This window comes from Sinohyriopsis cumingii, unplaced genomic scaffold (genome assembly GCF_028554795.1).
Source record: "Sinohyriopsis cumingii isolate HCF-2022 unplaced genomic scaffold, ASM2855479v2 utg000452l, whole genome shotgun sequence".
In the NCBI taxonomy this organism is placed as follows: Eukaryota; Metazoa; Mollusca; class Bivalvia; order Unionida; family Unionidae; genus Sinohyriopsis; species Sinohyriopsis cumingii.
The window spans coordinates 3,013,580-3,085,668 of NW_028315901.1; the positions used below are offsets into that span (position 1 = coordinate 3,013,580).

Below are 72,089 nucleotides of genomic sequence, written 5' to 3' on the forward strand. Positions count from 1 at the left end.
GAATTTAATCTCACACCCATGCAATCACAGGTAGGCATTCTCTTTGTAGAAAAGAATTGAATAAAACAATTTTATGTTTCAAAGACTTGAATAAACAACTTTTCCCCAATAATTTCCTTTCATATGGTTTGAGTGCATTTTCCTACATGTAATTTTCAAATCACTTACAAGGTGTCCCACAAGTTATGATTCGAGAAAAAACAATGGGTCCCAGAATATACAGTGCACAAAAAAATTAAAAAATTAATTTAAGGTGTCACAATAATTAAAGTGTCCCAACATATACGGTAGATATGGCACTATAAATAAAACATGTACAAAGTAATTACACTTTGGTATTGATTGAACAGGCAACATACCAAAGATAAGACTTGTACAAAAAAATTACTCTGTATTGCATGAGCCTCTGTATGCTCTTATATCTCCAGGTTAACTCAGACACGATGATGACTCTGACATGATGATGACTCAAACACGACAATGACTTTGACACAATGATGATTCAGAAACGACGGTCACTACGACATGATGGTGACAATTTTTTGTCCCTGTCTTTTATTTCAGCTCAGTCTTGGTAGAGCTCTGTGCAAAAGAACAGAAGGTGTGAGGAATGATCGGAAGAATCTGGTCCAAATAGTACCCCCAAAACAGAATAAAATGGCAAAAACAAAATATAGCATGGATGAAATGAGTGAACTTGAATTCTGTAATACACCTAAAGAGATTAGTACTGAATCATAGCATACAAATACGAGATTTAAACATAATAAATGTGATTATAGTTATCAAATGCTAATTCTGAAGAGAAAAAAAAGACTGAAATTGATGTGTGGAGTCTTAAATAAATAATGCTGGTAATTCTGAAATTAGTTAATGGTACAGAAATTGACCTAGAGAATTTAGATATTGAAAATTTGAACCTCACTATTGTAGCAAAGTTACAATTACAAGATCCAATTTTAGAAACTGTACTTCACTGGATTCTTCTGGTAAGCCTTAGGAAGAAATGTAGAGAACTGGCGCAAGAACTGTACAAATTGTGGCTCAAGTAAAAGTTTCTAAATGAAGGTACAGATATGTGTTTTTTACCAAAAACCAAGCAGTGCATAAAGTATCTAATGGTAGAATCAGATTATTTTACAAAATGGACTTAAGCCATTCCTATATCAAGTATATATATCAAACACAGACTGCAGACTTAGGCCATTCCTATATCAAGTATATATATCAAACACAGACTGCAGACTTAAGCCATTCCTATATCAAGTATATATATCAAACACAGACTGCAGACTTAAGCCATTCCTATATCAAGTATATATATCAAACACAGATTGCAGACTTAAGTCATTCCTATATCAAGTATATATATCAAACACAGACTGTAGACTTAAGCCATTCCTATATCAAGTATATATATCAAACACAGACTGCAGACTTAAGCCATTCCTATATCAAATATATATATCAAACACAGACTGCAGACTTAAGCCATTTCTATATCAAATATATATATCAAACACAGACTGCAGACTTAAGCCATTCCTATATCAAGTATATATATCAAACACAGACTGTATACTTAAGCCATTCCTATATCAAGTATATATATCAAACACAGACAGCAGACTTAAGCCATTCCTATATCAAGTATATATATCAAACACAGACTGCAGACTTAAGCCATTCCTATATCAAATATATATATCAAACACAGACTGCAGACTTAAGCCATTTCTATATCAAATATATATATCAAACACAGACTGCAGACTTAAGCCATTCCTATATCAAGTATATATATCAAACACAGACTGCAGACTTAAGCCATTCCTATATCAAATATATATATCAAACAGACTGCAGACTTAAGCCATTTCTATATCAAATATATATATATAAACACAGACTGCAGACTTAAGCCATTCCTATATCAAGTATATATATCAAACACAGACTGCAGACTTAAGCCATTCCTATATCAAGTATATATATCAAACACAGACTGCAGACTGAAGCCATTCCATCATCAAGTATATATATCAAACACAGACTGCAGACTTAAGCCATTCCTATATCAAGTATATATATCAAACACAGACTGCAGACAAAACATTAAGGCCAAAAGTATATGTGATTCTTACTGCACTGGTTTTCGCAGGTTTTCTTTCTATTTTTAAATTATATTTAATGCAATTTTTTATTATTTTGTTTGGAACATGGGGAAAAAAAGTGCTAGGGTCAGTAATGAAGAAGAGGAATGGCTGGCTGATTGGAAACACACATATTCTATTTGGCCTAATTCAAAACTTCATATCCAGATCTGGGGTTATATTGCTTATATACACTATTATGACTCTATGGTCCCAAACTATGTAACTGAAAGAAGTAAAACCACAAGTGTAGTCAAATGAACAAATAGTATATTTTTCTAAGTTACAAAGTGAAAATTTAAGAGGAACTTCCAGCATTGTGCATTATATGTGAATACATTCCCAAAATATAGAATGTTTTGAACAATTTCAGTCTTGAATGTCCTGATGAACCAAGAGTCTGTAATGTCCTGATGTACCACCTTGACAATGATATAATCCTGAATGTGTTTGAGTTATCAATAATCATAAAAGTATTATCTTTGTTCAAAAAATCAATCAGCACTTTGTAATTCCAATAAATTTATATAATCTGCCTCAAATTATATCTGAACACATCTATAAGTGATTTGACAGACTGTCATCTGACCTATATCACTACATAATACTCTATGAAACAAGTCAAGTCTAATGGAAAAATTCATGAACTTGTAAATAAGTTTTGGTCTTGAACTTTAATTTTTGTCAACACTTGTTTACTTTTTACAATCATGACGAAAATCAGGTGAACAAAATGCTCAAACAAGCCAAGGTACACAAAATAAATTAAATATACATAACAATAAGGATCCATAGATCAGGGATCAACTATTTCAGTTTGTGGTTATTAAGAAAAACTGAACAACTATTACAAGACTCCAATCAAATAGCATGGTTCAAAAAGCCAACTGTACAATACTGAATTTGCTTTCACCTTCTATTTCTGATCATCGAACAGACTGGGCTGAATATGTACATTTTGCTATAATAGCCTACACGTTTAAAGTTCATGAGACTGTGGAACAATTCCACCTTTACTGACCATTGGAAGGGAGATAACTTTACCCAAAGACCATATGTCATGTTAGGTAACCCTGAGAAACAGAAATCTGAAAGTCAGAAATATACAACAGGTTATGCAAATGAATTTCCCAGAGCAAAAATACAACTTCCTGGTGAAAACATGAAAATAATAATGATACAAAAATACATTTCCATAAACACAATATTGGTGAAAGGTATGGTATTTTGATCCCAAAAGAACAAGTGGGATTCAATTCAACATTACAAAGACCCTGGAGAGGTACATTTAAAATCATTTTAAAACTTAATGTGCTATTCAGAATGCAATAAAATACCAAGGCACAAGTCAAAGATCGTATAATAGGACACAATTAAATAATTTCATGGAGAAGTTACATTCCCTTGGATCAATATTATTAATTACTGTGAAAACTTAAGTGCCACCAGGCCTACAATTTCTTAACATGGACGGTTTCATCTGCTTATGCTAGTACAAGAAATTATTAATTCAATAAATTGCTGAATGAAAGTCATTGAAGAGAAACTCTTTCTTTGCATCTGTCCAAGTAACTTTAATGGCTATGCAGAGCGTGTAAAATAAAATGTGGTTAGCATATATTTATTACATACATGTATTCAACATATACCTTTTTTAACAAGAGGTATATTAAATAAGTCTAGATTTGTGGGTGTGCATACAGGCAAAATTGTCAAGGATACAAAAGTATTGCCCATATATGTGCAATAATTTCAAAATATGTCATGCCTTTCAAAATATGCTGAATGTACAATATCATGGTAAGTAATTTTGATAAATGTCAATGTCAATATATTTTGTTGGAATGTTCATGTTAAGATAACGAATGAAATTTGTAATTTTGTATTAGCTTTCCTTCATATCATAAATTAATATTACACACAAATAGTGAAACAAGATGATGGTAGTTAACATTCGGGGGGGGGGGGGGGGGGGGGGTAATTAGATGGGTTTGAATCCCACTGGGTTGGCTCCAGTCAGTCACATTATTATGATTCCAGTCAGTGACAGTATTATAACACGTGGACAGGAAAGGTACAGCTTATACATATAATGGAAAATGGTTTCATACAATTCTATTTTTTTTAAGTATGAATTTTCAGATGATGTATATAGTAGAAATATCCAACAGGAAGACAACTGTTAGAAGCAAATATTTCCAGAATCCATTTTCAGTGCATAATGTATGTGTAAACACACCCTCTTCTACCTTCTCTAGCATCAAAACTTGTGACTGGAAAGGAAAAAAAATACCAGTGATGAAACAAGAGATGTGATTATAATAAACCTTTGATCCATTCTTCATTCTGAGGTTGAGGCATATTTTCTCACATCAGCAAAATATTCTTAAAAATGATTAAATTAGTTATATGCAGGGTATATTAATTATTCGTATGTTATTTTAATGAGTGTGGATATAAATTAATATCATTTGATGTAAATGTATTTAATTTTAGGTTGAAAGCAGAAATTAATTAATGTTTGGTGATGCAGAGGCAAAACCTGAAGTGTGTATTAAAAAACTTCACCAATGTAATCTACACATGATGTGTGTCTCTCCTTTATCTCCTATGATTTAACTGTCTTCTTATTCTGCCCAGTATTTTCATTTGATTGGCTGATTGATGTTCTAAATGCCTGATTGATATTCTAATTGATTGATTGATATTCTAATTGACTGATTGATATTCTAATTGATTCAATGAAATCCTAATTGACTGATTGAAAGTCTAATTGGCTAATTCATATTCTGTTGGATTGATTTATATTTTAACTGGCTTATTTAAATTCTAATTGGCTGATTGATATTCTAACTGGCTAATTTGTGCATATCATGCCAACTTTTACTGAAGTGGAAAAGATAGTCAGAAAGGGGACATTAGTTACATTAGAAAACATGTTCCATCAATATTAAAAGATCAATCTGAAACAATGAGATGAAAGGTTATAATAATAATTTAATTAAATAGGGTAGCATGGGGTATCAATACTTATTAAAAAAATGTAACTTTTGCACATTAATCAAATGTATTAACTGATTTTACTTTCTCTTTCTTTCTCGAGCTGATCATTTCTGTCTCTATCTGATGAACACACTCAAACACACATGGACACACACATACACAAGACATGTATATACACAGACAAATTTCAAATCTACTCCTGCACAAAAAACAATCAATACTATGCATTATTCTGGTCTGTGAAGATAATTACTTGTTCACTAATAGTTATGCATCTCTGAAAACTAATCAGTCATTTCATAATAAAAATATCATCAATGATAATACACCAGATCTGGATTAGGCCAAATAGGATATGTGACACTGTTTCCAATCGGCCAGCCATTCCTTTTCCTCACTGTCGACCCTATTACGAGTTGCAAGAAAAATTAACCCAAATGTACAGCATCTGAACACAAATGTCACACGATGTAATAGTCATTTTTCCAATATTTCTATGTTACCTAAATATTCAGTGCAATGAATTTACCAAGAAACTAAAAAACATGCATTACATTCATAAGACATCTGAACTTAATGCTCTTTTCAAACATTTTTGTCTGAAGGATAATAGTGAAATTAAATTATACATTTTTTTATAAAGGTAATACTGCAATTAATCTATTTTCTGAAGGGGAAATTAAGCTTCTTGAAATAATGAGTCACTAATTAATGTTTGCCATGTATGAGCAATGAGCAAATTGGACATAATAGAGTGGGGTCAGTCATTTAAATTTTATAAACCTTTGGATTGTGATCCAGAATATTATTTGTTTATTAAAATAACTTCATGGAAAGATAAGTTTACAAAGAAAGGTTAAAAAAAAAAATCTAAATGTAACAGACTTAAAGGAGAGAAATTTAGTACTGATCAGAATTTTGGAACAAGACACTGTAAGTGGTTTTTAAAAATGTCATAGATGATAAGCATTGAAAACTTGGCAAAGTCAAATGGAAAGTCATGTTACCAAATTATTTGTGGCCGAGTGGTCTAAAGCGTTTTCCATTATGGATCACTGCCATCTCACCTCTGTCTGTGTGGGTTCGAGTCTCAGAGTCAGCCAATGTGAGTATGTGAGAAAGCTTGCCAGTAGCTTCTGGTGGGTTGGTCATGGTTCTTTCTGGGGTTTTCCCGGGTACTTCTTCCACCATTAATACTGGCCGCCATGTATAGCCTATCGTGTGCTGAAAATGGCATTAAACCTTCAACAACAACAACAACCAAATTATTTAATTTTGGCACTCTAACTGTAAAAGATTGCAAGGAATATTTTTTCAGTAGTCAATTTTAAAAAAGATCCCTGTAATTATAGATGATTTTTTGGGGACTGAAGCATTAAACAATGCAATTTTTTCCATATAACCTTACATGCTATTTGCGAACACTTGAACAAGTTTATGCATTGATGAATTACTACAGTATGTTAATAAAATTGTCTGAGTGCAGTACGTGGAACTGGAAAATTATTTTCTTTCACACACATATATATATACATACATATATATATATATATATATATATATATATATTACACTATCCTACTCTCACCCATTGAGGACCAATGTTTGGAGCAATGCTATGCCAGTCTCACAATTGTATGCCCGTTGTATAGTTTTGTTATGTTTATAATTACAATACGTGTATATGTATACCTTGTTTCTATTCATTTCCGTTATGATTATACTCTCTTGAGACGGTCCCTCGTCAAAGCACATGGTTTGGGACGATATGCATCGACATACATTTTATCAATTGTGCTGAATTTTGTACACCGTCACTACGCTGCGATTACCTGTTAGGCAGACATTTCTTACGGAATGACGATGTTGTTGTATACTGTCCCGGCTGTTTAATATGTATTGTTGGTATTTACTACCTCTCCCGAACGTTATTGAGAGCGAGGTGGTACACTTCCGTTTCTAACTCAATAATCGGATTAACTTGGTTGTCTACTTTATGTATGTATGTAAACATCCGAGGTTCCACGAGGGTGCGCAAATTTTAAATAGGGCCCGGTCAGTTTTTAGCCGGAAAGCACTTAAGTTATAAATTAGACTTTAAATCAACATTTCGGAATCGCAAAAAAGTTTCAGATCTTTACCTTTTTTGAAAGTAACACGACTATGATTTAAATCAGGTAAAATGATTTCTAACATTTTTATTTTCAGAGTTAAACTGATTTCTTATAATTCCAGAAGCTTGGGTTTTATTCATTTCCCAAATGTAATTTAGAAATATAAAATTGGTAAATATTTTTTTAACCTCTTAAAGCTTATATAAAGAAAATCGTATGCTAAAGCACACATCAAATCGTGTTGCATTGTGAAAGCACTGCTTCATGAAGTTAGCAATATGGTAATGTATTAAAATCATTAACATTTATGTAAATGAAATCGTGAATATACAAACAACCTAAAAGGATGAGAGAGAAAACATGATATATTCCTTATTTATTTATAACATCATAGGTATCATATTTTTTCTGTCTAATATGTGTGATCAGCTCTTCTGTCTTTCTAGAATTATACAAGCTTGTAAAAATATCTATAAGGAAATGGAAAATCAGGATAAAAAAAGATGTCAGTAAGGAAAGTGAAAATCAGGACATTAGAAAGATGAGTTAGGAAATGGGAAATTAGGACAAGGAAAAATATCAATGAGGAAATCGAAAATCAGGACAATTAAAGATATCAGTAAGGAAATGCAAATTCAGGACAAGGAAATATATAAATAAGGAAATGGAAAATCAGGACAATGAAATATATCAGAAAGGAAATGGAAAATCAGGACAATGAAATATATCAATGAGGAAATGGAAAGTCAGGACAGTGACAATATATCAATAAGGAAATGCAAAATCAGGACAAGGATATATATCAATAAAGAAATGGAAAATCCAGATAAGAAAAAATATCAATAAAGAAATGGAAATTCCAGACAAATAAACATATCAGTAAGGACATGGAAAATAGGATAAATGCAGATTTCAATAGGGAAGTGGAGAAACAAGAGCAAATAAAATGTATTAATACTATAAATCACACAATTGTATTTAGCATAAAAATATAGTTAAGACATCTTTCATTGGGAACCAGTCTGAACATCTGGCCATTGCAACATGTTTGCTTATGACATGGCCCAGTTTAAGTCATTTGTATTTCATGCATACATCCTTCAAGAACTGCTTGACCATTATGGAGTCCATACTTCTAATCTGATTTTAACCAAACCTGGAATATGGGTTTATGTCATCAGACAACTCTGGAGGCCATTATTTCTGATCCGGCTTTGATCATATTTGGAATATATGCTTATATCTCATATCATTACGACCTTGTACAGGTTCGGTAATGAGTGAGATGTATGAATTGATTTTGCATCTGATCTAAATAGCCTTGAATAAACAATATCTTTGATGAATACAATTAAGAGCAATGTTAATGCATACTAATGAGGTGATTTTGCATCTGATTGGTTGAGATTGTCAGCACTTTAGTATCTCTCTGTCTGAACAATTGAATTGTTTGAGTGCAAATGTTTTTAATACACTGACCTGTGATAATTCAAAGCATAGTCTTGCATATGAAGTGTACCCTAAATGGAATAATCTATATTATTCATTTGCATCTTTTCCATAATCTTTATAGCACAGAGCTAATAAACAATTGCAAAGTTTTATATTATCACATTTATTTATATTATTTTTTATAGGACTTTGTGTCACACTGATATCATCCACATGTATGCCTTTTTATTGTGTCAGATCAATGATATCATCCAGATGTATGCCTTTTTATTATGTCAAACTGATATCATCCAGATGTATGCCTTTTTATTATGTCAAACTGATATCATCCAGATGGATGCCTTTTTATTATGTCAAACTGATATCATCCAGATGTATGCCTTTTTATTATGTCAAACTGATATCATCCAGATGGATGCCTTTTTATTATGTCAAACTGATATCATCCAGATGTATGCATTTTTTATTATGTCAAACTGATATCATCCAGATGTATGCCTTTTTATTATGTCAAACTGATATCATCCAGATGTATGCCTTTTTATTATGTGAAACTGATATCATCCAGATGTATGCCTTTTTATTATGTCAAACTGATATCATCCAGATGGATGCCTTTTTATTATGTCAAACTGATATCATCAAGATGTATGCCTTTTTATTGTCTCAAACTGATATCATCCAGATGTATGCCTCTTTGTTGTGTCAAACTGATATCATCCAGATGTATGCCTTTTTATTATGTCAAACTGATATCATCCAGATGTATGCATTTTTACTATGTCAAACTGATATCATCCAGATGTATGCCTTTTTATTATGTCAAACTGATATCATCCAGATGTATGTATTTTTATTATGTAAAACAGATATCATCCAGATGTATGCCTTTTTATTATGTCAAACAGATATCATCCAGATGTATGCCTTTTTATTATGTCAAACTGATATCATCCAGATGTATGCCTTTTTATTATGTCAAACTGATATCATCCAGATGTATGCCTTTTCATTATGTCAAACTGATATCATCCAGATTATTTTTACTATGTCAAACTGATATCAGCCATATGTATGCCTTTTTACTGTGTCAAACTGATATCATCCAGATGTATGCCTTTTTATTATGTCAAGCTGATATCATCCAGATGTATGTATTTTTACTATATCAGACTGATATCATCCATATGTATACATTTTTATTTCGTCAAACTGATATCATCCAGATGTATGCCTTTTTATTTTGTCAAACTGATACTCATCCAGATGTATGCCTTTTTATTATGTCAAACTGATATCATCCAGATGTATGCCTTTTTATTATGTCAGACTGATATCATCAAGATGTATGCCTTTTTATTATGTCAAACTGATATCATCCAGATGTATGCCTTTTTATTATGTCAAAATGATATCATCAAGATGTATGCCTTTTTATTGTCTCAAACTGATATCATCCAGATGTATGCCTTTTTATTATGTCAAACTGATATCATCCAGATGTATGCCTTTTTATTATGTCAAACTGATATCATCCAGATGTATGCCTTTTTATTATGCCAGACTGATATCATCCAGATGTATGCCTTTTTATTATGTCAAACTGATATCATCAAGATGTATGCCTTTTTATTGTCTCAAACTGATATCATCCAGATGTATGCCTTTTTGTTGTGTCAAACTGATGTCATCCAGATGTATGCCTTTTTATTATGTCAAACTGATATCATCCAGATGTATGCCTTTTTATTATGCCAGACTGATATCATCCAGATGTATGCCTTTTTATTATGTCAAACTGATATCATCCAGATGTATGCATTTTTACTATGTCAAACTGATATCATCCAGATGTATGCCTTTTTATTATGTCAAACTGATATCATCCAGATGTATGTATTTTTATTATGTAAAACAGATATCATCCAGATGTGTGCCTTTTTATTATGTCAAACAGATATCATCCAGATGTATGCCTTTTTATTATGTCAAACTGATATTATCCAGATGTATGCCTTTTTATTATGTCAAACTGATATCATCCAGATGTATGCCTTTTCATTATGTCAAACTGATATCATCCAGATTATTTTTACTATGTCAAACTGATATCAGCCATATGTATGCCTTTTTACTGTGTCAAACTGATATCATCCAGATGTATGCCTTTTTATTATGTCAAGCTGATAGCGTTCAGATGTATGTATTTTTACTGTCAGACTGATATCATCCATATGTATACATTTTTATTTTGTCAAACTGATATCATCCAGATGTATGCCTTTTTATTTTGTCAAACTGATACTCATCCAGATGTATGCCTTTTTATTTTGTCAAACTGATATCATCAAGATGTATGCCTTTTTATTATGTCAAACTGATATCATCCAGATGTATGCCTTTTTATTATGTCAAACTGATATCATCAAGATGTATGCTTTTTTATTGTCTCAGACTGATATCATCCAGATGTATGTCTTTTTATTATGTCAAACTGATATCATCCAGACGTATGCCTTTTTATTATGTCAGAGTGATATCATCCAGATGGATGCCTTTTTATTATGTCAAACTGATATCATCAAGATGTATGCCTTTTTATTGTCTCAAACTGATATCATCCAGATGTATGCCTTTTTGTTGTGTCAAACTGATATCATCCAGATGTATGTATTTTTATTATGTAAAACAGATATCACCCAGATGTATGCCTTTTTATTATGTCAAACAGATATCATCCAGATGTATGCCTTTTTATCATGTCAAACTGATATCATCCAGATGTATGCCTTTTTATTATGTCAAACTGATATCATCCAGATGTATGCCTTTTCATTATGTCAAACTGATATCATCCAGATTATTTTTACTATGTCAAACTGATATCAGCCATATGTATGCCTTTTTACTGTGTCAAACTGATATCATCCAGATGTATGCTTTTTTATTATGTCAAGCTGATATCATCCAGATGTATGTATTTTTACTATGTCAAACTGATATCATCCATATGTATACATTTTTATTTTGTCAAACTGATATCATCCAGATGTATACATTTTTATTTTGTCAAACTGATATCATCCAGATGTATGCCTTTTTGTTGTGTCAAACTGATGTCATCCAGATGTATGCCTTTTTATTATGTCAAACTGATATCATCCAGATGTATGCATTTTTACTATGTCAAACTGATATCATCCAGATGTATGCCTTTTTATTATGTCAAACTGATATTATCCAGATGTATGTATTTTTATTATGTCAAACAGATATCATCCAGATGTATGCCTTTTTATTATGTCAAACTGATATTATCCAGATGTATGCCTTTTTATTATGTCAAACTGATATCATCCAGATGTATGCCTTTTCATTATGTCAAACTGATATCATCCATATTATTTTTACTATGTCAAACTGATATCAGCCATATGTATGCCTTTTTACTGTGTCAAACTGATATCATCCAGATGTATGCCTTTTTATTATGTCAAGCTGATAGCATTCAGATGTATGCATTTTTACTGTCAGACTGATATCATCCATATGTATACATTTTTATTATGTCAAACTGATATCATCCAGATGTATGCCTTTTTATTTTGTCAAACTGATACTCATCCAGATGTATGCCTTTTTATTTTGTCAAACTGATATCATCAAGATGTATGCCTTTTTATTATGTCAAACTGATATCATCCAGATGTATGCCATTTTATTATGTCAAACTGATATCATCAAGATGTATTTCTTGCTCTTATGTCAAACTGATATCATCCAGATGTATGCCTTTTTATTATGTCAAACTGATATCATTTATATGTATTTCTTGTTCTTATGTCAAACTGATAAAAAATTGATGCAGAAATTTTGTTTCCGTGCGTTTTTTTTACGCAAAGGATTTTCCTAATGTGATCAGGATTTATTTAATACTCAATGCATTGGACGAGGGATGGCATCGTATATACTTCGAGCATAGGCATTAACTGGTTCCCTGCTTTGTTTGTTCCTTGCCTTGCGCTCCTCTATTTTGTATAGCAGAGTGCAATGCAGGGAACATTCGAAACAATGAACTAGACTAGCATAGGCAATATTATGACGGAGTAGCTTCCCCTAATCTCGCGAGCTCTCACACGATTTCCATCGAACTCAGCAAGCTGTCATCTAGAGGACATACGGTACTAATTATATGGAAGAACTGTGAACCATGCAGTCTAGAAATGGGTGAAGAAATAGTATAGCATTTACAGGTTTGATGGTCCATAATTGGTTAATAATGAAAATTAAAATTTTAGGAAAAATATCTTTTGAGAGCTTATCCTATATGTAATGTAAAATAAATATTGATAAATTTCTACTGATGCAATTTTAGCATTTTTACAGGCTTGACTCAGGAGTACTCAGTAATGAAAGTAGCATCTGATTCATTTGGTGCAGAATCAATAACACGTGTTTCATGCACATGTATATAAACAAAATGCTGCGGGTCATATGGTGTTCTCCAAACATAAGCTTGCACCAAGGTTAGATGTGCATGAAGAATTGTAGGTCTCATTATCAGCACCCAGAAATTTTAAGTTATTGAATTTTGAATATGATAGTATTTCCATATGTTTGCCAATGGAGTTGAATTAGTACCGTGAGTCCTATATGCGACCTATACCATAATAGGAGCTTGTTATTTCCATGGTTACCACGTGCATCCAGGGTATCAGTTTGGTGGTTTTTACATATGACAATCATAATGGAGTCTTTTTTATGGTTTGCATGTGATTTTGGAGAAAAATTCAATACAGAAGACAGATGGGGATGGTTTTATACTATGGAGAGTGGAAGTAGATAGCTCAGGCCATAGGGAAAAGAGTATGGCCTGATGGCAGAATTTCATATGATGGTGCCCATAGATTGGCCTATATGGTTAAATACTATTTAACACATTCAACAATTCCCCAGAAGGAGGTGGGGGAAGATTTTATATGTAAGCCACTTATGTCACAATCACTTATGTAGCAATACTGATCATTTAACTTTAGAGACACACTCAGCAGATCAAAGCAGAGAACATTGAAAAAATAAGGACTGTGCACAAAACTGCACATGCTGCATTGCCTCAACCAGTAAATTGAATTATTATATGTCGAGTCACATTGAATATCAATTATACCTGTCTTATTTCTTATCCTAGAATTAAACTCCTTGACACTTATTCTATGTTCAGCATGTTTCTCATATGAGTACATTTCATTTTTGGGCAAACAGTATTGGAACTTTTCTGCATCCCTTTTGTTGAGGGAGCAGGGAGGGTGTGTGAGTGTATGTGTGTGATTTGGATTTTTAACGTAGCTTTAACAATTTTTCAGTCATATCGCTACGATGTCTGCAATGTGGCAGTTTATAGTGATGCTTAGCACTGGGGCATCATACCGCAGACATGTAGCATGATGTCCCACCCAGTCACATTATCCTGACACCGGGCCGACCACTCCTAACACTAAACTCTTAATGCTGAGCGCCAAGCGAGGCAGCTGTTAATACCGTTTTTGTAAGTCTTTGGTATGACTCGGCCAGGGATCGAACACACGACCTCCCACATCCAAGGCGGACGCTCTAACCACTAGGCCACCGGAGCAGGGAGGGACATTTTCACTTAAAATAATAGTTTTCAACCCTTCATTCCCAATATAAGTCTGCAAAAGTCCTATCTGTATTGAATTATTTACACAGGCAGTTTTTCTTCCCCAGCCTCTCTTCATACAGTTGAAACATTCTTGATGTATAACTGCATGGTGAACATACTGCTCTCTTGCACCAAACCAGATCTCTTTTTTCTTTATGTACCAAGTCCCATGACAGAAAACCTTTACAGTCCGGGTGTTGCAACTTGTGGTCTCAGAACACATTATTCAAAATCTCAGCATTTCTTTACTAAGCGATATTTGTTTTGTTCACCATATATGTTGTTGTGAATAAATGAAAACAAGCTTCATGTCAGAAATATGGTTTCATATTTTAAACAAAAGTTATTTATAAAGCCTACATTGCTCTTTTCTTACTATCCAGTAATAGTAAGGAATCATTTAGCTGTAAATTAGAGCTTGCTATTCGGTTTGCCAAATCAAGGTGCATTACCTCCCCTTTGACTGTAATTGAGTGATTGCAAGATTTGCTTTGTTTCTCTTTTGTTCAATAATGTATGTATTTTTTTCAGCTTTATATTAAAAAGTAAGTAATTTAACACTGTATATAGTGGAAAGTAGCCACAGTAATGATTTTGAGACTTTTTCTTAACTTTTTATGACCTTTGGGTAAATGTAGGTACATATTTATGTATTAGACAACTTTAATATGCAATTCAATTATATTACTTAAATTTAACAAGTAGTTTATGCAGTGACAAGTTTTATCAGTGTCTGCATATTGCACAGAGACAATGACTTGTCTTGGCATAGCAAAGTTTTTCACACATTTCTCCACCTCCAGCATACTTAATAGCTTGACTCATAACAGTTTGTGCATACACTTTCTGTCTCCAAAATCAATGTCAGCATTATCAGAACTTTGGATAGCTTTTTCAAATTTGTCTCTTGTTGTCCTTATGTAACATACCTGATGTTGATGTGTCTTTTGGGTTGATACACATTCCCCCCCCCCCCTTGTTGTGGGGAACATTACCAGGCTTGAAGAAATTAATATATTCTTTGCTTCCTCACCCTTCCCCATAGTTTTATACTAAAAAGTAGCACTATGTTATATATTATTGAGTATAATAAAGCTTATGGAACTTTTCCTTGGCTTTTATACCTTTTTATTAACATTTGGGGGTGATGAATCACATGTGATTATAGTTTAAATAAATTTGGAATGTCACCATCTCTTGATGCTTCATGGGTGTGTGTATTGGTTTTTGTCACAAAAGGGAAATGGCCTCTTATCATTTTGACCTGTCATGTGGCACACTTTTTTGTTTTGTTTGATTGATGTGAATATGGATGCACTGCATCTTATTTCAGTGAGAGTCAGCAAGAAAAGAAATGCCATTTTGAAATGTAAAACATTTAAAACTTGTCTTATAGCCAGTGAGAGATGAAAATACAATGCGTCATGTAATTTGATACACTGTGATGTCATACTTGCTGATGTCAGCATGCTTGTGTTTCTTTTGAGTAGCATGCATGCCAAAGAAAGATAACATGAAGATACAAAGGCAGAAAACAATTATTTTAATAACAAGAATAAGTCACTAATAAGTACAATACAACACAGCAACATGTAATGCGGATGCAATTTAACTACAGATATTTGTATCACATAAAATGCTATTGCACTATTATCCATGCACAAGCATGGCCAATTCTTTCTTACAATTATGCTCTAATATCAAGGAGTAAAATACCTTTTCTAAAAAATTTAAATCTGGTTATAGGACACACGGTACTAATTATACGGAAGAACTGTGAACCAGTCTAGAAATGGGTGAAGAAATGATAGAGCATTTACAGGTTTGGTGGTCCATAATTGGTTAATAATGAAAATTAAAATTTTAGGAGAAATATCTTTTGAGAGTTTATCTTATATGTAATGTAAAAAAAATATTGACAAATTTCTACTGATGCAATTTTAGCATTTTTGCAGGCTTGACTCAGGAGTACTCAGTACTGAAAGTTAGACTAAGCACCTGATTCATTTGGTGCAGAATCAATAACACGTGTTTCATGCACATGTATGTAAACAAAATGCTGCGGGTCATATGGTGTTCTCCACACATAAGCTTGCACCAAGGTTAGATGTGCATGAAGAATTATAGGTCTCATTATCAGCACCCAGAAATTTTAAAGTTATTGAATTTTGAATATGATAGTGTTTCCATATGTTTACCATTGGAGTTGAATTAGTACCGTGAGTCCTAGATGTTTAATCTCAATGATTGTTGCACTAGAAAGTGATCTCCAGATTAAAACGATGTGCACTAAAAATCATTAGCGAAGAAAGTGAAAGAAGCAGACACAAAAGAGTAACTGACACTGGATCTAACTTTAATGAAAAATGGAGAAAATAATATCCTTGACTGGAATACGGTATTCATACATTAGGATTACCAGTGTGACTTATGATCACAAGACCGAAGACTGCAAAAGTGAATAATCTTTTCGTGACAGGGTTTTAGAATTTTAAAAATATGCCCTCGTTCGCCACAAGATACCTGGAGAACACATTATAACCCAACACATTCTTTCACAACAAAGAAATCAGTAAACTTGCATAGACAAATGCGTTATTTGGATTAAAAAGTCAGCTGGTCATTGCAGATTTTGTTGGTTTTTAACTTTGCTGTAATAAAAGATAGATCTTAAAGTTCAAGCACAGCTTATTGGAAAGAAGATGAATCATTATCCTCCTTGATATTTGGATAAATATGTTCTAGGACGAAGTACAAAGAAACTGATGATAGTACACATTTTATGAAAGGCAGTAATTTGACTGCCATTTTGTTTAAAAGATTTATTTGGTTTTTTTGTATTGGCTTGTATGTACTGTGTTGGGCTATAATATTGCTTTATAATGCTTATAAGGAGACTGTTAAAAGTATGACTTTAAAACAAAAATGAACTAATACAATTATTCATTGAATGGACAATGCATTTGTTTGTTAATTGTGCATGTTGGTTTATTTGTATGCTTAGAGAGAGAGAGAGAGAGAGAGTATGTTGTGCAAGTTGCAATATTCTGTTTCAAGCTGAAAAAGTACAAGTCATAAAAAAATGTGTCAGTACATTTTTGACCCCCACATTTTTTATTTGACCCCCAGTTCTGACACCAATAGTTTTTTGTACCCTCAATTTTACACCCCTGGGGGATACACTGGTTTAACTTTGATGGAATTTTGTAATCAAACTTAGTAAATAGGCCCATATCAGCAAAACCTTTATTGAGTATAACCTGATAATTAGTGAATTTATATAGATTAATTAAATGACCTTGCATCCAACTGGATTGGCTTGTCAACAATCTAGCAATTTTCTAAGAAGTTCTGCATCCAAGGTGGACACTCTAACCACTAGGCCACTAGGCCACTGGAGCGGTCTTTAATTCATTCAATCCAATAGCAGATACATTCTAGCACAGTGTGAACTGATCCATTGTGTAAAATACTTTCAACTTTTGCAAATCTAAAGGATCATAAAGAATAAATGTTTAGAAGTTCCTGTTTTGATGCAGTTCATCCACTCAGTTTGGAATTTATTTCCTGAATATAAAATATTAAAACAAAACTAGAATTCACACATTCCATTGTTTTCATCAAAGTATGTTTCCAGTGAAGTAATATAATGATCAGCAAGCATGATACTGAGTTATATTATTAACTTTTCTAAAATTGCTCTATTTTAAATCAAACAGTACTGTTATTCAACAGCCTAAAATTCACTGCTTTTTAATCTTCACCCACCATCATCCTGTTGTTTCTGCTTTTTCCAAGGTGCATATGTCCAGTACCGGATTTACCATTGTGCTTAGGTGTGCTTAAGCACAGGGCCTCGTTGGCCATGGGGCCCCATCTTCTTCTCCCAAAAAATTTACGATGAATTTTTCAAATGTTTTTCAAAAGTCAAAATGTCATAAACTTCCTGAGTATGTATGCCTGACTACCTGTGTAGGCATACCGGGCCTACCTCTTTCAGGGCCCCGAGTATGTATGCCTGACTACCTGTGTAGGCATACCGGGCCTACCTCTTTCAGGGCCCAAGTAAGGGGCCTCATAACTTAACTAGTACAGGGCCTCATTTGTCTTAAATCCGGCACTGCATATGTGCAATGAAAATGTTTTCATGTTTATAACATTTCCATTGTTCTTAGCATGCCACACAAATGGAAATGTAACTTTTAATCCTACAAGTGAAAATATATATATATATATATATATATATATATATATATATATATATATAGCTCTGTGTATGTTTGTGTGTATGTACCTTTTAAAATCGATATTAAGTATGCATTATTGATTCCAAATTCTCATTTACATTGTCACTTTTCAGTAATCTAGGCATAACTCTATTATTAGTGAAATTTTAATTTTATTGTAGAAACCAAGAAATAACTATTTTTATATATCAATATATTTGGGCAAAAATTCTAAAGAAAGCATCCTATTAACTGAGATTTCTTAGTCAACTGATTTCATTGGCTATTTTGCTTAAGTCAGTAATGTGAGCAAACTTAGTCCCACTTGAATCTCTTGTTTGTTTTTTCTTTCTTTTTTTAGTTTGCTTTGTTTTAAATTTCAGGGAATTTTGTGATACATTTCATCAGTCTTGCAGATACCTTGCCTAACTAGAGTTAAAATTCCCAATAATTGGTTGTTTACTTGTATGTGATGTAACATTGTGTCATGGGATGTCTGCATCTTGGCGTTATTCTACATGGGTCCTCTAGACTTACTGATATATCATATGTACTATTAAACATAATTGATACTTTAAATTGATTCGGGTCTTTATCTCTCTTGGGGACCCCTTGAAGTACTAAAAACATTATATAGTTCTATGTACTGATGAAGCTAAAATGGTTTTAGGGTAGCTCAGCTAAACTTGTAATTCAGTGGTCAAGGTTTGATACCTGCCCATTCAAGTATGGATGAGCAGTGTCATTGTTTCCTTGAAGACATTGCTTCCATATCCCTGGCATTCTACAACCAGTACTATGTTAATATACAGGTTATTACACATGCAAATATTACATGGATTGTAAACTCTTGTCCACTCATTATACTAGTTTATTTTATTCATTCTGTAAGATATTAATGTTCCAAGTTGACCAAAAAAAGTTTCAAGTATTTACTGGAATAAAATTTGTGTCAACATCCTGTTTGATGCAGTTTTGTTTCAAAACCAGAGGTACAGTCTACAGTGTGTCACTAGACCAGTACACTGAGGTAAAATCTAAAGTGAGTCACTAGGCTAGTACACTGAGGAACAATATACAGTGAGGCCCTAGACCAGTACTCTGAGGTACAATCTGCATTGGGTCACTAGACCAGTACACTGAGGTACAATCTACAGTGGGTCACTAGACCAGTACTTGAGTGACAATCTAAAGTGAGTCACTATACCAGTACACTGAGGTACTGCTTGTATTGGATATCTAGACCATTACTCTGAGGTACAATCTAATATGAGTCACTAGATTAGTACACTGACGTACAATCTACAGTAAGGCCCTAGACTAGTAATCTGCAGTACAATCTAAATTGGGTCACTAGACCAGTACACTCAGTACACACTACAGTGGGTCACTAGACCAGTACTTGAGGGACAATCTAAAGTGAGTCACTAGACCAGTACACTGAGGTACATTCTACATTGGATAATGAGACCAGTACAATGAGGTACAATCTACAATGATTGTGAGTATTAGTCCATTACACTGAGGTAAATATATGGTAGAATACTAGACCAGTACTCGGAGGTACAATCTACAGTAAGTCACTAGACCAGTAGACTTAAAAGTTTAGTCATGTTACCATTCTTACATTGGTTATGATAGTGTCTTGCTATTAAATATATGTACACAATGTATGACATATGACCTAGCTAGAGCCAATATCAGTCCACTCTCCCATTATCCAAAAGTGTGCAATAATTAGGAGCCTTGAACCCAAGAACCTTGATCATTTTTAACCCATTATCATGGTATTTTGCTGTGAAATCGTATACTTGTATTCATATAGGAAGAGTAGAATGGACTGGTAGAAACATATAAAGTACTCCGATTCATTTAAAATAGCATTGATCACATCTACATCCAGTCAATAATACCATATGTCTTTGTAGTCAGCTCTTCTTCAGTTTCTTTGAAAGGTTTTGAGACTTGGTATAATTTTTGTCTGTACAGTAAAGATGTATGTGACCTTGCAAAGATTTCTTTGCATTATTATAGACAGATCATACTTTTGAAAACCTATTACTGCCAATGTCAAAATAATTCCTTTTCATCAACTGTTGCAATTGTTTTGGACTGTAATTGTATTATTTTACTGAGTGAAAAATGTATTTCGTTGATCTTAAATTTGTGTTGTGTTCATTAGATTTTATGTTGATGTTTTTCCAGTATCGCTGACATAACTGGAAGTTTAAAGATCTATGTTCCCCAGTATGACAAGTATTAATTTAAGTTTTGCTATTCTCCAAGTGAGATCTATTAAGAATGTTCAGCTTATGACATTGCTGAACCAACTTTATCATTTTATTTAACTGTACAATGTGCCATTAATGGACTTTATTTTAGCTTACCTAACCAAAACCAATTAGTTATGATTTGGCTTGTGTTATTTATCTATAAATGTTTGTTGAAATCTTAGTATACCAGAAATCATATATTTGATTTTGATCATTCTTGGTGTTTTAATGACTCCCATCGGACTCAATAGCAATTAGGTATAAACATTTTGACTCTACTGGCAACACAATACAGTGAGTTCATGGCATTGCCTTGCCTCACTCACTATGACTGACAATTTTGTGTGACAACACTGGTGATCATATTTCTTATCCAGTTTTGCTAAACTTGTGTGTCTGAGCTAATCTGCCAAAACAGGATCAATTATGATTGAGATCTACATATATTAATGAGGTGATATTTCATATGATTATCTGCAGAATTTGGTACCTTTCTAGGGGACAAATGTCTGATATTATTTTAATCAAATTTTGAATCTTAGCTAATATCATTGTGGTTTTGACATGATTAATAATGCTTGGGACCTACACATATTAATGAGGTGATCTTTCATCTGATTGGTGAATGTATTACCTTTTTGATTTTAGATGATTTTAGTCTGATTTTTAACAAACGTTTATATCATGTCAACCCTATTCCACTCTTGGTTATTTGGTCAACTCATGGATTTAAGTTCCTTATTTAGGCTCTGTTCATATTACAGTCAAGAAACTTGGATAGAATATGTCCATGAGTATTAATCAGATCTATGTAAGTAAGTCAGTCTGTTTAATTTGTTTTATTAGCTTTGGAATTTGTGTTTTAAGCTCATTTTCATTGCAGATTCATGAATAATGATCAAATGTATATCTGCAAGTTCTACAGCACCCGTGTACTGCATGCTTTTTATTGAATGAATTTAGAGTGTGAGTTCCTTTATCAAACAGATCAGTTTCAATATGTGTTTATTGTTTTCATCTGCCAGAGCATGTAATACCGTCTCTCCTGCTGCATTTCTGAAGCAACAAGAAAACGACCATGAACTACATGTAATATGGAGGATAATATAGGGTATGGACAATAGACAGACACATACATAGATGTTTGACATGTAGCACTTTCATCAATGCACGCTTTACAAACAATTGTACTTATATACAAAAAAGACATGAATATAAGAATTGTGATTAGCCTGGTCGAAATAAGCCGCTTCCTAACGTACATTAAAAATCATCATGAAACATGCCACAAAGGCTGAAATCTATATTATTATACAGAACACAATGTAACCATCAATGCATATTGATTCGTCTGATGCTTGCATATAACAGCCTGATATTATCTTATTAAATCCATATAATCTGTCCAACAGTGTATCATCTTTTTGGTGTGGGTGGAGTGGGGGAGTCCTGCTAGTCCTAACGATCAGTTGGGATTTTCACTTTAGGACTTTGGAGTCCTGACAATCAGTCGGAACTTTTATCTTGTAACCCACTAGACTGAGAGTTTATTGGGATTTTGCCTTGGAACCTGCTAGTCCTGATGTTCAAATGTACCTTGGGACTTGCCAATACTCTAACTCACACAGGATTTTGACTTAGGATCTTCTGTTGCTGAGAGTCAACTGGGGATATTTGTCTTGGGGCCTACTAGTGCTGATGTTCATATGAACCTTGGGACCTGCCAATACTCTAAATCACACAGGATTTTGACTTAAGATCTTCTGTTGCTGAAAGTCAACTGGGGATATTTGCCTTTGGGCCTACTAGTGCTGACACTCGTATCAAGATTTTTGCCTGGACTTGCTTGTCTGCAAGTCAGCAGGGAATTTCGCATTGAGGCCTACTAGTGCTGAGAATGGTATAAATAGTTTTGCCTGTTACTTGCTGGTACTGCAAGTCAGCTGGGAATTTTGCCTTTGATATGCTAGTCCTGATAGTTAAATGGTGTTTTTCTTTTGCATCTTTTGATAGGCATGTTTGTCTGTATTGATAGTCATGTTTGTCTGTATTGATCGTCAAGTTTGTCTGTATTGATCATCATGTTTGGTTTCTTGGTCATGCTAGAATGTGTCAGCTGTGCATTGGAGCTTGCATGGCAATGTCGTAATCTGCCTTATGCTAGTTTCAAGCTGATTGAGATACTACTGAGGATGCTCATATTGCGGGTTGGTTTCAAGTGTTTTTAAATAATGTGATTGACGTAAGTTTTCTCAGAGAAACATAATTTACTTCAAAATTGGATTTCCTTCAAGCTAGTGTGTATTATATTTTCTCCTTTGAAACTGTCAGGTAGTGCTTCAGAGCGCAAACAGGATCTTGCATAGATGTTGTTCTTGACCCAACCATGGAATAGAGTGAGCAAGTGGCTTGGAATGTAAAATGATAAACTGGACAATGTTATCCGGTATAGCAACAAAGCTAACAACTAATAACATCTGGAAGTACTGAAGGGGGGAGATAATGGGCAAAAGTTATTGTCCTTTGTCTATTGAAACAGTCAGGAAAAGATGATATTCATGTTTTTGCAAGGCAAGACTCATGAGGTGGCAGGCTAATATTATTAACGTAATGCAATTAGGAGCTTCAAAAGAGAAACGGAGATACATGCAAATATTTGTAATACAATCATTGGAAGAAAAAAAATAGATCATTATAACCTACTTTTGAAACCAATCAGTCCCACATTCGCTATTAGTGGTTAGCATACCAGAAACACGAGTGAAAGGGAAGTTTGAAATTCTTAAACAGGATCAGCCCAGGTCAGCTACCATGATATCTTTGGGCAAGACACTTTACTCCAATTGCCTTAGATATTTCAGAATTTGTATGCTGACAATTAAAACTTAGCACAGTGTTCATTTTCAGCCAAAGTTGAATGATCATTCTGTTCTCAAAAACTACTAATGCCACAGGCGAGTAGAAACCCATCTAATTCAGTTGTATGGATCTACCTGATGATTATGTGTTCTGTCCAAGGCAGAAAGAAAGAAAGTATAAAAGAAAGAACTGTATGAAATAAGAATTGTCTTTATTACTTGGGGAATAAATTATACATATGGTTTACATTATGTTTGTTTGCTGGTACTACATGTAACAGTAGATCCAGGTTTGAAGTTGGACTCAACATATTGATGATTATACAGTATTATTTCTGACGAATATTAGTTTGAAAATGGGTTGCATGTATGTTGTGGTCATGTGCTAAATTCCAAAGCTAAATCAAAACCAGTAAAAGATGAAATACAGTTCATGATGCACTTCTTTTGTTGCAAGGGTTTGGTAGTAACACAAATGAATATCATCACCAACTTCATGATTCCAGCATGTGACGTTCTGTCGTATTGGGGTGGGGTTCTCCCAATATAATTTAATTAAATTAAATTGAAAGTTCCACCCTGGCTTGTTAGGTTAGAAAGTTAAATTAGTGATGATGTAGATTTACAGCTCTGAGCCCCCAGTCAGCAATGCCGACGGTTAAATTATAGAGAACACCAAGATGAAATTCAATCAATAACAATTTAATAAATGTGATAATTTAAAAAAACGATAACTTCCAATCACTCGTCTTTCCCTCGACCAAGTGACAGCCTAATTCATCCCGTGATTTACAGTGTGAGTTCGATTTTTCCCCTGTCCTTGCATCTACTCATCTATTCCCGCTGATTCTTCCTTCTTTACGTTCCTCTAACTCCTCCTTTGTCTCTGTTTCCCTCTATACTATCTCCTCCTCCATCTTCGCTCCCAGACTTCAACTTCTCCTGACTTCTCTCCTTTCCTCCGTCTCTACTATCTCCTCCTCCAATTCGCTCCTAGACTTCAACTTGTCCTGAGTTCTCTCCTTTCTTCTCTTTTCCTCCGTCTCTCTATCTGAGACTACGGGACCAAACTGAAACTGGTCTGTCCCTCAAAGCTTCCTGTGAAAAACCACAAGGCGTTAACAAATGTTTTATCGAACCTCACCTCACACTATAACGACAATTAACCATCAGATAGCTGTAACTGTTTCGGCCATGCATGCATATACATCGAAAATCCCACACACTTCTTGCAGGGTAAACAATGGCGTAATAACACAGTATCAGCGAATTGTTATACAGACATCAATACATTGCGTCACGTCAGTATATACACATATATATTTAATATCATCGTACTACAATCTGACAAAATCAGACGCATGTCTGTACATCACAAATATTCAACAATGGCAAAATTTATAATCATATGAACATATGTGTTAGTCTACTATAAAATACCCACATAGTAAATTACAATATTAACTCTTACGACGGCTGGCAAGCTATATAATTCTTTACAAATATCAACTCCTTTCTTCAAAATATGCAAACATATTAACAAAACAAAGTAATTCTTCGTACTACGATTATAGTACTAATAAAGTATACATACGACCTACAATTAAAATGCAGTCGCATTCCACAAAGACCGAACAAATATCTACTGACCGTTTGAAGCTTTCTGTACTTAGACCTTCCCGCTCTAAGATTTTCCCGCCAATAACGAATGGCTATTCGGAGTTACGCTAACCTCTTCTCTGGGTAATTTCTCTCAGCGAACTAACTTTTGCCGGAAAACGCAGGGATATCATTCTACCCAAATCAAGGTCTCCCCCTATCTCGATTCTGATTGGGTGGCGCTGTGCCCCTGTCCAATCGTCTTAGCGGCCAGTTCAACCTGTCTGTCTGTTTGCAGGGGAAAGAAGTTAGGACACTCCCACTTCTTCATGCAATTTCTTTTGATCTTGGAAACATTTCGACACCTAGGTGATAGTTGGCTATCGGGCGCCTCGCAACTCCGATGTCCGGTTCTTCTATTCTAGCCACAACAGTCTTACGTAACGGATTAGTGCTAGCCTTCGGTAATGTTCGACATCAAACAATGACCTGTCAGAATTACCTTGATTATACATGTTTCAAACTGGGCTACTCTGGGTCGGGGTAAACATGACACCCCCCCCCCCCACGCTTGAGAATAAAATCGGGATTTTATTCCCTCAAAATTACTTAAAATGCAATGACATCAATACACGAAATAAAGAACAAAATTATCACGACACTACACACTGAGTGCGAACATGAATATATATATATATATATATATATATATATATATATATATATATATATATATATATATATATATATCTAGCGATCTATCCCATTCCAGCGCTCCTGCTCATGAAATCGGCGCCTACGTTCTCAGTTCCTTTCACGTACCTGATCTGCATCTGGCATTGCTGTAAGAACAGCGACCATCGCATCAATCGTCCATTCGACAATTTCGCCTGCGCGAGATACGCGAGTGGTTGGTGGTCGGTCTCCAAGATGAACTTCCGCCCGTATAAGTACCGCTCGAACCGTGATATACCGAACACGATTCCGAGGCATTCTCTCTCCGATACGGAGTAGTTCTTCTCGGCAGCTGACAACTTCCGACTGCCGTACGCGACATATAACGATTCCCGTGCGACGACGCGGGTTTTATCGGTCCGATTAATTGCATCGCGACGCATCGAAATGGTTCATCGATAACGGGTTTACTCCCCAAGGGGACGGGTCGATGAGCCGTTTCCGGTGCCATTCTCTGGCACTTGTCACAGGAGAGACAGAACCGCTTAACGTCTCCCTGGACCCCTGGCCAGTAGAATTCTCTGACAAGACGGTCAAGCGTCTTGGCAATTCCCATGTGTCCACTCATGAGACTTTCGTGCGCGAGTTTTAACACTTCGCCTCGCTTCTCTTTCGGCACGACGACTTGCTTAAAGTGTTTGCGGCCTTTCCTGGCGTGGCGATACAAGATCCCCTTCTTGTACTCAAACTTCACCGCGCCATTCGGAGTCTCTTTCTCCGTTCCTGCTGCAGCGTAATTGTGCAACTGCGCCAGAGTTGCGTCTTCCTGTTGCAGCTTCCTCAGCTCGGCCGGAAGAACGTTACTCACCGGTGTCGATGTAACTTCCATCGGCTTCGCTTTCGTCTGTCGACTCTTGGACCTGGTTTCCACAGCACTCACCGGCATCGGTGTGCAGGTTTCGGGGTTCGGTTGTGGCAACACATAACGACATCCCAGTATGACGTCATGCGACAAACCATCCAAGCATGCAGCTTCAGTTTTCCCCTTCACGTACGGTGAATCGAGGTCAATGACAGCCACTGGCAATGAGTCACGCGCGCTGTTCGCGTACTGAACTTTGATTACCTCCCCTGTGTAATCCTCGGGCTTAACGTACTTCTTGTCGACAAGGGCTGGGACGCTACACCCAGTGTCATACAAGATGGTGGCACCTTCTCCGTTGACAGTAGCATACGCGAGGTTGGCTGGGTTACAGCTTGCATCCGGCTCGCGCTCCTTCCTAGCGACGGCATTCACCTGGGTCTGCCTGGCCTTGGGACAGTCCCTGGCAATATGCCCCGGGCGCTTGCAGTTGTAACACGTCGGCGGCCCTCGCCGACCTGCAAGTCCCGCTTTCGTGGGTGTGGCCTGTCCAGGTCTATGGTTGGAATCCCTACCTGTAGATCCCCCTCCGACCCTCCCGTCGCCCTGACGGTTACGGACAGCCGGCTCTACCTCAACCACACGGCGCGACTCAGTGGGTCGGGGTCGATCCGCACCCCCGGAACCTCCACTTTTCGAGTGTGCCTGCTCGTATCGCTCCGCCATGCTAGCGATCTCTTCGAGCGTCCGGTGCTCTCTCTCTGCTAGAACGACTGTCAACTCGCGACGGTAAGTACTCAGGACATGTTCCTTGAGTATAACCTCGCGTAGCCCGTCGTACGATCGTTCGACTTCGGCCATCTTCATCCACTTCTCAAATAACCCTCGAACACGGGTGTGGAATTGAGAGTGGGTCTCCGTTGCCTTTTTCGCCGAGTCCCGAAAAAGTTTGCGATATGTTTCGGCGGTCAGCCGATAATGGCAGAGAAGGGCCTTTTTGAGCGCATTGTAGTCGTCAGCATCGTCTGCAGCTAAGCCGTGGTAGACTTCACGAGCTGCACCTTGCAAAAAAGCTGAGACATTAATCGCCCAATGTTGTTCAGGAATTTTATGAGCGTGAGCGAGTTTCTCAAACTGAACAAGAAAATCGTCGATAGATTCCTCCTTATCGCTGAACCGCGGCATACTTTTCTGGACCATTCGGTGGTCGATGAAAGGTCGTCCGGTCCCTCCAGAACTTGTGCTAGCGTCGTCCCGATCTATGTCCCTAGCGGCTAACCTGACCTTCTCCATTTCGAGAGTGTGAGCAAGCTCTCGTTCTTTTGTGGCCGCTGATATCCTGGCCAGCTCCAACTCTTTCTGTGTTTCTCTTTCGGCGGCTATCCGGGCCAGCTCCAGCTCTTTCTGGGTTTCTCTGTCCGCGGGTATCTTGGCCAACTCCAGCTCTCTGTCCGCTGCTATCTTGGCCAGCTCTCGGTCCGCTGCTTTTTCTGCCTTCCATTCCTTGATTCTTTCTTCAATAAATGCTGCCAGGCGATCTCCCTCGTAGCCGAGATCTTCCGAACCCATGGCACGGTACTCCTTGATCATTTGCCTTTCTGTAGCCATATTGTTATACTAATAGGAAGTGATACCTTGTCTCGACCTTACTAACAATGGACAGATATTACAAGTTCCCAGCCAAATACTTACCTGTCGACAACAACTAATTTCGTTCAGGTAAGATATTTGCTCGATATTTGCTTCACAATTACTGCAAGTAATTAAAGATCTACCAAACATGCAAATATCAAATATAACAAACACAAGAGGAGAAAATCATAAAAATTCAAAATACATAGGATGGAAAATATCTCACACTGTTCACTAATACTTCCTAACAAATAAACTTTTAGGTCGTAAAATAATATTTATGTCTAATTCAAATCCCGGACGAAGCGCCCACTGTGACGTTCTGTCGTATTGGGGTGGGGTTCTCCCAATATAATTTAATTAAATTAAATTGAAAGTTCCACCCTGGCTCGTTAGGTTAGAAAGTTAAATTAGTGATGATGTAGATTTACAGCTCTGAGCCCCCAGTCAGCAATGCCGACGGTTAAATTATAGAGAACACGAAGATGAAATTCAATCAATAACAATTTAATAAATGTGATAATTTAAAAAAACGATAACTTCCAATCACTCGTCTTTCCCTCGACCAAGTGACAGCCTAATTCATCCCGTGATTTACAGTGTGAGTTCGATTTTCCCCTGTCCTTGCATCTACTCATCTATTCCCGCTGATTCTTCCTTCTTTCCGTTCCTCTAACTCCTCCTTTGTCTCTGTTTCCCTCTCTACTATCTCCTCCTCCAACTTCGCTCCCAGACTTCAACTTCTCCTGACTTCTCTCCTTTCTTCTCCTTTCCTCCGTCTCTACTATCTCCTCCTCCAATTCGCTCCTAGACTTCAACTTGTCCTGAGTTCTCTCCTTTCTTCTCTTTTCCTCCGTCTCTCTATCTGAGACTACGGGACCAAACTGAAACTGGTCTGTCCCTCAAAGCTTCCTGTGAAAAACCACAAGGCGTTGACAAATGTTTTATCGAACCTCACCTCACACTATAATGACAATTAACCATCAGATAGCTGTCACTGTTTCGGCCACGCATGCATACACATCGAAATTCCCACACACTTCTTGCAGGGTAAACAATGGCGTAATAACACAGTATCAGCGAATTGTTATACAGACATCAATACATTGCGTCACGTCAGTATATACACATATATATTTAATATCATCGTACTACAATCTGACAAAATCAGACGCATGTCTGTACATTACAAATATTCAACAATGGCAAAATCTATAATCATATGAACATATGTGTTAGTCTACTATAAAATACCCACATAGTAAATTACAATATTAACTCTTACGACGGCTGGCAAGCTATATAATTCTTTACAAATATCAACTCCTTTCTTCAAAATATGCAAACATATTAACAAAACAAAGTAATTCTTCGTACTACGATTCTAGTACTAATAAAGTATACATACGACCTACAATTAAAATGCAGTCGCATTCCACAAAGACCGAACAAATATCTACTGACCGTTTGAAGCTTTCTGTACTTAGACCTTCCCGCTCTAAGATTTTCCCGCCAATAACGAATGGCTATTCGGAGTTACGCTAACCTCTTCTCTGGGTAATTTCTCTCAGCGAACTAACTTTTGCCGGAAAACGCAGGGATATCATTCTACCCAAATCAAGGTCTCCCCCTATCTCGATTCTGATTGGGTGGCGCTGTGCCCCTGTCCAATCGTCTTAGCGGCCAGTTCAACCTGTCTGTCTGTTTGCAGGGGAAAGAAGTTAGGACACTCCCACTTCTTCATGCAATTTCTTTTGATCTTGGAAACATTTCGGCACCTAGGTGATAGTTGGCTATCGGGCGCCTCGCAACTCCGATGTCCGGTTCTTCTATTCTAGCCACAACAGTCTTACGTAACGGATTAGTGCTAGCCTTCGGTAATGTTCGACATCAAACAATGACCTGTCAGAATTACCTTGATTATACATGTTTCAAACTGGGCTACTCTGGGTCGGGGTAAACATGACACCCCCCACGCTTGAGAATAAAATCGGGATTTTATTCCCTCAAAATTACTTAAAATGCAATGATATCAATACACGAAATAAAGAACAAAATTATCACGACACTACACACTGAGTGCGAACATGAATATATATATATATATATATATATATATATATATATATATATATATATATATATATATATATATATACATACAGCGATCTATCCCATTTCAGCGCTCCTGCTCATGAAATCGGCGCCTACGTTCTCAGTTCCTTTCACGTACCTGATTTGCATCTGGCATTGCTGTAAGAACAGCGACCATCGCATCAATCGTCCATTCGACAATTTCGCCTGCGTGAGATACGCGAGTGGTTGGTGGTCGCTCTCCAAGATGAACTTCCGCCCGTATAAGTACCGCTCGAACCGTGATATACCGAACACGATTCCGAGGCATTCTCTCTCCGATACGGAGTAGTTCTTCTCGGCAGCTGACAACTTCCGACTGCCGTACGCGACATATAACGATTCCCGTGCGACGACGCGGGTTTTATCGGTCCGATTAATTGCATCGCGACGCATCGAAATGGTTCATCGATAACGGGTTTACTCCCCAAGGGGACGGGTCGATGAGCCGTTTCCGGTGCCATTCTCTGGCACTTGTCACAGGAGAGACAGAACCGCTTAACGTCTCCCTGGACCCCTGGCCAGTAGAATTCTCTGACAAGACGGTCAAGCGTCTTGGCAATTCCCATGTGTCCACTCATGAGACTTTCGTGCGCGAGTTTTAACACTTCGCCTCGCTTCTCTTTCGGCACGACGACTTGCTTAAAGTGTTTGCGGCCTTTCCTGGCGTGGCGATACAAGATCCCCTTCTTGTACTCAAACTTCACCGCGTCATTCGGAGTCTCTTTCTCCGTTCCTGCTGCAGCGTATTTGTGCAACTGCGCCAGAGTTGCGTCTTCCTGTTGCAGCTTCCTCAGCTCGGCCGGAAGAACGTTACTCACCGGTGTCGATGTAACTTCCATCGGCTTCGCTTTCGTCTGTCGACTCTTGGACCTGGTTTCCACAGCACTCACCGGCATCGGTGTGCAGGTTTCGGGGTTCGGTTGTGGCAACACATAACGACATCCCAGTATGACGTCATGCGACAAACCATCCAAGCATGCAGCTTCAGTTTTCCCCTTCACGTACGGTGAATCGAGGTCAATGACAGCCACTGGCAATGAGTCACGCGCGCTGTTCGCGTACTGAACTTTGATTACCTCCCCTGTGTAATCCTCGGGCTTAACGTACTTCTTGTCGACAAGGGCTGGGACGCTACACCCAGTGTCATACAAGATGGTGGCACCTTCTCCGTTGACAGTAGCATACGCGAGGTTGGCTGGGTTACAGCTTGCATCCGGCTCGCGCTCCTTCCTAGCGACGGCATTCACCTGGGTCTGCCTGGCCTTGGGACAGTCCCTGGCAATATGCCCCGGGCGCTTGCAGTTGTAACACGTCGGCGGCCCTCGCCGACCTGCAAGTCCCGCTTTCGTGGGTGTGGCCTGTCCAGGTCTATGGTTGGAATCCCTACCTGTAGATCCCCCTCCGACCCTCCCGTCGCCCTGACGGTTACGGACAGCCGGCTCTACCTCAACCACACGGCGCGACTCAGTGGGTCGGGGTCGATCCGCACCCCCGGAACCTCCACTTTTCGAGTGTGCCTGCTCGTATCGCTCCGCCATGCTAGCGATCTCTTCGAGCGTCCGGTGCTCTCTCTCTGCTAGAACGACTGTCAACTCGCGACGGTAAGTACTCAGGACATGTTCCTTGAGTATAACCTCGCGTAGCCCGTCGTACGATCGTTCGACTTCGGCCATCTTCATCCACTTCTCAAATAACCCTCGAACACGGGTGTGGAATTGAGAGTGGGTCTCCGTTGCCTTTTTCGCCGAGTCCCGAAAAAGTTTGCGATATGTTTCGGCGGTCAGCCGATAATGGCAGAGAAGGGCCTTTTTGAGCGCATTGTAGTCGTCAGCATCGTCTGCAGCTAAGCCGTGGTAGACTTCACGAGCTGCACCTTGCAAAAAAGCTGAGACATTAATCGCCCAATGTTGTTCAGGAATTTTATGAGCGTGAGCGAGTTTCTCAAACTGAACAAGAAAATCGTCGATAGATTCCTCCTTATCGCTGAACCGCGGCATACTTATCTGGACCATTCGGTGGTCGATGAAAGGTCGTCCGGTCCCTCCAGAACTTGTGCTAGCGTCGTCCCGATCTATGTCCCTAGCGGCTAACCTGACCTTCTCCATTTCGAGAGTGTGAGCAAGCTCTCGTTCTTTTGTGGCCGCTGATATCCTGGCCAGCTCCAACTCTTTCTGTGTTTCTCTTTCGGCGCCTATCCGGGCCAGCTCCAGCTCTTTCTGGGTTTCTCTATCCGCGGGTATCTTGGCCAACTCCAGCTCTCTGTCCGCTGCTATCTTGGCCAGCTCTCGGTCCGCTGCTTTTTCTGCCTTCCATTCCTTGATTCTTTCTTCAATAAATGCTGCCAGGCGATCTCCCTCGTAGCCGAGATCTTCCGAACCCATGGCACGGTACTCCTTGATCATTTGCCTTTCTGTAGCCATATTGTTATACTAATAGGAAGTGATACCTTGTCTCGACCTTACTAACAATGGACAGATATTACAAGTTCCCAGCCAAATACTTACCTGTCGACAACAACTAATTTCGTTCAGGTAAGATATTTGCTCGATATTTGCTTCACAATTACTGCAAGTAATTAAAGATCTACCAAACATGCAAATATCAAATATAACAAACACAAGAGGAGAAAATCATAAAAATTCAAAATACATAGGATGGAAAATATCTCACACTGTTCACTAATACTTCCTAACAAATAAACTTTTAGGTCGTAAAATAATATTTATGTCTAATTCAAATCCCGGACGAAGCGCCCACTGTGACGTTCTGTCGTATTGGGGTGGGGTTCTCCCAATATAATTTAATTAAATTAAATTGAAAGTTCCACCCTGGCTCGTTAGGTTAGAAAGTTAAATTAGTGATGATGTAGATTTACAGCTCTGAGCCCCCAGTCAGCAATGCCGACGGTTAAATTATAGAGAACACGAAGATGAAATTCAATCAATAACAATTTAATAAATGTGATAATTTAAAAAAACGATAACTTCCAATCACTCGTCTTTCCCTCGACCAAGTGACAGCCTAATTCATCCCGTGATTTACAGTGTGAGTTCGATTTTCCCCTGTCCTTGCATCTACTCATCTATTCCCGCTGATTCTTCCTTCTTTCCGTTCCTCTAACTCTTCCTTTGTCTCTGTTTCCCTCTCTACTATCTCCTCCTCCAACTTCGCTCCCAGACTTCAACTTCTCCTGACTTCTCTCCTTTCTTCTCCTTTCCTCCGTCTCTACTATCTCCTCCTCCAATTCGCTCCTAGACTTCAACTTGTCCTGAGTTCTCTCCTTTCTTCTCTTTTCCTCCGTCTCTCTATCTGAGACTACGGGACCAAACTGAAACTGGTCTGTCCCTCAAAGCTTCATGTGAAAAACCACAAGGCGTTAACAAATGTTTTATCGAACCTCACCTCACACTATAATGACAATTAACCATCAGATAGCTGTCACTGTTTCGGCCACGCATGCATACACATCGAAATTCCCACACACTTCTTGCAGGGTAAACAATGGCGTAATAACACAGTATCAGCGAATTGTTATACAGACATCAATACATTGCGTCACGTCAGTATATACACATATATATTTAATATCATCGTACTACAATCTGACAAAATCAGACGCATGTCTGTGCATTACAAATATTCAACAATGGCAAAATCTATAATCATATGAACATATGTGTTAGTCTACTATAAAATACCCACATAGTAAATTACAATATTAACTCTTACGACGGCTGGCAAGCTATATAATTCTTTACAAATATCAACTCCTTTCTTCAAAATATGCAAACATATTAACAAAACAAAGTAATTCTTCGTACTACGATTCTAGTACTAATAAAGTATACATACGACCTAAAATTAAAATGCAGTCGCATTCCACAAAGACCGAACAAATATCTACTGACCGTTTGAAGCTTTCTGTACTTAGACCTTCCCGCTCTAAGATTTTCCCGCCAATAACGAATGGCTATTCGGAGTTACGCTAACCTCTTCTCTGGGTAATTTCTCTCAGCGAACTAACTTTTGCCGGAAAACGCAGGGATATCATTCTACCCAAATCAAGGTCTCCCCCTATCTCGATTCTGATTGGGTGGCGCTGTGCCCCTGTCCAATCGTCTTAGCGGCCAGTTCAACCTGTCTGTCTGTTTGCAGGGGAAAGAAGTTAGGACACTCCCACTTCTTCATGCAATTTCTTTTGATCTTGGAAACATTTCGACACCTAGGTGATAGTTGGCTATCGGGCGCCTCGCAACTCCGATGTCCGGTTCTTCTATTCTAGCCACAACAGTCTTACGTAACGGATTAGTGCTAGCCTTCGGTAATGTTCGACATCAAACAATGACCTGTCAGAATTACCTTGATTATACATGTTTCAAACTGGGCTACTCTGGGTCGGGGTAAACATGACACAGCATGAGCAGTGCCTGAGAAAATTTAACAAAAGGTTCCTAATGCTTTGAAACATGAGCTATAATTATCTAATGTTGAAATGAACAAGCAGTGCTCATAAAAAGTGTGGATAAAAATAGAATCCATACAGAGTGCTCAGGAGGAGTCTATTTTTCTGACACTGGTCAATTCATTATATGGAGCCAACTGCCACAAAATAGACTTATTTCATTAGTCTAATTCTGACAAATCACTGAAATTACTATATATAAATGCAACAAAAAAATATATAAATGTTTTAAAGTTACTTTTTTTTTAATCTGCCTCTCAGAATAGTGTATTTCAGAAGAAAACAAAATGTATGTGACCTTTTTATTTCACATAATTTGATTCAAAACAGCAAGACAAACATAAGAAGTGTTTTTGTGAAAACCCCATGTCAAGATAATTTTCTGCTCCGGATGAGCTGTGATTTTCAAGATGGCCAACATAATGTATTTCAGACTGGCAGCATTTTTTTTTTTTACCAATGTTACATCAGAAGAAGACCTTTAGTGACTCCTTCATGTTAAAAATGACCACCATTTTTATTTCGGACCAACTATACATCATCAGAAGTCCTTTATTGAAACCATCATGCTACAAAAATGACCACCATTTTTATTTTGGATCAATTATGCATCATCATATGTCCTTTAGTGAAACCTTCATGTTACAAATGACCACCCATGTTAGAAGAGTAACAATAACAAGATTTGTAAGGTGGCTGTAGTACTGGCCATATTGAACATCAGATGGAACACCAATTGCACAAAAGCATAGTTGCTAACCCTAAAGTAAAAACTGATTTTTAGAAAGTATCTGTAATATTGATTTTAATAAATGTTATGCAGATGTAACTATTTACAACATTTACAACCATTAATAAGTTAGGACAATAACTTGCTTAATTATTTAATATCAAAGATGCATGTGTTGCACACTTGCACCGAATCTGAACGGGCACCCTGTTCCTTTCAGTAATCTGTCTAGAATGTGTTAAGACTGCAACACACTCACACTCAGACACTGGCTGTTTATTGGAGCCATTTTCTACACCTAGTTTTTTCATTTATTATCAATTCCAATGTAACATCATTCATTGATTATCTGAATTCTTTGCAGTCTCTTTTTCTGAATTGTATTTGTTCTATCACATGAGTAATCCATTGAAATTTTACTGTCCGGTAAGAGTTTGGGAAATAAATCACATACAACACTGGCAAATTAAAAAAAAGGAAGGTTCATTTCTAAAAGAAATTTAGTCAAATAAACTAGACATCAAGAGATGTTTCATCAATGGCAACCCCATGGTGATATTACCATCCAATCAAGAGATGCAGTGAAAACATTATTTCAAGAGCAGCACCATTTTCATCAAGGACTACCAAACTATGGGATAAAATGTGTGTGTAAAGTTTCATGGCAATCCTCCATGTGGTTTAGGAGGAGCAGTTGATGACAAACTTCTGTTAATGGATGAATGGATGCCTTACAATCCTATAAGCTCCATGGATTACTAAACAATACCATTGTGACATATTTGGCAATTCATTCATCAAAAAAGTGACTATTCCCTACATGCATATCTAACATCATTAGTATTTCATTCATTAAGAGATGGATACTAAACAACACCTAAAGACCCTAACCAACGCCTACAGGCCATAACCAATACTTTCAGACCCATTTATCATCATTGGCAATTCAGTCTTCAAAATAGTGGCTATCACACAACACATACAGGAACATCCAACATCATTAGTATTTAATTGATAAGAGATGGATACTAAACAATATCTACTGACCCATGTTACATTATTAGTATCACATTAGTGAAACGGTAGCTACTATAATCTAACCCAAGTTATAAACTTTTAGAGCCATCGCTTTTAGTATATCTCGATGTTGTACTAGGTTGCAAAAATGTTCTCAAAATCAAGTTGATGGTTAATCAGTAAATTTTATAAAAATATTCATCCATTCAAAAAACAAAACATGTCCATACATCTTCATAGTTAAAAAGCAGTGTGGAAGACTTATTAAGCTCTATCAATTATCATCATCATGTATGGATCTGTGACATACAATACATGGATATCTGAACTTGTCTTATATTTGCTGTAAGAAATTCAGTCTGAAAATTGATTTTCTCTCATTTGGTATATATAAGTTATTTTACACAGCTTCTTGCAATATTTGGTTTGACTTGCATTGTTTTTACTGATCACACTGTGCCAAACACCCTCAGCTCTTTTCTCCAATTTGTATTTTTCATGGTCAAATATTTCCTGACATGTATTGTGCTTTGCCCTTTTCTAATGTGTGAACTGTCTTTCCTTATAATGGCATGCCTTGCCAACAACACACTGGTTGAATCTGTAACCGTGGGATACCTGTTTATACTTGCTTTAAGATGCAATCATTTGATTTTCATTGGCCTTGAGCTACTGCATTCCCCATCAAAGTCAACGTCAGCTTTTGCCTGTTTTGTTGACTTTTCATTAAAATTTTGCCATTCTGCCTCAGTCTAATTGGAGGTGAATCTATTAAGATAGTTAGGAAAATCATATATCGTCAAAATTTCCCGTCAAAGTTACAAGTCAATTTCACAGGAATACCCTATTCTCCAACCAATGAAATTCAGTTAGTTTGTTGCCAACACAATGGCAACTGGTTTCAATCATGCTGCCAAGTCCATGCAAACAGCAAAGAACGCACCCATCTTCTACTCAATGGCAAATCAGCATTGGGCACTTGACTAAACACCAAAATGGCAACTACTGTCCTTTCAGGTGACAACCCACACTCTACTTGTCTGCACTAGCAACCTTGCAAAGGCTGCTCATCTGTAATAACTCATTTCTGACTGGTAAATACAGACAATGGATTTATGCACTCTTGACAATGTGGACAATGAATGGATGCACTCCTGAAAATATGTACAATTAATTTAGGCATTCCTGACAATGTGGACAGTGGAAATATGCATGCCTTTAGTTATATTATGCTAATTTTATTAGATAATATTAGTGTAAATAAATTTTAGTGACAAATGGGGCTTATGCATGCTTATATTCTGTGCCCATTTGCACAAGGCGACTCACATAGAGGTGAATTTGCTGAGATGCCTTTTTTCCTACTTATTAATGTTCAACGTAGCATGGATTTAGTCACTTTTAAATGCCGATCCATGTCCCCCATTCTGCTGTTCTATTGTTAGATGAGTTAGATCAACTCAGCTAGAATCACTGTCAGAATTTGTCCTTTGACCCAAACCAAAATCAGAAGGCAAATATTGGTCAACGCTAGACTTCCATTCTTCACAAATGATTTGCAGCAATCCTGTAAAATAGAAACAAAATGCAGCCTTCAATGTACTACGTAAACTGCAACTTTCAATATGAATGTAAAATGTAAACTGCAGCTTTCAACATTAATCAATTTACAATTTAAATTGCAGCAAAAAAAATAACGGCATATCCAAATTGGATAATGACATGTATGTTATGACAACATTTGCCATATTCTAAATCTTTCATATAGTCACTGCACTGGGGATATGTATATATATATATATATATATATGCGGTTAAACGACACCCATCGCCTTGCCTGCACACATGAGACCATATTCCCTCACGAATAAGCACACATCATCAACAAACTACTCAATCGGTGTTATATGCACTCATGCATAGCAGACACACTTGCCTGATGACCTAGTAATTAATTCGCATCTATCTACACAGTCATTCCGGATTCCTATGAATGAAATCAAGGTATATATAATTAATTATAGAGAACTATAAATATAAACCATGCAGAACAGGACGTGCTATACCTGGATTATATCGAAGAATGCTTGATAATAGAAGGCATAATTAATATTTTAATGCAAATAATACTGTCATACATGTTAGAGAATCTAATTTTTTTAATATGGGATATAGGCTAGTGTGTGCAGGTAAGGTGATGGGTGCCCGTGGACTAGGGTTCGACTGTATTAAATAAATGAGAAATCAGTCACTCCTCCACAAGGCATACTGTGATAAATAAATGAGACACCAGCCACTCCTCTACGAGGCCTACTGTGATAAATAAATTAGACATGATTCACTCCTCCACATGGCCTACTGTGATAAATGAGAAATCAGTCACTCCTCCACAAGGCCTACTGTGATAAATAAATGAGACATCAGTCACTCCTCCACAAGGCCTACTGTGATAAATAAATTAGACATCAGTCACTCCTCCACAAGGCCTACTGTGATAAATAAAAAAGACGTCACTCCTCCACATGGCATAATGTGATAAATAAATGAGACATCAGTCACTCCTCCACAAGGCCTACTGTGATAAATAAAAAAGACATCAATCACTCCTCCACATGGCCTAATGTGATAAATAAATGAGACATCAGCCACTCCTCCACAAGACCTACTGTGATAAATAAATGAGACATCAGCCACTCCTCCACAAGGCCTACTGTGATAAATAAATGAGACATCAGTCACTCCTCCACAAGGCCTACTGTGATAAATAAATGAGACATCAGTCACTCCTCCACAAGGCCTACTGTGATAAATAAAAAAGACATCAGTCACTCCTCCACATGGCCTAATGTGATAAATAAATAAGACATCAGTCACTCCTCCACAAGGCCTATTGTGACAAATAAATGAGACATCAGCCACTCCTCCACAAAGCCTACTGTGACAAATAAATGAGTGCTCAATAATACATTTGTTGTTGGCTTCTACCCAATAAGGGATGTGCATTAATTAGGGCATGTGTTGGTAATATGGTAAATATGGTAACAATGTTTAAGACACAAAGTAGCATACATTAGTGTTCTTGACATACCACAACAAGACTATAATAAGTAGTACATTAAACACCTGAAACATGATTACTAAAACATTATGAGGCATGAGATGCACACCACTGACTCTGACTATTATTATCCCATGATCTCAATGACCATGTCATTTGGTCAAGGTATGCAGCCTTGTACTAGGCTTACTATCCAAAAACCATTATTTTCTGATTTGACTTACATGACCATGATTTTTGGCTTTCAGACCCCTCCCCAAATTATGGGTTTCTTTATTACCCTTAGTACAAGATCTCCATAGAGTTTGATCAATGAGTTTAATCTATAACAGAACTTTTGTGCAATTTTGAGGCACAAAAACCTTGATCACTGACCTCCCCCACAATTAGGCCTTTTCAAAACTTTCAGTGCGAGCGATCTTCAACATTAGTCATGGTTTGCCATCTAGAACTGATGATATTATGCAATTTGAAGTTTTTCGTTCTTTCAGTCACAGTGACCATGACCTTTTTGCCTTGAAATCAGCTGGCTTCTTTCTAACCCAAAGTGTTATCCATCCACAAACTTCAGGTTAGGCACATGGCTGAAACTGAAATTTTGTATGCAGAAACCATTGCCATATTCAGACAAACTGATCATTGACCTTTCAACTCCAAAAATCAATTAGCTTCTAAATCACACTATGTGAACTGTGCAACCCAATGTAATCGACAAAAATTAGTCCAGGTCTGTGATGCAAAACTAAAGTTATTAATATCATCTGAAACCGTTCTTTAGCTTTCATTCACATTGGTCTTCACCTTTAACCTTGGGACCACAAAATCACTAGGCCTCTTTATAACCCCAAATACAAGTTATCTGCAAAATATGGCAGTGGTAGGTACTGGAGACATACTGTAAGCAAACGAGAAAGCACAGTTGTCTCCCCTGAATTTTGAAAAGGTGGAGCCAATCTGATCGTAGAACATAGCTGGGACTCAAAATAGAGCATTGGAAACAGAATGAAAACAATGAAAGCAGAACAAAACAATAATTGAGTGCCATAATGTATCATGTTCTGTCATTAGTTTAAGAAGAGGACAATGTAAATCCTCATTCTCTTTCTTTACCAGTAAAACAAGGTCATAATCAGGTTGAATTTCAGTCATATGTCCATCTTTGAATTTTGGAACAGCACTGAATGTCTTAATTTTCCTGTCAAAACAAAGCACATCTGACATGAAGAAATAAACGTATCCAGTACTGGCTTATTCTTTAAAATTGTAACATGAAATAGAGAGTCAACATGTGGCTGAACATCATGTGTGTGTGTGTGTGTGTGTGTGTGTGTGGGTGTGATTTAGATCTGTAACGTAGCTTTACAATTATTCTGTCATGTCGCTTTGATGTCTACAGTGTGTCAGTTTATAGTGATGTCTTGCACTGGGGCATCATGCCGCAGACATTTAGCATCATACCCACATCCAGTAATATTATCCTGACACCAGGTAGACCAGTCCTAACACTAACCTCTTAATGCTCAGTGCCAAGCGATGTAGCTGTTAGTACCAGTTTTAAAAGTCTTTGGATTGTCTTGTCTGGGGTTAAAACCCACAACCTCCTGCATCCGAGGCAGTTGCTCTGGCCACTAGGCCACCAGAATGGTTGAACATCATTTGTGATGTACAGGCATTAGCATAATTAGTGTCTAATTTAATCATTCAGATTCAGCAATAGAACAAAATGTCATGAGTCAAGATTTGATGGTGTACCATGTGATGGTATTCCTACCATGGCAGTACAACACGGATTCCCTCAGGGATGTCAACCCTGGTATGTATGATGTGGGGGTTTTCATGACTTACTGCCAGAACAATGATGGGAAAATCCATAACTTACAGCCATAACAGTGATAGGAGAATCCAAGACTTACTGCCATAACAATCATTGCTATGTAGATCAGTTCCAACTGTGCTGACAGGGTAAAAAAGGGGTCAAATTGTCAAAAGTATCCCATACAGACGAAAGTGCATACTGATAATGTTGCACAGTCAATTAGTTAGAGTCAATTAGAATACTGCATGACTATTTCCATCAAGCTGATAAAAAACCTCACACATAATTGTTGGAACACACATAAATGTGATGGGAGGGTGTCCATGACTTACTGCCATAACAATGATGGGGGAATCCATAACAATGAAGGGAGGATCCATGCCTTACTGCCATAACAATCAGTGCTATGTAGATCAGATCTGACTGTGATGACTCTGAGAAAAATGGGTCAAATTGTCAAAAGTATCTCATACAGATGAAAGTGCATACTGATATTGTTGCACAGCTTAAAGTCAATTAGAATATTGTTGGCTTTTTCCATCAAACTGAGAAATAACCTCACATATAGTTGTTGGAACACATACAAATGTGATGGGTTTGGTGATTTGCCTCTAGCAGAGTGAAACACAACATGCAAAATAAAAGGATGACAATATTCATATTGTGTTTCTTTCTGCCTCCAAATTGTGCCATGTGGAAAAAGTAGTTCCAAATAAAGTTCACATTGGCAGTGAAGGACTCAAAGTACTATCAATATGGAAGAATGGGTGAACATAAAACTCATTACTGAAATAATCACCAGACTCTGGTGCAGAATTAAAAGCACATGTTTCAAATATATAAAGATAAAGAACATGAATTGGCTCATATGATTTTCTCAACAGAGAAGCTTGCATCAAGCACCTATCTACATTAATAAATATAGGTTTCATCATAAGCATTCAGAAATTTAAAGTATGTTTCCATATGTTACAGTCGCAGCTGAATTAGTACTAACTTACATGTTAGACTTTTTTTCAATCAAAACAGAGACAATGTTCAGATAGAAAGCACATGATAATGTAGTTTGGTTCCCTAAGTTCATATGCTCCTTTTGTTGCATTCTGCTATAATATATATGACGTCTTTGTACAGTGGAGTGCAATGCAAGGAACACACAAAGCTGGGAATGATACTAATGAGAAACCCTCAAATCCACAGAGGTTTATAAAGGTTTGAATCAATTGCTGTTCTGGTATTGTCCACTGGGTATAGCACTTTCAATATTTGACAAAATTGGTCTTTTATTAAAAAGTCAGGCAAATTATGTGAAGGGGCATAACTCAAAATATAATCCTACAAACAATCTGTAGCATCAGTTGTTATCTCTCTTGACACAGTTGAACTGTGTCTATTTACTTGTAGTGCTCAGTATAAACTGATTGTAATAGATTATATTTATATAAGATATTTGCTTAATCACTTCTTTGTTAAAATGAATAGAAGAAAGATTTCAACAATGTATGATTTGGATTATATGCATTTTGAGGGATGCTGGTATTTGCTGAGGACCTGATCATGAACTTGGAACATGAATACAATGCATCTCCCAGTGGTGTAATGCTAAATAAAGAAGTGAGAAAACACAATAAAGAAGTGAGGGAATGCATGCTATTCAGATGTGGAGGCACAATGGGGAGCACAGTAAAGAAATAAAATTTTCAAGAAAAAGTAAATGAACACCTTTCCCATGGAACTACATCCCTGGTATCTCCAAATTTATGTTCAACTGTTTGATCCTGCTTAACGAACCATACTACTCAAACCATCCAAGTCATCCATATGTTTAATACTTTTAACACAACATAAATTTCCTTTTAAATTTCAGTTTGATGTGATATATTGTTTTGAAGCCTATAAGATTCCTATTTAAATACTGAAACCAATATGTTTTTATTTTTACATATTGAAACCAATATTACTTATATATAAATACTGACATCAATATCATTTATATTTAAAAATTCAAAATAATAGTATTTATATGTAAATATTTGGAAACAGTTTAAAGTAATCATGGTATGGTTATAAACCATGCTTGAAAAAAATGGCAAAACTGTTAATTAGATGGAATCTTCACTGTAGGTATGTGCATATAAAAATGATTTTACACAATGAGGACATGACAGTACTGTATTCTGTCATGCACTGACCATTACAAGTTACAACAGACATGTCCTGGGATCTGTGTACAAGGGAAGTAGGCATATGGCCAATGCTGATAATACAAATTAGTACATTACAATACTGTATTCTGTCTTGCACTGACCATTACAAGTTACAACAGACATGTCTTCGGATCTGTGTACAAAGCAAATAGGTAGGCATATGGCCAATGTTGATGTAAAAAATTAGCACATTCCAGTACAGTCATACATTGGAAGTACTGTTGAAAAACCAACCCTTCTGATAAACTTTATCTTGATAATGAATCATGCACTGTTTGAAAACTGCTCATCAAGCAGTGCTCTCAAAATGTCACTGCCACAAGTGTGATTCGACCAACTTGCATTCTGATATGCCTGCACTTGGTTTCACCTCAAGTTTAAAGGATTTACAGACAAAATGTTTTAAGGAAAATATTTAGATTGCAAACCTTGATTAGCTACTATATTTATTGCATGACACACAATTAGGTACAATGATACCACGGTAACATTCTTAGAGCTTAAAAAATATGAAACTAATATTCCAATTCTACATTTCCCACATGACTGGCTTTTTCCCGAATCATTACTATTGTCTTTCAATAAGCATGAAATTATTTGGTGAAGTATTGCAAAACCACCTGTGTGATTTTCCATTATGTTATCTGTCAAAAGAAATTTCAGAGCTTCAGGTACATCCATTTATGCACTTCCCCAGATTGTAGAACTTGAATTTCCCATAGTTCCATTCATTCCCCTGCCATTCTCAGTGTGTCCTGTCAGTGGAAGACTACATCCAGTAGTAAAACTCCAAAATTGTGGTACTTGTGTTCATTGTAAAAGTCTGTGTTAGTAAATACACCTCATCTGTCTCTGATCCATCTCAGTGAAGACAGTATTCAACACTGCTGTCTGTTGCAAATGAAAATGGGATATTTATACCAACAGAATAAAGACATCATAATAAAGCAAAATCTGTCCTGAGAGATCACTCCTTAAGCCAACAAATTTTGTTCATGAAAGACACAGGGTCTGTCATTTGAAGTAATTACACTAGTCTCTCATTTGAAGTAATTACACATGGTCTCTCACATGAAGTAATTACATTAATGTCAGAGTCTGCCTATATATAAAAAATACAGACCTTCCTGTCAGGTTATCTTCCAAAATTCTTTTCTGATGGACAATAGTCATAGTGAAATGAAACTCTTTTTGAAATAAAAGGGTCAGTAATGAATGCTTCTTGTGTGTGAACAGTGAGCAAATAAGACATAGTGTTATTTATTTGTTAACTGTATATGTTTCAATTAAGGGGGCTGGGGTCAGTAACTTAAGTTTTAAAAACTTCTGGATTGTGAGCCAAACTATTATTTGTTTACCTAAATAACTTAAATGAATGATAAGTTAGAAATGATAAGTTAAAAACTATAAAGTTAAAAATAGAATAAAAATTCATGTGTACAGTAACAGACTCAAAGGAGATCAATTTAGAAGGCCTAAAGATCAGAAATTTTGGAACAAGACATTTTAAATGGTTTTCAAAAATGTCATGGATGAAAAGCATTGAAAACTTGGCAAAATCAAATGGAACATCATGCTACCCAAACTACTTCATTTTAAAGTTTCCATGGTACAGTTTTTTTAGTAGTCAATTGAAGAAAAAAAAAACAAGAAACATCCCTTTGCAAAAAATACCATCCTTGTATATAGATGTTTTTTTTAATGAAATATTAACAATGCAACTTTTCTATCTAACCTGTGATTTGTGAACACGCAAACACCTATGTATGCACTGATGAATGATGACAGTATGTGATAATAAAACTATTTGAGTGCAGGTGAACTGGAAACTTATTTTATTTCATCTATGTGTATTTTACATATATTACATTATGTTATTTTTGCCAAATGCAGACCAGTTACTACTGGCTGGGGTAATTTCTATACCAGTCTCTCAATTTTATGATCCTTGTCTATTTTTGTTATAAAAGATTACAATAAGTGTACCTGTATACCTTGTTTTCAATGTTTACAATAAGAGTACAGTATACCTTGTTGTGACTGTTTACAATAAGAGTACAGTATACCTTGTTGTGACTGTTTACAATAAGAGTACAGTATACCTTGTTGTGACTGTTTACAATAAGTGTACCTGTACCCCTTGTTTTGAATGTTAACAGTAAGTGTACCAGTATACCTTGTTATGAATGTTTACAAAAGTGTACATGTATACCTTGTTATGAATATTTACAATAAGTACCTGTAATATAACTTATTATGATTGTTTACAATAATTACCTGTAATATACCTTATTATGAATGTTTACAATAAGTTTACCTGTATACATTGTTATGAATGTTTACAATAATTGTACCTGTATACCTTGTTATGAATATTTACAACAAGTGTACCTGTATACATTGTTATGAATGTTTACAATAAGTGTATACGTAACTGTATACCTTGTTGTGACTGTTTACAATAAGTGTACCTGTATACCTTGTTTTGAATGTTTACAGTAAGTGTACCTGTATACCTTGTTTTGAATGTTTACAGTAAGTGTACCTGTATATCTTGTTATTAATGCTTACAAAAGTGTACATGTATACCTTGTTATGAATATTTACAATAAGTACATGTAATATATCTTGTTATGATTGTTTACAATAAGTACCTGTAATATACCTTGTTATGAATGTTTACAATAAGTTTACCTGTATACCTTGTTAAGAATGTTTACAATAATTGTACCTGTATACCTCAATGTTATGAATATTTATAAGTGTACCTGTATACCTTGTTATGAATGTTTACAATAAGTGTAGCTGTATGCCTTACTATGAATGTTACAATAAAAGTACATGTATACTTAGTTATGAATATTTACAATATGTGTACCTGTATAACTTCTTTCCATTTATTACTGCAATGATTAAAATATGTGTACATGCATACCTTGTTTCCATTTATTACTGTAATGATTAAAATATGTGTACATGTACACCTTATTTTCATTTGTTACTGTAATGATGACAATACGTGTGCATGAATACCTTGTTTCCATGTATTACTGTAATGATTATAACCTCTTGAGACGGTCACTTGTGAAAAGTACGTGGCATTCATTCTGATCAGTTGTGCTGAATTTTGTACACCGTTGCGATTAACTGTTAGGATGGCATCTCATACAGAATGACGATGCATCTCATATAGAATGACGATGCTGTATAGTGTCCTGGCTTTATAATATTTATTTGTCGTTTTTACTACCTTTCCGACAGAAGCTAAGCGTATGGTGTTACGTTTCCGTTTCTAATGCAATAATCGGATTGCATTGGTTGTCTCCTTCATGTATTTATGCGTAAACATCTGAAGTTCCCCGAGCTTTTAAATAGAGCCTAGTCTGTCCAGATTTTAGACGGAAAATACTTACGTAATCAGTTCCTATTAAATTATAAATTTAGGCCTGAAATCAAAATTCTGAAATTTAGGCCTGAAATCAAAATTTGGAATTGCAACAAGATTTAGATCTTTACCTTTTTGAAAGTGACCCAACTATGGCTGGGTTTTCCCCCTTTTTGGTAAGAAAAATAAACAATTCTCATAATTTGAGCACTGATAGTGCATGGAAATGTCTAATGACAGGAAATAAAATTATTTACTTATCTTGCATCTGTTAATAATGGAGTTGTTTGTTATTATTATTATTATTAGTAGTAGTAGTAGTAGAATAATTTTTATAATTTTACCACATTAAAAATATAAATTTGGTAATATTACATATAACAAAATGTAATTGCTTTAAATTAAATAATCCGCATTATTAAGTTAATGAAGGTCATCTTTGGCATAAAATTATTTATTGTATATTTGCTTTGTGAAATTGTTTAAAAGTTAGTCACAGTTTATATGCATATAATGGTACATGCAATGAACAAAAATTCTCATAGAAATTGGGCCTGAGGACACTGAAATATGTGGAATCTTGTGTTCTTCATAAGCTTCCAAATTGTGCAAGCTTGCAAGAAGAAATGCAACCTTGCAGATGCTGCAGGTAAGAAATAACCAGAAATGGTGCCATGCTTGCCCAAGCTAACAACTATTTATTTGCAAACAAATATTTTAATTATGCAAGCTTGCTCCTTGAACCCTCCTAGGCTCCTGTACTAATTATACAGTTGGACATGAGGCTTAAGGGTCAGAAATAATTTATGTAGGTGTAGATTATATCAACCCTTCTAGGAATTTGACCATTCTTCTGGGGATGTGGCTGGGGTATAATAGTATTTCCCGAGTAATGACTTACATGGCTATACGATTCATTATATGTGATTTTTTTACCCATGAAGTGCAAACAAGTAAGCCTGTGATTCCAGTGTGATGGACCTTTCCTTACACCCAAGACTTTATCCCATAGGGCATAACATATAAACTATTTAGAGCCCTGCCCAATATCTATACAGGAATACACTTACTGTTAATGAAAAGACAGTTGTATCATATGTGGTGCTGACATTGAGGTTCATTATTACCCCTGGGAGCTTAATCCCAATGGGACATAACTTGGAAACTGTTAATATCTCAATCATATGGCCATGCGTATATGTACTGGGCATGCATGAGACTAAATACAAATTTATACATGCAGCTGACAATGATGTTGGGATTGACACCCCTACCTGCAGTGACTTAGCCCTGTGATCCTAACTTGGAAACTATTGTGATCCCCAACTATGAATGTGTATATGCAGTTACTTGAACAGGCAAATTTATACATGCACCTAACATTGACTTCTGTGTCCATCTCTACCCACAGAGACATACTGTATGCCTCAAGATCATAACTTGGACATTATTGTGATCCCCACCCGAGGACTATATATGCACATACTATGCATGAAAAGTCAAATTGAAACATGCACTGACACTGACCATGGGGTCTGTCTCTACCATCAAAAGACTAGTAACCCCTGCATTGTAACTTTAAATCTACTTAGATGAGATCAGCTTGTCATGCTGTTATACTGTTCTAAAAAGCACTCATGAACCCATACAAAGAAGTTTTATTTTTAAAGCATTGGGATCTCAATACCTGACTGTTTAATACTACTGCTACTACTGCCATTATTATTATTATTATTATTATATTGACCAAGACTTTTACAATTCAGTGCATGTTTGGAATAAAATACAAAACACCTTATTAGCACAGTCCTTTATATACTGTAGTGCCTCCCAGTATAAATGACATCGGTATTTAGATTTTCCTATAAATATCACAACTCGTTATAATGAACCTAAGTAGTACGCTGTCCCATACTGAATAATATTTACTACAAATCAGATCAGAATTAGTTTTTCATTTATTATATAGTAACCCTCACACTATAAAGTGTCAAAATTGTCCCTGCCAATCTGTATCCAGGTACTAGTGTGCAAGCTCATTGATAATAACCCATCAAAATGAGCCATCAGGTACCTATTTACTGTATACAAATTATCTGTAAGTGCATGTGGCCTCATACACTCTTGACTTGTAATGGCAGCATTCACTTTGTTTTCAAGTTGACAAGACTTTTGATCAAGCAGCAAATACATGTACTTGTTCATGTCCAAGTACAGGTCTGCATCTGCCAGTAAATGTTTGACTTTAATCCGTTTGCTTGTTTTCCTGGGTGACAACCCTTTGATCAAGCCCTGAGTTTGATACACTGGCAAGTAACTGGGTGGTTATTTGATCTTGCCACAAATTTATGTGCATTTAATTGCAACTTTCAATAGATTTTACAAACTGAATTATCAAAGTGCTATTTACAGAGCCCAAGCTTAGTCTATAAATAAGCATTTGCATATGAGAGTGAGGCCAAGGAATGGAAGTCACATGATATTTACAATGACTAGACCACAATGATTTACTAGACAATGATGTCGGATCTCATAAATTTAGTAAACAATCAGGATAAATTATCAGGACTTTGCACCAGATGACATTATGTAGTGACATTTATAGAATACTGTGGATTTTAAAAAAATGTGGACCTAACAATTTACCTTTGATCAAGTACGCACTGTGTAACCAATCATTAGGATTGATGGGTACCTGGTAGCTGTTTGCTAAAAATTTGACAGTCCATGTCTCAGTATTAAATTCACAGTTATACCATACCCAGACTATAAAGCACTTCACTATGTATTTGCACCTTAATGTAGTACCCCTCGCACATATTCAATACACTCTCACTATATAGTGCCCCCAAAATAAATTGCCTGCATATTAGATTTTTCCTTATATAGTACTTACGCACTACAAGGGGCTTCAGTGTTACATTTGCTCTTATATTATACCAATGACTGTAATGCTACTCAGCATTCTTAGTGTTACATTGTCCCTTATATTTTACACACTCCATCATAGAAGCCTCAATATTACATTGACCCTTATATTTTGCACACTCTGTCATAGAAACCTCAATATTACGTTGTCCCTTATATTGTACACACTCCATCATAGAAACCTCAATATTACATTGTCCCTTATATTTTACCAACTCCATCATAGAAATTTCAATATTACATTGTCCCTTATATTGCACACACTCCATCATAGAAACCTCAGTATTATATTGTCTCTTATATTGTACACACCTCATCATATAACACCTCAGTATTACATTGCTACTTATATTGTACACACTCCATCATAGAAAACTTCATAATTACATCACTATATAGGGTCTTGTATAAATTATGATATATAAATGCCAACTGCTTTGTATATGATTTAGTTTTTAAAGAATAAAGAATTTCACATGTTCACCTCACTGGTTTTCCAGGTTATTTGAAAAATATGTTGTATATATGATGTACTGCTGAATGAACATGTAATTCAGGTTTTGATTAGTATAGCTTGGCCTTATTGCAGATGTGCATTTAACTGACTGAATATATAAAAAAGACTGCTAGCTCTACTTGATTTTTTGTCACTTCATGGACTTCAAAGTTATATTGGAAAGAAAATGAGCCAATAACTGTTATTACATTTATTTATTTTGTGATTTGTTGACTGCACTTTCGTAAGCTGTCATACTCTTGGAAAATGTGTTTTCCCTTTTTTTAAATCTGCTAAATTTAGTGTACTTTGTTATAATTTCAGGATGAAATTTCAAGGACATTTTGATTAAAAACAGTGTTTATATTATTTATGTTTTCCACATTTATAACATTTAAAGAAAATTCAGCCAGATTACATGAAAGTTGTATAGAGATATGCCAAAAGTGCAAACAACATAACATTACACCTATCACTCGGACAAAAGTACATAATATCTGTGGAGCATCCCCATAAAGACCACATCAGTACTACATTTGTACTATCCAGTGTTGCTTGTATTGCTGAAACATTAAGTTTCAAGCATCTAAACAGTCCTTACGAATACTTCTTATGTATTTCTTTCACTGAAGAGCTATTTGTTAGTAAGGAAAGTCCATATAGTGTTACGTTTTTAGGCTCGAATAAACAGTAAAACAGACAGAGTGAAAACAACAAGCTTTTTAAAATGTAACAAATACTTTATTTTCCTGGAAAATTCTGTAACAATGTAAAACAGCAGTACTTACGGTTTCAAGAATCAAATCCAAAATTAATCTAAGAATAATCCACAAATTAAATTGCAAAAGTCCTAGTAATAAATGTTCTAATAATTTCAAATTTGAATCCTGATGTAAAAATCCAAGATGGATGACACTGATGTATACTGTAGTCAGTAATGTGTTTATTTACAGTTCCTTGTAGAAATACAAATAATGGCACTCTGGTGTTGGAAATCCAAATTAAATTTGTGAACAATGTCTTTCCCTGTATGAGCACTCTTCAGAATATTTCCAGACATATAACATAATTAATCCTTTTTGAATCCAAGTGATTTGAAATACCTCCAAACAAGCAATTTCAAATAACTATAAACAGCACAACGTAACACTTTAACTGCCCAACTTCTGTTAAAAAATATTTCTTTTAAACACTGAGTTATATGGGGCATTCTAAAACATAAACAAGGGTCATGTGATCATGTTTTTATCAAAACACAGAATATGGCCTTGATTAGACCAATGATTTTATGTCGAGAATGACCATAAAAATGTGTTTACTTCTTAACCCACTAATTTCATCATGACATTGATAATAACCAATCATTTTAAAATAAAATTGAACTTTGTTTACTAATTCTGAACTCAGGTCATAATTTAGATCAACACCAGTTGTTTATAAACTAACATTCAAGGTCAAACCATTTCTATAGTAAATAAATTTACATTATAATCGCATATAATATAATAAAAACTTTAAATTGACAAATTAAATTGAATATATATATATATATATATATATATATATATATATATATATATATATATATATATATATATTAAATCAGGTATACGTAATATCTTCCCCATAGAAAAGAAAGATTTTATGATAAAGCTTTCTTTTTACCATAGAATAATACATGAGTTTTAAGAAAAACACAAGAAGTACTCTTATGAATTACAAAAAGTGTATATGAAATAATAAATTTCTATACACGGGAAAGTGCATCTGCTATTAAATTATCTTTTCCCTTGATGTGCCTGATGTCAAGATTATATTCTTGTAACAACAAACTCGATCTTAGTAGTCTTTGATTTTTATTTCTCATCTTACCGATGAAAGTAAGGGAGTTGTGGTCATTAAATACAACAATCGAGGTAGGAGCTGGACTAATGTAAACCTCAAGATGTTGTAATGCCAATATTAAAGCCAAACATTCCTTCTCGATAGTTGAATAATTCCTTTCGTGCTTATTTCATTTCTTGGAGAAATAGCACATTGGATGATCAATACCACGTTGATCTTCTTGAATCAAAACTGCTCCAATCCCGACATCACTTGCATCAACAGACAGTTTAACATATTGGTTGAAATTTGGAGCTGTAAGAACTGGCGTGCTTTTAAGTATGGCTTTCAACTTGTCAAAGGCTTCCTGACATTTTTCAGTCCAAATTAATTTGTTTTTCTTACTCAATAAATTTGTCAGGGGTTCAGCAATGCTAGAAAATTTGGAACAAAATTTTCGATAGTATCCGGCCATACCCAAAAATCACCATCAGTTGCTTTTTATTAACAGGCACGGGAAATTCAGAGTTAGCCTCGACCTTAGTATCTACAGGTTTAACTTGTCCATGTCCCACGATGTGTCCCAGAAATGTAACTCTAGCACGGCAGAACTCACTTTTAGATAAATTAATTGTCAAACATACATCTGTGAGTCAGTCAAGGAATTTCCGAATTGCTGCTAAATGTTCTTTCCAGGTGTCATTATAGATGGTGACATCATCGATATAAGCATCACAATAACCTAGACCAGAGGTGATCATATTCATGAGGTGTTGAAATGTACTCGGCGACCCTTTCATCCTAAACGGCATTACTTTATATTGATAAAGTCCATCTTGAGTCACAAATGCCGAAATTTACTTTGCTCTTTCCGTTAGTGGAATCTGCCAAAATCCTTTTAGAAGGTCAAATTTGGTTACATAATTGACATTCCCAATCTTATCAATACAGTCATCGATTCTTGGTAATGGGAATGAATCTGTTTTTGTCACACTATTTGCCTTCCTATAATCAGTACACATACGGAAAGTTTTATTGGTTTTGGAACAAGTATGCATGGTGAACTCCAGTCACTTTTACTGTGCTCTATAAAATCATTCTCCAGCAAATATTGAATTTCCTTTTTCAAGTATTCCTGTTTGAGCGGGTTCATCTGGTACGGGTGTTGTTTGACAGGCATAGAATATACAATTTGAACGTCATGGAAAATTTTGTTTCTCTTTGTAGGAACATCTGGAAATAAATGCTCATATTCAAGGTGCAACCTGCGCATTATAAAACATGAGCTATATCTAAAATGCACATTTCATTTACTCAACATAGTTTCCAACATAATTGCAAAATCCATAGTATTTGGAACCCTAAGTCTTCCTATAGAATTTATTTTGAAGAAAAGAAAATAATAATAAAATAAATGAATTGACATTTCTGCTGTTTTTTTTACACAAGGTTTAACTGTACATCACACACAAATGACATCACATTTACTCGTAATGACTACTGAATCAATACACTTTCCCAAAATCGATGGGAGGACTGTTGTGGGTGTCTTAGTCAAGGGAGATAAAGCAGTCGGTACTGTTGGACAGTCCATGCCTTCCTTAATGTTAGCTCTATTTTTCAGAAATTTGGTGAGATCAAATATTGCCAGGAAAGTGGATTTTTTTTCATATTTCTTTCTACAAACAAGTTTGAAACTTTTATTTACAGATGGTATCAATATTTGACCATTACTCTTGAAACCCTAAAGATACTCTTTATTTTGTGAATGGAATAGGACTGTACAATTTTTAGGTAATGCAAACTTTTTCCATTTTTGATTGTTCAATTTGTTAAAGTTTCTGGCTTAAGAAAATTGATTTCAGCCTTATATATCTTACAAAATTAACATTACAAGTAACATAATCTTACTGAAGACTTGGATTTATTACTCAGCATCGAAATTACTCGTATGAGTTACCCCAAACTTTGAGTTCTAACTCAGCATTGACATTACTCATACACTTTTATGCCAGATCTGGAGTTGTTAGTGGAAATTGAAACTACTTAAACTCGTAATCCAGACCTGGAGGTATTACTCGAATTTTTTGAGTTATCAAAGTACATGTAGTCAAAACAAGTGGAATGACAACATTGAGTACTAAAGTGGAATGACAACATTGAGTATTAAAATGGAATGACACTGTTGAGTACTAAAATGGAATGACAACACTGAGTATTAAAATGGAATGACACTGTTGAGTACTAAAATGGAATGACAACACTGAGTATTAAAATGGAATGACACTGTTAAGTACTTAAATGGAATGACAACATTGAGTATTAAAAAGGAATGACTGTGTTGAGTATTAATGTGGAATGACACTTTATGTATTCAGATGTAATAATAGGATTGAGTATTCAAGTGGTTCATGGCAGTGTTGAGTATTCAGGTTTAATGATAGTGTTGATTACTCAGTAATTGTAACACTAATGTTGAATATTCCAGTAAATTTACAGTGTTGAGTATCCGAGTGGAGAGACAATGTTGAATATTCAAGTAGAATATTAATGTTGAGAACTCAGGTGGAATAACTTTTGAGCATACAAGTGAAATGACCGTGTTGATTATAAAATTAGTATGACAGTGTTGGACTTTCAGGATGAATTATAGCACTGAGTATTCAAGTATTGAGTAGTCCAGTTATCCTCTTAGCAAAAATAACACTTTCAATTGCCCCGCGCTAAATGATTCCATGCTATCAATTAACTACATGTAAATAATACTATTACTGAAATATCAGACATATTGGTCACATTATTTCACTGTATAGGAAATGAAAAAGTACAATTACTTACTATATAATTTCAAACCTTATGTGTTTTAATATGTATGTGTTGTTATTTTTTAATTTAGGGCCCGTTTATAACATATGCTACAGGTCCTACACTAGCTTAATCTGGTACTATCCAAGTGGAATTATAGTGTTGATTATTCAAGTGAAATGAAAGTGCTGAGTATTCAAGAAAATGTGAGTGTTGATAATACAAGTGCAATGATATTGTTGAACATTCAAGTGGAATGATAATGTTTAGTTATTCATATGTAATGACAGTGTTGAGCATTCAGGTGGAATTACAGTGATGAGTATTCAGGTAGAATGACAGTGTTGGGTTTTCAGGAAGAATGATAGTGTAACATATTCAAGGAGAATAATGCTGCTAAATATTAATATAGAGAACGAGTGTTGAGTACTGGAGTGGACTAATTGTGCAGCATATTCAAATGGAATGACAGTATTAAGTATTCAGTTGGATTGACAGTGTTGAGCATTTGAGTGTAAGGATAGTTTTGACTATTCAAGTGTAAAGACAGTGTTGAGTATTGAAATGGAATGATTGTTCAGTTGACTGACGACATTGATTATTCCTAGTACACAAGTGGAATTACAGTGTTGAATACTGAAATACAATGGCAGTGTTGAGTATTAAAGTGGACTGACAGTACTGAGTATTCAATTGGAATGACAATGTTGAGTATTCAGGTAGAGTGGAAAGATCAAGTAATCAAGTGGAATGACAGTGTTAAGTATTCAAGTGGAGTGATGGTATTGAGTATTCAACTAGAAATGATAGTACTGAGTATACAAGAGTACTCCCGCACTACAATGATCTTCATGGGAGGCACAAAATGTGACAATCTTATCAGTGAAGTTACCTTATATTTTGAGGTATTTTACACCTTTGATTTCTAATGAATGATGAAATGAAATTCATAATTATTCATACTATTTCATACACATAATGCTATTAAATATTGATAAGGAATTCATAATTATTCATAATATTTGAGGTACATAATGCTGTTAAATAATGAAATGGAATTCATAATTATTCATATTTTATGTATATAATGTTATTAAATAATGAAATGGAATTCATAATTAGTATTAATGTTTTTTTACAATGAATGCTATTAAATATTGAAATGCAATTCAAGTTTACTAATAATATATTATACACATAATGCTATTAAATAATGGAATGACATCCATTATCCATTCATGTCCATTATCCATTCATGTCTTACAAACAAGTCAATTTTATACTGAGTTGTCTTATAAGAAGGGCATACAATTAATTGTACAGTTAAATCTGTGTATGGAAATCACTGTGTTAATGGCCAGAAGTGATCTGTATAGATAAGAGGTATAGATAAGTGGAATTTCTTACAGTGCCAATAAAGGAAAAAATCATTTTTGTTTATATGCAGTACTGAAACTAATAAACTGAAATCTCCACGCTGAAGACATTAAAGATGCAAAATTGTATGCAAACCTGCCAATTATATACATAAATTATATACGGTATATACTGGTATATAAGTCTGCCAATGATATAGACCCTGATGTGCAGTTCCATAATAAATTGGTACATCATTGTCTATGGCTTATTTATTACTCCAGACAATCTGAATAGACTCTGATCTGCTGGCACATTATGTTCTGGGTTTGTGCAGTTTGCTGTTGTATCTGACTTATATATGAGTATATGTTGTATGTTTAGAACCATTTAGTGTGACTGTTTAGGACCATTTAGTGTGACTGTTTAGGACCATTTAGGGTGACTGTTTAGGACCATTTAGTGTGACTGTTCAGGACCATTTAGTGTGTTTAGGACCATTTAGGGTGACTGTTTAGGACCATTTAGTGTGACTGTTTAGGACCATTTAGGGTGACTGTTTAGGACCATTTAGGGTGACTGTTTAGGACCATTTAGGGTGACTGTTTAGGACCATTTAGTGTGACTGTTTAGGACCATTTAGTGTGACTGTTCAGGACCATTTAGTGCGACTGTTTAGTACCATTTAGTGTGATTGTTGAGAACAATTTAATGTGACTGCTTAGGACTATTTAGTGTGATTGTTTAGGACTATTTAGTGTGACTGTTTAGGACAATTTAGTGTGACTGTTGAGAACAATTTAGTGTGACTGTTTAGGACCATTTAGTGTGACTGTTTAGGACAATTTAGTCTGAACATTGACAATATAGGGTAAGGGAAAAAAAGAAAAAGAGATATGACTTAGTTAACTTCTCTGGTATGAACATGTGATATTTTTACAGAGGTGACTGCTAATAAAGGTTTGACACTTTTTCAGGTCATGCACACAACACAGAAACCATGTATAGCATCTACCAGAATATCAATGGTCTAAACAGGTACTACTTTCTGACCTTATTATATGAACACAGGAGCCATGTGCAGCATCTACCAGAATATCAACTGTCTAAACAGGTACTACTTTCTGACCTTATTATACCAACACAGTTACACATGCAAGTTATGTGATCGGACATGATACTATACTACTACTACTACTACTACCAATAATAATAATAACAGAATATCAAGAGTCTAAACAGGCATTACCGCATTATGCCGACACAGATGCATTTGCAAGTTATGTCATTGGACACGTTACTATACTTATAATACTTATAAAATTGCTACTAATACTACTACTACTACAAATACTACTACTACTGCTACTACTACTATTACTAGTAAAATATAAAAGACATGGACTAATAAAAAGAATCTATATTAGTTACATAACTTGTTACACAGTATGCTTAAGAAAACTATTAAATACAGACATAAAATACAACATGTCACACACACACACACACACACACACACAAGACAACCATAATATACATAAAAGACACCATGTGACTCAGCAATCACACACAAGACAAAAATATTACACATATAAAACAACAAGTGACCAAGCACACACAAAGACAGACAAAGTACAGTTGACGCAATATGTATAAGACAGTTATAATACAGATTTAAAACACAACATGTGACCCACACACATGACACCATACTAAAGACAGGCATATAACATAACATGCATAAGACAACTGTAATACCTACAAACCTAAACACAACATGTCACACACTTGCACACACACACACACACATAAGAAAACCACAACACAAACAAAACACATGCAAGACTTAAGCAGAGCCTTATATAAAAACTGCAACACATACACACACATACATAAGACAACTGTTATACATACAAACCTAAACACAACATGTCACACACACATGCACACACATAAGAAAACTATAATTCAAGCTAAACACATGCAAGTCTTAAGCAAATCGTTACATAAAATATGCAACACATACACCTGCAATCTGGACAGGTGACATTTATACGGAGGTGACTTATAATAAAGGCTTGACAAGTTCAGATCACATATATGCAAGCGCAACACAGGTGACCTTTATCAAAGATGTCAACAGCCTGAACACATACATGTACTAATTACTGGCCAAATGTTACCAACACAGCTACACCTACACAATGTAATGTATGTCATACTTCTTCTAACATTAATACCACATCTACACCTAGACAATGCAAGGTGTGTCATATTGCTACTACTAACTACTACTACTACTACTATTAATAATAATATTAATAATAATAATAATATTAATAATTATATTAGGGCATTATCAACATATAGCACAAACAGTGATATTTTTAACTCATCTAAATAAATCACAAGAAATGTGACACAGCGCACAAAACATCTATAAGAAAAGGACATGTAACATGGGACATATCACACATGCAAGACAACTGTAATACAGACATAGTACACGTGCATGAATAAAGTAGTTTATTATATGGAATCTACAACTACTACACTAGCGATGCAATAAAAACTACAACACCAATACCAGCAATACAACAAGAAAATAAATATCAAACCTGTACAATTATCAATATTAAACTGCATACTGTTCCATCTTATTAGACTAAAGAAACAAAAGGTAAAAAAGAGGAATGTGTTCATTTCATAAAAGTTTATATAAACATATTTCAAATGGGGTTGTTAGGAACAAAAACTTTGGGGCAGGGCAGATACTTAAAATTAAAAATTATATATTAGACTAAAATTTAAAATTTTATATTAGACTAAATTAAATTTTTATATTAGACAAAAATTAAGATTTCTATATTAGAATAAATTTAAAAGTCTTGCATTGGACAAACATATAACAATCTTTGATCAACTAAAATCGAAACATCTATATTAATCTTGAATTAAAAATCATATATTAGACCTAAAAATTAAAAACCATATTACATGAAGATACATGAAGAAAATTGATCAACTCAATTAAAGTTGCTATATTAGACTAAAATTAAGAATCCTATAATCAATTAAAATTAAACACTCTTTATGAGACTAAAATAAAAAATGATATATTAGTCTAAAATAAAAAGTAAAAAACCTAAAATGAAAGAATTTAATTCTATGCTAGATTTTATGTTTAAAAATGTATACAGTCAGCTAAATTAAAATTTCTATATTAGTATATATCCATACATTTTATATCCTAATAAATTTACAAAATTTATATTATACTAATATTGGAAAAATTAATTAGACTCAAATTAAAAATTCTATATTTGATTTGAATTACGAATTATAAAACAGACTAAAATTAAAAAAATTAGTTAGACTACTTAAAAAGTCTATATTACAATGAAATTTGAAATTCTATGTTAGACTAAATTTTAAATTTTATATTAAATTAAAATTAAAAATGTTCGATTAAATTAAATGATGTATTTAGAAAAGAAAATTAAAATTATATTTTACACTAAAAATAAAAATTCTTTATTAGTTTAAATTATTAATTATATACAAAAATTAGACTAAAACTTGGATATTAGATCAATTTTAAAATTGCTTTGTTAGACTAAATTAAAAATTACAGATTACACTAAACTTATCATTATAAATTAAAACTTTTGTCTTCAAAATTAAATTAAAATTCCTATATTAGAATACATTTAATTTTCTAAGATCTAAACAGTAATGATCAACTAAAATTAAAGATCCTACGTTAGACAAAAACAATTGTATAAATGAATAATATTAAACTGCATACAATCAACTAAAATTAAACACAAAATTAGACTAAGATTAAAAATTCCATATGAGGCTAAAATAAAAAAAGTATATAATCAACACAAATTACTAATTCTATGTTAGACTGAAAGTATAAAGAAATATATAATCAACCAAAATTAAAATTTTAATATTTGACTTAAAATTATAAATTTTATATTATAAAAAAGTTACAAATTCAATATTAGACTAATACAGAATAATTATGTAATCAGCTAAAATTCAAAAATTATGTATTAGATTAAATTAAAATCTCCAAATTAAACAAAAATAAACAAAATCTATTTTAAATGAAAATTAAAAAGTCTATGATAGACTAAAATTACAAATTGTAAATAAGATTAAACTTAAAATTTATGTTAGACTAATTAAAATGCTATATTACAATGAAATAAAAACTTCTATATTAGATTCATTTAATATTTATATATTAGTCAAAATTAAACATTCTGCATATGACTAAATTAAAAACTATATATACATTGTTTTAACTATGATCTCCAGGTGAATATGCTTTTACAGATCACTACACATCATTCTGAATCTTGGCTTGTCTATAGTGCCAGTATGAGCCCCACCATGTTTATGACCGAGTTCCACCTGGGTACTTCCTCTACAAAATATACTGAATACCATGTATAGTCTGCCATGTGCTGAACAATGTCAATAAATACACAACCGCAAACAAAACCAACATTTGTGATAGCAGGGAAAACTGGAGGAGGAATAGCCAAGGAGAACTCCAGCAAGAACCACTGACCTACAGGAAGTGACAGGCAAGGTTTATCACATATCCACATTAGTCAAGTCTGAGATGGCAGTGATCAGTAAATAAAAAGTGTTTTAGACCCCTCAACCACCCAAGTCCCTAGACATATTTTGTGTTTATTGATCTGAGAGCTTTATTAAAATAGAATCTGATAAAAACGAAGCAAAAAAGATCCTTTTCGTCTCTGATAGACACCAGACATGAAAAAAGAAACAGCACCACATCGACATACCCACCTAATATGTATCATTTGGAAGAGCAGTGTAATATAATTGATACCATTAAGGTAATGCTATGACAAGTAAATGAGCTGGTCCCGCAAACATATGTTCATTATACACGACACAAACTTTTACGAACTTGGACAAAATTACAGCTGTGGGACCTTTCAATAGTGGGCACATGATGTGCAATCAGATACGAAATGCAGATACCAAACAATAAATAAAACTTGAAATGGCTGGTTTTCTCACAAATGTAATCAACATAATTCAAAGATGTTTTGAAAATTATCCTTCTGTCCAAAACAATTTTGCTGACTTTATTGCATTTGGCTGTTTGACATATTTAAATAAAGTGAGTGGCTTTGCATCCACTTGGGACTCTGCTTTTACATTTGCTGTTGCAGGTCGAACATTTACAAAGCCAACGTTTTGATTCACTTTTAAATGGACACAAAACATTTTGAAAGGATCGATGATACGTGTGAAATGGCGACTTTGGTGTTAGCCGCATCTGCCTGCTTGTCGTCCATCGTTTTCTCCATCTCATTATCATATTGAGCTCATTTCATTTTTGCACTACTTTTTTATCAAATGGACACAAGGTAACACCATGAATATTATAAGCATGAATGTGTCATATATAAGGAAACACCATGTTTAGGCTTTGAAGATTAATAGCAAGGATGTTTCATCAACAAGAGACAACGAGACACCAAAACTATTATAAGCAGGGATATAAAATCAAACATACACAAGGATATACACTGAAAGTCATACGCAGGGATGTTTCGTCAATGAGACACAAGGAGACAATCATGAAGATTGTAAACAAGAATGTTTTATCACCGAGACACAAGGAGACACATGAAGATTATTAGCAAGGATATTTCATCAACAAGACACAAGGAGACATCTGTAATTAATTGTGTATGGCATCATTATTTGCATGCATGCCAAGAGACAGACGTATTATGTTATGATGCCTGTCTATTAATGTGTCTGTTACCAAACTGGTTTTTACACATTACAGTTTAGGTGTCTATCATCTACAGTTACCAGACTATTATTTGTAGTTGTATTAAGCGGGAACTATATCACTGTATTGCCTAAAGATCCAAGTTAAATTCACTATGACTTAACAGAGAAAAAACAGTTCAGCACAGTTTAGTTCTCCATTATGTATTGTTACCAGAGTGTATGGATGTCTTGAAATTGGGGTCAAATGGTTACGGTCACTTTCACCATGATTGAGAGAAGATAATGGTTTATGCATACTAACTTGAGTTATCAATCACGTACAGTTCAAAAGTCTTAGTGATTGAAAGGACTAAATGGCTTCTTCAAAATAAACATCAGAACTGCATCAGACTCTGTGGATTCCTTTCACTTGTGGTAGGGAAGAAACGTTTAGATTTTAGAGTGAAATGTCAAGGTCACTGACTGAAGAAAAATGATTCATGCGCAACATGTTTAAGTTACCTACATAGAGGACCGTGTAACACTGGACAGACAAATAACACTATTAATTATACTCTAGGTCATTTTCTATTTTCAACACAAATATAATCTTCATAGTAAATGTTGAAACTATTTTATCGAAGTGTATAAGTTAGATCATGGACTGTACGCAAACTGAGATTGATGAAACAGGATGTTTTCAGGGTACCCTTGAATTGAAGGGTTGTAACGATATATCGATTTATCCAAAGCTAGATGTCGTATGTGCTCTTGTTTAATAGGTTGATAATATTACTAATATTGTTATATCCTCTAAAAATAAATAGAAGTCATACGAACCTTTCTGCTTTAATTATGAAATGAAGTCGTCTATGTCTAAAATAAAACAGAGAGAGAGAGGAATCTAAAGAAAGATTAAATTATGTTATTATCAGAACAAGTTTGATTTTTTTTAATATCTAAGGAAAATATTTCCTTCAGGTTGAAATGGTGAAAAATAGTATTGCAAAATATCAATATGTTATCATTGTACAGATGTCAGAATAGTGCTACTCTTAAATTATCACATGGTTAAATATCCATTGTTATATTCATCTGGCTCCCGTTTCTATAAAGAGGATACGTTTGCACTCAAAACGTTTATTTTGCAATTAACTTGGATACATTATAAATAAACTGAAGTGGCAAAACATTACCTTTTCTTTTATATGATGGTCTTTTTCACCGTTTTTTATTATATTAGATATTGTCTCTTGAGATGTGGCCCCAAGTGGCCGAGTGGTCCAAAGCGCTCACGGTTCCGAATCACTGCCATCTCATCTCTGTCTGCGTGGGCTCGATACACAGTGTCGGCTAACGTGTGTATGTGAGAAAGTCTGCCAATGGCTTATCGTGGGTCGGTGGTGCTTTCCTCGATTTTTCATGGTTCTTCCTTTACCAGTTCTGTCCGAAAGTGTATAGCCTATCTTGTGCTGAAAAATGGCATCAAACCATACAAGAGCATCAACAGTCTCGCGGAGTATACTCATTGTTTCATATAGTAGTTTGCTGAGTTTATTTGTGCAAAATATATGTATCTATTCAAAAAGTAATGACAGATATATTATCCATAAGGTAATAGGTAAATGACGGTATGTCCAAATTTAAATTTATTATAGATATTTGCTAAACATCCATCAACATTTTCTTTTGTGTGTGTGTGTGTGTGTGTGTATTTTTGAGACAGACATACATAATGTTTCTACAAATTTTCTATGAAAAATATTCGTATGCACTTTTAGATAATGGATCTTCACTACATGTGTATGTTTTAAACAAACTTTATTTTTATAATCTACTTTGTTAACCGAGAAAATGGATGCTTATGCTTTGTCTTTGAAAAATAGAAGTAACAATAATAATAATATAAAGAAGAAGAATTATAACGAACGATGATTACGGTTGCGAAGATGATGATAATATCAGTAGTTTCGTGTAATATTACTGTTTAAAGAAACATGCTATTTAATAACCAATTCGCATAAATACGTTTGCATACTGATATAAATTTAGTCATATGAGCAGATTTACACATCGATCTAAATTTCCATGGGGTGTAAATTGTGGCATGTCAACGGACGCATATAAATTATATCATGCCAACAAATGGACACACTAACCTAAAGCTGCATTCGTGTACATTTAGTAACTTCAGAGGAATTACACACCTATCCAAATTTGTATGGCCTGTAAAATTTAATCCCTTCAATGGAGTTACACACCTAACTTAGCATGGCGGGTAAATTTGCGCCAACTCCTGAGGAAGTGCAAAAGTAGTTGCCGCAGGTGGAAATTTGAACCATATACAAATTTCAGCATGTATATACATATCATAATATACAGACTACTGTACTTTTAAATGAATTCTTTATAAATTTTAGTTGCTTCTGCGTGACTTTGGAAAACGTAGTTTGCTCCCTATATATCGGCTCTGAATCCGGATGTAGTGGGTTCGATACCCGCCCCTGGATAGGCTGCTTGTACATATCGCTGGGAAAGGTACATCGTTCCAAATTTATCTGCTTGATATGTCCAGATGAAGTACTGAAAGTTCCGTAAAAAAAAACAAATCAACCAATATAACTAATGCTAAACACCTTTGATTGCTCATGTGTTGGCCTACTCTTGGTCTTGTTCGTGGCGGAAACCATAAAAGACCACCGACCTCAGATGGGATACCACTTTACCTTCTTTTATGTTCCAACCGATACAGAAGCCGGGGACTGCAGACGTGTGAAGCATGTGTTCAACCACTATGCAAATCCAGGTCATCTTAATGTCAGATGTTACCTTGTTATATGATTGATAAATCTGCACTCCACGCACGAAAAATATTAATTTCTACCATTTCGAAACAGATTTGCTTATGTAAGTTTCCAAATATATTTTCATGTATTCTCCCTCTCTCTTTCTCTCTCTCTCTCTCTCTCTCTCTCTCTGCTAATCTATTGTTTACTTTATCGAGCAATTTTACAAACTTACATTCAAAGAAATGGTGCTTTTTTAATCATGTCTTCCTTTCATTCTTTTTTTCTTTCTCATTTGCTGTTTCATCGCCTTTTGTCAGTATTTTTGAACATCAGAGTTGCATACTGATGCTATGAAAGTTGAAATATTTATCCTAAAATCTCGTCGATTGGTAGTTAGGTCGATAGTTGAATTGGAATATAGTGCCTTGTTAAGATATAACAAAGGGGCTCGTATTGTTGCTTAGAAGGTACTTGTAGTAATTATTTTATAAGTTAGTACATGTATGACAGGTCAATTGTAAGCAACGATACGAGCCCCTGTGGAATATAACGGGTTGTTTTGGTTAAGCGCTTTCAGCATAAAGAGTCTCTAATGTATGCATATTATCCAATTACTGCCAATATCATTTCAGACGTTCCTCCATTGTAACATACCAAGGTCTGTACCAGGTACTAAAACGGGCCATCTAGTTCTTTTCATTCAGTTTTTCTTTAATGTGTTCTTTCTTTTCAAATGCCGTACACACCTACTTTTTGAGAATTATCAACGCTTGAAGTGGGTATGACTAGGTTTCAAATCTCTTTCAAATGTTTTCGCACCGTAATTATCGGCTGAATGTAATCATCTCAGCAGGAGATAAGATAGATCTTGGTTTTGTTTGCTTGGATTTGTTTGTTTGGTTTTGTTTTCCTTTTTCGTTTGAACATTTTCATTTCGGTATCTCATTTATTAGGAAGAAAGCTATGGCAAAGTGATTGGATTGTCTTATAAATAAAGTGATAATTAATTGGTTGTATTGGCGAATAGATAAAATGATAATTAATTGGTTGGATTGTCGTATAGATGGTTCACTGGGTATAATAAAGGTTAGGGAGAGTCATCAGCACACTTCTTGGTTGAAACACAAACTTGATGAATGTATTTGCAATACCAAGAAACACAATACAGTCTCATCATAAGTCATAATTATGCGGACTAATTCGGATTGTCTGACATTGGTTTTACGTGTTAGCGAACCGCGAAACAATCGATCTAAGATGATGGAGCTGCTCAGACAAACAAATGCAGAGTAAAATGGGAGGGGTAGGGGCTTCCGGTCCCTCTCGGGGTAAAAACAGAACACTTACTGGTATTATCAACACTACGAATACATAAACTAATAGACTTTTGCTTTGGCGCCCTTAAGATGAAAGTTAGGACCCTTTTGAAATTTTGGAAGACACCCCAAGCACTTGAACTTTTCTGGCCTCTATATGAGTTAAATGACTGATACTTAAGTTTAATTTATCTTTTTTGCAGACATTACATAAAGGGAAATTATAAACAAAACATTGCCCTGAATAGAATGAAACGTGTATCGGTTCAATTAAGCTTTTTCACTTATCTTACTGCATGTGATGCTGTTTGACCAAGAATTAAACTCTTACATCTAGAATGATGATTGACCATGAAATAATCTCCTACATCTAGAAATATCTTTGACCAAGATACAATCTTTTACATGTAGAATGATATTTTTGTTTCTTTCATCTTTAATATAGAGCCAAAGCTGTCAGTCACTTATCATCTTATTTTGGTAGACTTTCTCCTTTTTTTCCGGCTGGGCCAAGAAAAGAAAAATAATAAGAAAAATCACAAAACCTTTCTTCAACTCAATTATTTGACCTTAGTCACCCAAGTTTTGGTACGAAAACAACTTGTATAATCTCTAGGTTTGCTTCTGCCAAATGAAATGTTTTACTCATCGAAACAATCCATCGACCTACACATGCAGCTACATATACGACAGTACCTGTATCCTTCTATTCATCCATGCTTTACGGAGTATAAAGGAAACTAATAGAAAAGACAAAAAGCAATATTCAATAAACGAAACACCACCATGCTCTTCATTGCACCCTTCTCAGCCGAATAACTTTAGCAGATAATTACGTCGTACATGCATTACAACATTATTAGGGACCTATCATGGACACCACAGTGTTCACGGCGCTTGAAAAGAACAAATAAATGTAATCTGAATAAAGGTAACTCGTTTAACTGCTTGAGGTTAATATTTCAGACCATAAGTTATTTTGATTAGAAAATCTAAACTCACTCTGTAGCTTTAAATTTATAATAGAGGTATTATTGGAAATATTGATATCGAATGGGCTCGAAGAAAAAGACACTTCTTTCAAGAGCAGTGTAATTATATTAGAACTTACGACCCATAACAGATACACGTTATCCAAAAATAGCTATTATTGATTTCTAGAGTTCTAAAACTATGTTCAAATACAAAGAAGAAAAAAACAGAAAGCGAAAAAAGGTATTTAAAAAACCATAATACGAGTGAAACTTTTCGCTCTCTCCATATTATCTTTTGTTTACATGGAATGTTTTTTAGATATTTAATAGGTAGGCAGAGAGAGAGAGAGAGAGAGAGAATGGAATTCAAAAGAAAACATGGGAGGAAATTTAATACAATCATATAGAAAGATATAAATCAACCCTGTCTTCTGCACGGAAGAGCGTTGTATCAACTATATTTTAAAGTTAATATTAATCGCACAAAACTTTTTTCAACTTAATAATCGAACCTTAGTCCCCCAGTTTTTGGTATGAAAACAACTTTTATACTCTATATGTTTGCAACTACCTAACGAAATGTTTACTCAGCAAAATGATTCGTCGATCTACACACACACCCATGTATAGGTCAGTACATGTATCTTTCTATTCATCCATGCTTTACGGAGTGTATAAGAAAAGAATAGAACGAATAAACCAAGCTCTTTAATGCACCCCTCTGAGCCGAATAACTTTAGCAGATAATTTCATCATACATACATACGTCGTACATACGTCTTACATACAATACAACGATATTTGAGACCCATCACGGACAACACAGTGTTCACTTCACTTGAGAAGAAAGAATAGATTTAATCTGACTAAAAAGCACTCGTGTAACAGTTTAAGTAAATATTTTAGACCATAGCATCTTTGAATTGGAAACGTGCAACCCCACCTTGTAGCTTGAAATGAATTGTAGAGGCAATAAAGGAAATATCGGTATTGAATGGACTCGAAGAAAAGAACCCATACTTTCCTCAAAAAGCAGCTTAATTCTGTTTGATCTTACGACCCAGATAACAAACATCTTTTCCGAAAATAGCTATCTTTGATTTCTAGCGTTCTGAAACTATGTTTAAATACAAAGAAGGAAAAAAAAAAAGACTAAGCGGAAAATGTTTAAAACATGGTAGTGAGTGAATTTCTCTTTTCTCTCCATCGTTATTTTCATCACATGGAATAGTTTTGTAGATAAATGAATAGGTTAGCAGAGAGAGATAGAGAGAGATTGGACATCAAACGAAACATGGGACGAAAAAGAATAGAATCATATGTGTTAGGGGAAGGATATAAATCAACCCAGTCTTGTGTAAGGAAGTTCATTGTGTTCGAATGACAGTGATGAGTACTATACTTCACTGTATCAAGGTCACCAAGTGTAATTTTGTAATATTATTAAATATTATTGTTTGCATTATTTAAAAGTTGTAAATAGATGAAACGCCTTTGAGTTTAAGTTTCTAAGGTGCCTAGGGTCAAATGAAGAATTTAAATTTGGTACATTACATCAATACATCAAAAGTAAGAGAATGATATGGCAGCTAGTGCAAAACAACCAAAACAATGCAGGGTATCGAACATTATCTTCATGTTACAGTAATGGCATTTACATGTTGATCCTTATATCCTTATTGGCTGAAATATGCAGTGACCAGCAACCCAGGGTAACTAACGACTATGTAAAGCATACACATGTCTCATGATTAAAGCACATATGGGCAGCTATATTTGAGTCAAAGAGAGGAATTTGAATTTCACCATTATCAGTTGAAGAGAAATGATTGTAAGCAGAATTAGCTGGTTTGTGTGGCAAGTTGGAGATGAAAGGTGTATATCAGTAAGGCCTCTTTACATTGTAACTTTGTGACGAGTAACGCCCCATGACAGTGTCAGCTTGTAACCAGTATCTTTCATGACAGTGTCAGCTTGTAACTAGTATGAACCCATGACAGTGTCAGATTGTAACCAGTATGGCCCAATGACAGTGTCAGCTTGTAACCAGTATGGCCCAATGACAGTTTCAGCTTGTAACCAGTATGGCTCCATGACAGTGTCAGCTTGTAACCAGTAATGCCGCATGCCAGTGTCAGCTTGTCACCAGTATGGTCCCATGACAGTGTTAGCTTGTAACCAGTTGGCCCCATGACAGTGTCAGCTTTTAACCAGTATGCCCCCATGACAGTGTCAACTTGTGACCAGCATGGCTCCATGATAGTATTAGCTTGTAATCAGTATGGTTCCATAAGTAGTATATAGGGGCGATATAGCCTCAAGGGGAATTAGAATTAAAAACCACCCTGGTCCTGTTTAGCCTCTATGTGAATTTAACATGGGCAAAAATCGTGGGCCTGTTTAGCCTCAAGGGAATTTAACATGGGAAAAAAAATATTGGGCCTGTTTACCGTCAAAGGGAAATGGAACAGGGTCGGGACCCTATTTTAATAAGGTGCCGACCTTATGGGTCTATGAAAATGGAACAGGGGAGAGGGATAGAACACACACACACACACACAAACACACACACACAAACAAACAAACAAAAGGGGTAGGCAATGAAAATCAAGGTCTTTTCGAGACCTATGAATGACCTTGGAAAGGGCCTTTGATTTTATGCTAATATACCCTTAATATCATATCGTGGATAAACACCCATGTATCTATTTATAGCTATAATCAGCTTAAATTCCTATGAAATCTCACTATCTATCTATAGCTACAACTTGTGGGTTATTCCTTTGGAAGACCCCACTATCTTTTTATAGCCTCAGCTTGAGTGACGTTCCTGTTTATGAACTCTAATACATATGTATAGCTACAACCTGTGGAAAACCCAAAGTCCATATTTATAGTCTCAAAATTTCCAGCGTCAGTGACGTCACTGTACTGAACACTAGGGGATAAATGGCAACAGTGTTGCAAGTGGCTGACGTGAATACGCCATAGGGATAAAGTGAGTTTTATAGGAACAAACAGAGACCAATACATACATACATACATACATACATACATACATGCGCGCACACACACACACACACACAACGTACGCTCGCATACATACGCACACACACACACACAGAGGGAAGAGGAAAAAAAACAAACCCCAAATATACTGTCAACACAGAATTAAGCGGAAAAATAAATCAAAATATAATATCCACACGGAAGGGAAGGAAGACAAACCCAAACATACTATCCATACAAACGTACGCGAACGCATACAAACCCCAAATATACTATCCACACAACGTACGCTAACGCATACAAACCCCAAATATACTATCCACACAACGTCGCTAACATATATAAAACCGAATTATACTATTCACACGGATGGGAGGGAAAACAAACCCAAACATAATATCTATACAAACGTACGCGAACGCATACAAACCCCAACTATACTATCCACACAACGTCGCTAACGCGTACAAACCCAAAATATATTATCAACACAACGTCGCTAACGCATACAAACCCAAAATATACTATTGACACGGAAGGGAGGGAAAACAAACACAAATATACTATCCACACAAACGTAGGCGAACGCAAACAAACCCCAAATATACTATCCACACAACGTACGCGAGCGCATACAAACCCCAAATATACTATCCACACAACGTCGCTAACGCGTACAAATCCCAAATATACTATCCACACAACGTCGCTAACGCATAAAAACCCCCAAAATACTATCCACACAGCGGACGCGAACGCATACAAACCCCAAATATACTATCCACATAACGTCGCTAACGCGTACAAACCCAAAATATACTATCCACACAACGTCGTTAACCCATACAAAAACCAAATATACTATCCACACAACGTACGCTAACGCGTACAAACCCCAAATATATTATCCACACAACGTTGCTAACGCATACAAACCTAAACTATACTATTCACACGGAAGGGAGGGAAAACAAACCCAAACATACTATCTGTACAAACGTAGGCGAACGCATACAAACCCCAAATATACTATCCACACAACGTCGCTAACGCATAAAAACCCCCAAAATACTATCCACACAACGGACGCGAACGCATACAAACCCCAAATATACTATCCACATAACGTCGCTAACGCGTACAAACCCAAAATATACTATCCACACAACGTCGTTAACCCATACAAAAACCAAATATACTATCCACACAACGTACGCTAACGCGTACAAACCCCAAATATACTATCCACACAACGTTGCTAACGCATACAAACCTAAACTATACTATTCACACGGAAGGGAGAGAAAACAAACCCAAACATACTATCTGTACAAACGTAGGCGAACGCATACAAACCCCAAATATACTATCCACACAACGTACGCGAACGCATACAAACCCCAAATATACTATCCACACAACGTACGCGAACGCATACAAATCCCAAATATACTATCTCAACAAGGTCGTTAACGC

At 35.4% G+C, this 72,089-nt stretch overlaps 1 protein-coding gene and 1 long non-coding RNA gene across 2 annotated transcripts; both read right to left on the reverse strand.

Moving 5' to 3' along the window:
• Nucleotides 1-26,162: 26,162 nt before the first annotated feature.
• On the reverse strand, nt 26,163-30,263 carry LOC149774030 (uncharacterized). Its single transcript, XM_089945899.1, has 3 exons — nt 29,992-30,263; nt 28,083-29,439; nt 26,163-26,200 (listed from the first exon to the last, which is right to left on the reverse strand). The coding sequence occupies exons 2-3, from the start codon at nt 28,501-28,503 to the stop codon at nt 26,163-26,165; spliced, it is 459 nt and encodes a 152-aa protein (XP_089802025.1). The 5' UTR covers nt 28,504-29,439; nt 29,992-30,263.
• Nucleotides 30,264-35,017: 4,754 nt separating this feature from the next.
• Nucleotides 35,018-47,231, reverse strand: LOC149774031 (uncharacterized). Its single transcript, XR_016417098.1, has 3 exons — nt 46,987-47,231; nt 44,574-44,844; nt 35,018-38,439 (listed from the first exon to the last, which is right to left on the reverse strand). It is a non-coding gene; the product is annotated as an uncharacterized LOC149774031 (long non-coding RNA).
• Nucleotides 47,232-72,089: the final 24,858 nt, after the last annotated feature.

Bases quoted from the DNA above. Each gene is read 5' to 3' on its own strand.
- LOC149774030 (XM_089945899.1), bottom strand. From the start codon at position 28,503: ATGGCTACAGAAAGGCAAATGATCAAGGAGTACCGTGCCATGGGTTCG. The intron at 26,201-28,082 runs GTATGCCGCGGT...CTGTTCTTACAG, and splicing joins CCACCGAATGGTCCAGAAAA to CAATGCCAGATGCAGATCAG.